Below are 60,948 nucleotides of genomic sequence, written 5' to 3'. Positions count from 1 at the left end.
AAGGATGTATCTTGTGGTTGATGGGAGCGAAGATGTGTGATGGTAAGCTCTTACCTTTGAGAACCACGGCAAAATATATGGCGGCGCTAAGGCTAGCCAGCAGCGCCACCACTATGACGAACACTATGATCGGCGTCATCATCTTCCTCACCCTCGACTGCGGCGACTCGATAAGCTCCAACGGGATCTCGATCTGTGAGAACGCTGACGGTCCGGCATCAGCTAGCGACAGCGTGGACAAGCGCCGGTCCGGCACCGTTTTAGGAGAATCGACGCCGTTGGCTATACTAGACCTCCGGTCACTTCCGGCAACGCTCTCCGTCCCGGCGCTGCTCTTCCGGCGCTGGTCGTTGTGGACGAGCGATGTCGTGGACAGAGTTTTTCTCATCCCGTCTGGCTCGCTCCTGCGTCTTCCGGAAAGTTTGGAAGCACTCGTCAAAGACTCTTCGCTTGCAATGCTTAATCTACTCCTCCCGCTGACGTCACTATAGGCGTCGAAATCTCTTGGAGACTCCGTACCCCCGTAGCTTTTCTTCCGCGGTGTTCGAACCTGCTCGGCGCTAGTCTGGCGAAACAGCTGCCTGTTTGCGGTCTGTTTCACAGGTGTGTTTTTGCTGTATCGGGCACCAGGCGAGGTCAGTTCCAGCAGGTCGCCGTCTGAGTGCCGTCTGCTATATCCGTTCTGCGACTGTGCCACGCTGCTGTGGAGGGATGTGAAGTTGGTGCTGTAGCTGTCGTCTGAATTGGTGGACAGCCGGGGGTAAGCCTGTCGGTCGGAGACCGCCATGTCTTCAACGATCGTTTCAAGACCGCGGTAGTTGGGTGTCGGTGGTACCCGCGGGTTCCTGTTGTCTGGGGACATGTAGTCTGGGTTCCATCTTAGGGGCTGGGGGAGAAGAGTGGGTAGTTTAGTAGGGGTGGGTGAGAAGAGTGAATAGTTTATTAGGGGGTGGGGGAGAAGAGGGAGTAGTTTAGTACGGGGTGGGGGAGAAGAGTGGGTAGTTTAGTAGGGGGTGGAGGAGAAGAGTGGGTAGTTTATTAGGGGGTGGGTGAGAAGAGTGAGTAGTTTAGTAGGGGGTGGGGGAGAAGAGTGGGTAGTTTAGTAGGGGGTGGGGGAGAAGAGTGGGTAGTTTAGTAGGGGGTGGGGGAGAAAAGTGAGTAGTTTAGTAGGGGGTGGGGGAGAAGAGTGGGTAGTTAAGTAGGGGGTGGGGGAGAAGAGTGAGTAGTTTAGTAGGGGGGTGGGGGAGAAGAGTGAGTAGTTTAGTAGGGGGTGAGGGAGAAGAGTGGGTAGTTTAGTAGGGGGGGTGGGGGAGAAGAGTGAATAGTTTATTAGGGGGTGGGGGAGAAGAGGGAGTAGTTTAGTACGGGGTGGGGGAGAAGAGTGGGTAGTTTAGTAGGGGGTGGGGGAGAAGAGTGAGTAGTTTAGTAGGGGGTGGGGGAGAAGAGTGGGTAGTTTAGTAGGGGGTGGGGGAGAAGAGTGGGTAGTTTAGTAGGGGGTGGGGGAGAAAAGTGAGTAGTTTAGTAGGGGGTGGGGGAGAAGAGTGGGTAGTTAAGTAGGGGGTGGGGGAGAAGAGTGAGTAGTTTAGTAGGGGGTGGGGGAGAAAAGTGAGTAGTTTAGTAGGGGGTGGGGGAGAAGAGTGGGTAGTTAAGTAGGGGGTGGGGGAGAAGAGTGAGTAGTTTAGTAGGGGGGTGGGGGAGAAGAGTGAGTAGTTTAGTAGGGGGTGAGGGAGAAGAGTGGGTAGTTTAGTAGGGGGGGGGGTGGGGGAGAAGAGTGAATAGTTTATTAGGGGGTGGGGGAGAAGAGGGAGTAGTTTAGTACGGGGTGGGGGAGAAGAGTGGGTAGTTTAGTAGGGGGTGGGGGAGAAGAGTGAGTAGTTTAGTAGGGGGTGGGGGAGAAGAGTGGGTAGTTTAGTAGGGGGTGGGGGAGAAGAGTGGGTAGTTTAGTAGGGGGTGGGGGAGAAAAGTGAGTAGTTTAGTAGGGGGTGGGGAGAAGAGTGGGTAGTTTAGTAGGGGGTGGGGGAGAAGAGTGAGTAGTTTAGTAGGGGGGTGGGGGAGAAGAGTGAGTAGTTTAGTAGGGGGTGAGGGAGAAGAGTGGGTAGTTTAGTAGGGGGGGTGGGGGAGAAGAGTGAGTAGTTTATTAGGGGGTGGGTGAGAAGAGTGAGTAGTTTAGTAGGGGGTGGGGGAGAAGAGTGGGTAGTTTAGTAGGGGGTGGGGGAGAAGAGTGGGTAGTTTAGTAGGGGGTGGGGGAGAAAAGTGAGTAGTTTAGTAGGGGGTGGGGGAGAAGAGTGGGTAGTTTAGTAGGGGGTGGGGGAGAAGAGTGAGTAGTTTAGTAGGGGGGTGGGGGAGAAGAGTGAGTAGTTTAGTAGGGGGTGAGGGAGAAGAGTGGGTAGTTTAGTAGGGGGGGTGGGGGAGAAGAGTGAGTAGTTTAGTAGGGGGTGGGGGAGAAGAGTGAGTAGTTTAGTAGGGGGTGGGGGAGAAGAGTGGGTAGTTTAGTAGGGGGTGGGGGAGAAGAGTAAGTAGTTTAGTAGGGGGGTGGGGGAGAAGAGTGAGTAGTTTAGTAGGGGGTGAGGGAGAAGAGTGGGTAGTTTAGTAGGGGGGGGTGGGGGAGAAGAGGGAGTAGTTTAGTATAGATGTGTTGGTTACAGAACAGCAGTAAAACTAGGAATACAACAAAATGATGAATACATAACTAGGTAATAGTGAACTCAAGAATACAACCAATTTAATAAATAATTCAACGCAAAAATGTGTCTGTCTACACACAACTAAATGAATAATAGTTCACGAATTACATTAAATTTGCGCATAACACAATTTCACGAAAAACAATCGGACATGTTGTCTAAGGCATTCGCTCTTAAGGACCACTACAATCACATCCAAGCTATAAATAGAACAGTCATGTGATATTATTATTATACCTGTAAACAACAGCAAATTAAGATATATTGTCATTACTGTTCCATCTCACATGAAATATATAAATAAGGCCTACAAATATTCATATATGAAACAACAGCTGCATAATCTCTAGAAAAGAAAGCATAAAACCGCTACACAATCCTGTTCTCTAGTTGAATGCCCTCCAACCAGGCAACTTCACTTTGTCAAATATTTGTGTAACGTTTCCCACTGGACGAAAATAACAGACGGAAGTTTTCCGGTAGCCCGGATCATGACAGACTGCTATCAGTGACAGCAGGACGAATGACAGACGGAGAATTTTACCGTGGGTGAATTGATTGCAATCACTGACAGATGCACACAAAATGTCATCCCCTTACCTCAAGTTTACTCTACTTGACCGTGCACTGCTGTGCAACCATATACATTAATTTGTTTTAGACGAAATAGGCAATTAATGTTATATTGGACGGTGTGAGAAAGTAGGAATATTGCTACTTATTTTACTGACAATTCTTAAATAGTAGCATTTATGTAATTGAAAGAATTGATATAATGAAATATATTCAATTGTTTAAATTAATATAATGTCATTTATTTATTTCATTAATTAATTTGAAATAATATATTGGTATGTATCTAATTGATTTAATTAATCATTAAGACCAATTGAAATAAAATTATTTATTAAATCTTGCTGTTAAATCTTAAATTAGGTTTTAAAGATTCGAACAAAAATAGTTTTTAACAATACCTATCCACCCTATGTGTTATGATACTAATTAATGATTACGCTAATGATTAAAAACAATAAACTTCATAACGAAGATTATTTCGGTGTTCACCTCTGAACTCAGCCACTTAAAGCCAAGGCTGCTTCCCTTACCTGTTGTTCTGTGTACTCCATCATATCACGTGATCAATCAGAAGACAACCTTCATTTCTCAATACACTCGGTAGAACCTAACCTCAACATGTCTTCCTCAAGAGAAAAACTTCAAACAACTAACAGTCACAGAAAGTGATGATTTAAAACAACTCGAACCATTTTTGGTATCTGATGAAATTCGAACACAGATTGAATTTGTGTGTTCCTTAACAGATGACCGTCAGCCTTTAGACACAGTTCAGGCCGAGGGTCTACCTGCGCGGGCTGCTTTGGGTGGAGCCTGATCCCTAAGTTTCCATTAATCTCCGTAAAAAAGAGAATTAAATTAAACGCTGTAACGTTGAATAAGTGTTCGAAAATGTACGGTTTCAACGCGGTCTCCTCTGTCATTCGGGACTTAATGTTTTGAATTCGTGGCTTACGGCGATGTGAAATATTCCATTAATTAAGATGTTAGATTAGAGATTAGTCGTAATATTTCGTTTGTCTCTCACTATCTCATTACCATCTGAATGGAGTTTCAATAAAGACGTGAATTAGCTTTAACATAGATTAATTTCAATGCTGTCTTTATTTTTTTTCTAAGCTTTTATTAGGGAGAAATACATTTATTTTATAAGAAACTTTGAGAAAAAAACGACACTTAAGAGATTAATGATCATATTAATCTTCGTAGGAGGGCGATACCGGACTAAGGGCGACTGACGATTTCTTCACCAGAATGTGACAGTTGGGATTATGACAATGCCAAGGTCTTTTGTAGCGCGTGTTGCCACGAGACACCCATGACAATGACAGTGACAACAAGCATGTCAATGTCTGATTACGTCAATCAGGACCATAGCACGATGACAATGCCACTACTACTGACAGGATAACTCTCAGTGCTGACAGTTTTGACACGAGACAGACAGGATTGTGACATCATTACATGTTTACTCGTGACTCTCAAGAATCCCCTCGCCACCTCACATCTTGTTTCGTCAGATAAAGCTCCCCCCCCCCCCCACCCCAGCATAGAGGCCACTGGATCTAAGATTACCCGGTTGTTACGTCACTCAGGTAAGGTACGTGTCAGGTGGACGAGTGACACACATCTGTACCTTCTTTGATCCAGGTAAATGTCTATCAAGTCTTTTCATTTCTGCAGCGACATACAGATAGACTTTAACAGCTGATCGGAAACATTTCGTGGCAGATTTTACAGCACTATTGCCTGCGTCAAATCAATCATCACAAATCTGATGAGTCATTTTCTTATGTGACAAGCTCGATCATTATTATATCGCGTCAAATGTGTACCTTTTCCTTCAACGTGCTAGCTTTAAAGATGATATACGTAATACATAAAATGATTTTGAAAATGCATGTACAACAAAGAGTGTTGTTATACACACGTGAGAGCTAATATATTGCTCACCTTTAAAAATAAATTGGGCAAAGTTTTTTTCTTACCGTCCGTCCACCATTGGTCTGAAATCTAGGGACGCCTCTGTCGCCCCCCTCCATGGAAGATCTTCTAGAGGCACCACCGCCTCTGCCGTTGAAATACTGAGTCCAAGACATCGCTATATCGAATCTCGAACCTCAGTTGTGTCCCTTTGACGAAGGGTGCCTCAGTTGTGCCCCTTTTGGTATACCTTTCCTCAGTTAACTCTTGATGTACATCAGTTACCTCCCCTTACTAATAAGTACGTCTTACGTCTACCTCTATCTGAGGCATATCGTTCTTCTGCGGACATCCCTAAGCTAACATTTTAACTCCATTATACGACCGGTGAAAACCTTGTACAGAAAGATCTGGTCTAGTTCTGTCTAAAGCCTTATCAATAATGTTTTTTTTATCACTTGTAGTCGTATCAAACTAATGCCACATTGAACCACGCGAATTGTTGGCGGCTGAGGAGATTTTGTCAGGATTTCACCAGTCAGTGATTCAACAGGAAGGCGCTTTCATTAAAGTGAACCAGTTGACAGTTGTGACAGTTGTCAAACAGACGTCATGTTGTCATGCCGAAATACCTGTCACAGAAACAAGAATGACATCAGTTAGTTAGATACTTAAAACAGTTGCCGCAACTAATAAAACAATTATAATTTAAACTTTAAACCATCGGCATGTAGGGCACTTTCAGGACATTAAACACGGGGTGAAATTTATTCTTCTAGCCGGGCGTGTAACGATGATTTATCAAAATAATTTTTATGAGTTTTATCTCAAGCGTTAATTAAGTTTAACCTAATTTTTCACGAACTTAATCAACACGCTTTGAAAAGGAAGTTAAGAAATTACAGGTAGAAAAGCGACCTTGAACTTGATAGCCATGCTGCACTTTGATTAACATTTACCATTAATTGATGTTGGATTATGTATAATTGATGGCACGGAACAGGAAATATTTTTATTTCAAGATTGTAAAAGAAAATGTGTATTAATAGACTTTTTACTGAAAGTAACAATCTTGTTAAATGCCCCTCTTGTCTAGTTTTGAACAACTTTAATCGGAAACAATTATAACATTAAAATTAATTAAAGAGAACTGTTACGCGAGAGATGGTATTAAAACAAAGTTTTTTTTTTAAAAGCTGCTAATTGATAGTGTAAATTATACAGCAAACATTTTAATCAGTTTGAGAACTGAGACGTACACTATATTTTTGTTTTTCCTTTTTACTTTATCGTATATACGAAGTAGGCCCTATAGAGAAAGTCTTGTAATCGTGCAAAAAAAAAAATCGAGATTTTTACAAATCTCGACGTTTTACACCACACTGATACGGAAAAACATAATTTTGCAATCTTGTCCGTATGTCTGTGTGTCTGTCTGTGTGTGTGTGTGTGTGTGTCCGTGTGTAAACACGATAACTTGAGTACCGTTACAGCTAGGTTGATGAAATTTCATATATAAGTGTTTTATCAAAATCGTAGATCCGTATCAACTTTTGAGCGATTTCCGATAACCGAAAGTGGTACTTTTTCTACTTTGAATTTTTCAAAAGCCTATAACTTGAGTACTATTTCAGATAGATAAATGAAATTTCACATGTAAGTAAAAGATCTAATTCTCTACCTTCTGTTAAATTTTGAGTAATTTCCGTTGACCGGAAGTAGTAATTTACGCTACTTCCGATTTCTCAAAAAACTAATGTTAATTTTTAAAGTACTAATAATATTGCGCACTATTATGCACTTTTTTATTTGGCGTTCACTTGGTGTGCAATTCTTTTGTCTACGAGATTTTATTCTATTTTTAAAACTTTAAGCATTTAAAATGGATTAAAAATCACGTCTATAGCCCGAGTTCCCATCCCCTGTTATTTTATATAAGAATATTCGAGAAAGTTTAGGGGAGATCACTCCCGGTTTATTTTTTTCAGGATCAAGTTTTATTTTACAGTGTTTCTTGTTTATACACATTTTAATTTGTCAAATGTTGTAACTACCATGGGACGGTGTGGTCGAATCGTAGAGCGTTCGGCTGTTAGCCTGGAGGTGTCGAGTTCAGATGGGTAACCTGACTAACGCTGGGGAAAGTGAGACAGCTGACCTCATCGTTCCTTTATAGGCCAGGTAAAGAAAAAACAACAACTACACGTATTCTACTACACGGATCGTTCGGTTTGAAAGGGGGCCTTTTACTATCATTAAGAACACAGCCAAGAAGACAGATAACTAACAAAATCAAATAATTGAAATGTTTGTAATTTTATTCAAGTGAAAAATCAATGATTGCTGGACAAAGTCAAGGCTACACGCAACTTACCTGCACCACGTGATTCACATAAAAGCTACACGATTTTCCGGAAGAGTTGGGTTAATTTCCATCTCTTTCTCTGTAATTAATTAAAACTAATTAGTTTACAATTTGACGAGGAACAGGAAATGTATTACAATTAACTTTATTAGACTAATTAGACGTGTAATTATCTACACAGGACGCTGTCTCGTAAATTGTAATCCATGTTAGGTAGTGTCGTTTGTTGATCGCAACTTGGTGGTTCCGGGTGGGGGGGGGGGGGGGGGGGCAGGCATGTGGGTGGGGTAACGTTTGGGGGTGGATGTTGGGATGGTTTTTGTGTGTGTGCCGTATAGGAGTGGGGGTGGGTGTTTCAGTGGGTGTGATGGTGTGGGTGTTGAGATGGGTGTGATGGGGTGGGTGTAATGGGGTGGGTGTTGAGATGGGTGTGATGGGGTGGGTGTTGAGATGGGTGTGATGGGGTGGGTGTTGAGATGGGTGTGATGGGGTGGGTGTTGAGATGGGTGTGATGGGATGGATGATGAAATGGGTGTGATGGGGTGGGTGTGATGGGGGTGGGTGTTGAGATGGGTGTAATGGGGTGGGTGTTGATATGGGTGTGATGGGGTGGGTGTAATGGGGTGGGTGTTGATATGGGTGTGATGGGGTGGGTGTAATGGGGTGGGTGTTGAGATGGGATGATGGGGTGGGTGTTGAGATGGGTGTTGATATGGGTGTGATTGGGTGGGTGTTGATATGGGTGTGATTGGGTGGGTGTTGAGATGGGTGTTGATATGGGTGTGATTGGGTGGGTGTTGATATGGGTGTGATTGGGTGGGTGTTGAGATGGGTGTTGATATGGGTGTGATGGGGTGGATGTTGAGATGGGGGTTTGACTGGGATGGGTGTTGAGATGGGTGTAATGGGGTGGATGTTGAGATGGGTGTTATGGGGTGGGTGTGATGGGGTGGGTGTTGATATGGGGCTGATGGGGTGGGTGTTGAGATGGGTGTGATGGGGTGGGTGTTGTAATGGGTGTGATGGGGTGGGTGTTGAGATGGGGCTGATGGGGTGGGTGTGATGGGGTGGGTGTTGAGATGGGGCTGATGGGGTGGGTGTTGAGATGGGTGTGATGGGGTGGGTGTTGAGATGGGTGTGATGGGGTGGGTGTTGAGATGGGGCTGATGGGGTGGGTGTGATGGGGTGGGTGTTGAGATGGGGCTGATGGGGTGGGTGTTGAGATGGGTGTGATGGGGTGGGTGTTGAGATGGGTGTGATGGGGTGGGTGTTGAGATGGGTGTTGATATGGGTGTGATTGGGTGGGTGTTGATATGGGTGTGATGGGGTGGGTGTTGAGATGGGTGTGATGGGGTGGGTGTTGTGATGGGTGTGATGGGGTGGATGTTGAGATGGGGGTTTGACTGGGGTGGGTGTTGAGATGGGTGTGATGGGGTGGATGTTGAGATGGGGGTTTGACTGGGGTAGGTGTTGAGATGGGGGTTTGACTGGGGTGGGTGTTGAGATGGGTGTGATGGGGTGGGTGTTGAGATGGGTGTGATGGGGTGGGTGTTGATATGGGTGTGTTGGCGATGTGGGTCGAGATGGGTGTGATGAGGTGGGTGTTCAAGTGGATGTGATGGGGAACAATTATTCGGTGGATGTGTGAGAAGAGTTGAAGTTTCCAAGCGAGGGTGTACGGGTGTGTGAGGGCAGAGGGACCCCACACAATTGTACACATCATCCAGTGACTGACTGGTGACTTTCAAATTTAGAATAATAAATATAATACTTTGCCATTTATCTTAATATAGGAGCCCTTTTTGTCGGGTTTGTCTAATACATTGATCGCAACAATCAATGATCAATTTTATTGATAAATGCCATCAGTATTTTATTTTTGCTTAAAAATCTCCCCAGCTCTTGTTAAAAAAAATAATGCCCAACGAATTAGATTAAGATATTACAGGACACTTCTTAACAATTCTTATATTATTAAAATAGCCATGGTTTGTTATAATTCATACATTAAAATAATATGTTGTAGTGACTACGTTCTAATTATTGTATAAGCGTAGTAATATAATAAAAACATTTACCTTTCTTAACTAGAGCCTATAAGCCTATATATATATATATATATTATATATATATATATATATATATATATATATATATATATATATATATATATATATATATATATATATATATATATGTGTGTGTGTGTGTGTGTGCGTGTGTGTGTGTAGAGAGAGAGAGAGGGAGAATATACATTTAAGCCTACAGTTGTACGAATGACTTATATATTCTTTATCATATTGTATCTGTTAATAAACGTACCAAAATATAGATCAATACATTGAACAAACAACACACCTATTTCCGTAGGGTGATCACAACATTGATAAAAAAAAACTATCTTATTTCCGAATATTGACCAACACATTGAACATGCAGCACACCTATTTCCAAATATACAAAACTGTTAAACCACCTCATTCAGTAACCCGCCTAATGTTTCTTTAAACAATGCAGTATTTGTGATGCCCTTGAGGCCCGTGTTCATAAAATGTCTCGATATTAGACCCCCTCTCACTCCCCCCCCCCTTGAAATCCACCTGTTTTGTTTTATACGCGTTTTAGATGTGAATGTAGGGTTTGCGAGCAGGCGGATTATCTGTCGAGAAATCTGCCAAAATCGTTAAACCGGTATTTTGCCAGGTAAACCACAGGTACGCCACAGTCAAACCAGGACAGCGGCCAACAGTCGAGTCATCAAATCTGCTATAGGCCAACAGTCGAGTCATCAAATCTACTATAGGCCAACAGTCGAGTCATCAAATCTACTATAGGCCAACAGTCGAGTCATCAAATCTACTATAGGCCAACAGTCGAGTCATCAAATCTACTATAGGCCAACAGTCGAGTCATCAAACCAGGACAGCGGCCAACAGTCGAGTCATCAAATCTACTAGAGGCCAACAGTCGAGTCATCAAATCTACTAGAGGCCAACAGTCGAGTCATCAAATCTACTATAGGCCAACAGTCGAGTCATCAAAAACTGCTATAGGCCAACAGCCGAGGTTAACTTTGGGCCCGGCTTTTTATTTTAATTAGAAGTTAATTATGAATTCTGTTAAACGCCCATACAGTTGTTGATCTTGTATATAGAGTACTTAGATAAATAGGTCAAATTGTATATTTGTAGGTCAGATTAATCAGCAAGTTTGTATGGAAAATATGGAGTTTGATACTTTCATTGTTGTGATTATATGGGCTTGTCACAGTAATAAGGTTGTCTCGTTAGTGGCGTTATCTCACTCAAGGGTGACACCATTTAGAGGTGGGGGGTGTGCAAATCGAAAGTTTGAGGAAGGGGGGCGCAAGTTTGTCCAAGGGAAGGGTCGCTACGCCTCTGGGGGGTAACGCCTTTAAGTGCCGCACCGGGTGACACCCGACCTCGCTACGCAACTGGTCTTAGTGACAGGGTTGTTGCCGTGACGGGGTTGTCACATCAGTGAGGTAGTCCCAAGAATGGGGTTGTCACAGTGATGGGGTTGTCACAGTGATGGGGTTGTCAAGTTATTCTGGGTTTCTATGCATAAGTTGTATTGAAACAGGTTAATGGAGAACAAGAGATAAAAGATGGATGCAGCCGATGTCAAACCTGACATTGTAAAATAAAGATTTGACCACCCGCTCCCATACATTCTAGAGGTGGTGATAGGACCACTAGGTTAGGTCTTGGGATGACTACCCGCGGGAGTCTAGGGGCGACTACTCGCGGTAGTCAAGGGGTGACTACCGGCGGGGGTCTAGTGGTGACTAGATGTAAAGTCACCCCCCCTCTCCCAAACTGGATTATCCCCCCCTCCCAGTTGATTATCTCGACACTCTTAACAATTGGGCGACTCGGACACAAAATTATCAGCGACCAGACTAAAGCATACACTTACAAATACAAGCATAAGATTTTATTATTCATCAAGCAAGGTAAATCCATTCGGCCCTGCAACAGATTTTCAGAATTTTAAACTTGTTAAATTAACAGATGCCAATATAAAAATACAAATATATGTTCAATATTTAAAATAATTATCTTCATCATTATTCAATATGTTTAAACACATTATTCACATAGTTGTTGTAAAATAAATAAACCAACAAAAACAAAATCAGTATTAAAAAAAAAGTAATTGACAAAAATTATCTTAGATATTAAGACTAAATATAAAATCATAACACATGATACTGATAAAAAATGCAGATGGCATAAAGCTGTTCTACTGTCATAATAATGACAGATGTCATGATAATTTTAGTTGACTATATAATTACAGATGTTGTTATAATTAAAAATGACATGACAATATAGTTCACATAATTATAGATGTCATTATAGTTACAGATAGCGAGACAATTCTAGATGACAACTAATTACATGTTACATGATAATTATAGAGGATCTATGCATAATGTAGTAGATTATATAGTAAGACTATATAGTAGACTATGTAGTAGACTATGTAGTAGACTATGACAATCTAGTAGCCTATGTAGTAGACAATGCTACAACACTGGTTGTATATTCTACATATGGGGCAGTGTAAACATTGTAAAGACAACCACACTGCCCAACTCTACATTCGTAGAAATAACTTTTAGCCTGACAAAATACCAAAAATAAGGAACAGAGACTTACATGCTTTTGATTGTTACATTATTTTCAACCTCACAACTATCAGCCAAATACTTCCAGTTAAAAATCAACAATGAACAATTTATTTTCAGACATCCAATATATAAAAAATCAAACTTGATCTATTACATTTAAAACAAAAATAGTTTTGAAAAAAAAATTCACAAAAAATCCATTGAATTTTCAATATTCAAACAGAAAAAATTTTCAGCCACATGAATTTCAGCATTTCATATAAAATCAACTATCACATCCCCACACATAAAATCAACCAAGATTCATCTAAATCTCAGTCTCCCCTCATATAAAATCAACAAAAAGTCAGGTAAATCTTAACCTCCCTCCCCCCCATAAAATCAACAAAAAGTCAGTTAAATCTCCATAAACATAAAATCCACAAAAATTCAGCTAAATGTCAGCCTCCCCCACATAAAAATGAACAAAAAGTCAGCTAAATCTCAGCCTCCCCCCCCCATCACACACATAAAATCAACAAAAAGCCAGCTAAATCTCAGTCCCCCCCCCATAAAATGAACAAAAAGTCAGCTAAATCTCAGTCCCCCCCCCCCCATAAAATCCACAAAAAGTCAGCTAAATCTCAGCCTTCTCCCCCCCCCATAAAATGAACAAAAAGTCAGCTAAATCTCAGCCTCCCCCCCCCCCCACAAAAATTCCACAAAAAGTCAGCTAAATCTCAGCCTATCCCCACATAAAATCCACAAAAAGTCAGCTAAATCTCAGCCTCCCCCCCCCCCCCCCACAAAAAATCCACAAAAAGTCAGCTAAATCTCAGCCTATCCCCACATAAAATCCACAAAAAGTCAGCTAAATCTCAGCCTCCCCCCCCCCCCCCCACAAAGAATCCACAAAAAGTCAGCTAAATCTCAGCCTATCCCCACATAAAATCCACAAAAAAGTCAGCTAAATCTCAGCCTCCCCCCCCTCTCCCCCCCATAAAATCAACAAAAAATCAGCTAAATCTCAGCCTATCCCCACATAAAATCAACAAAAAGTCAGCTAAATCTCAGCCTTCCAGCCCAGCTGCTCCTCATGCAGCTTATAGCCTCGCTCAGCTATCAGACGATTGAGCTGTTCTCTGGTCTCAACAATCTTCACGACAAACGGGCTGCCAGGTACGTGCACACCTGACCACCTGACGTGGATGGCGTACTCACCTGCCTCGCTGGGGTCATACCTGGGACAAAATATAGCGGTCAGTTGTGTAGAGTCTAGTCAGTCATACTTGACTTTTTACAGGGTCATTTGCTGATGACTCAGTCATTCATAAAATTCATGTATCACAAAATATCAAATAATCATTCACACACTCATCACACAATTATTGACACAATTATTGACACAATTATTGACACAATTATCACACAATTATTATGCTAAAGCATACAATTGACAAAAGTAGTCTTCTGTTTTAATAAATAGACCTACCAATATTTACTTATGAAGAATTTTATTAGGAAAAAGACATTGCATTAAAGTTGAATGGATTGGTGTACTTTATTATCTTACAAATTGGAACTAAAATAGCAATTAAACAGAGAAAACATTTATCCAGTAATCTAAGAAGAGATAATCCAACCTGCAGTTGATAATCCTCTCGTTGATTGTTTCTCTTCGCATGTCAACTCTGAAACCACCTGAAACATCCAATCAAATTAATTAAAACAGGATTTTTAGGAATGGCCTGATTTTAGAAATGACCTGATTTTTGGAATATATGATTTTAGAAATAGCATGATTTTACAAAATGTATCATTTTAAGAAAATGCATAAATTTAACAATGCTATGATTAGCTAATGCAGTAAGACCATAATGGAGTAACATTGGACTTCAAATTACGCAGGTTTATTAAACCTCCAGAATTAACAGAATCAAGGACCTGCTCACAGTTTAGTCAAGATATTCAAAGACCTTCTTACATGTCCTCAAGCAGTAAAGACCTTCATGACCTGCTAAAATTTGTCGTTGGACACAGTGGCATAGCGAGGTCGGGTGTCACCCGGTGCGGTCCGCACCCCCCCCCCCCCCCCCCGCAACACCTCGCTACGCCTCTGGTTGGACACCTACCTCGTGGTCCTCTAATCTTGACAGCCAGTTGTCCAGCACCTGCCCCGTGTGTATCCACAAGAAATCTGGACTGAAAATTGTCAATGTGTCCATCTTCAATCCCAGGCCCAAACACACGCACCCTGCTGGGGTCAGGTGGGTCTCCCACCCTCAGGATAAATGGACTGCCTGGGGGTAGATGCTAGCAGATATTAGTCCAGGTAATACATCTTAGAGATCAGGCATATTTGACAAATGCTCTTTTACATCAAATTGTGTGTATGTATATATACATGTATTTCTATACATCTATATTTATATATATATATTATGTATATATATATATATATATATATATATATATATATATATATATATATATATACATATATATGTATATATAAATATTCATTTGTATTAATTAATAACTTAATTTATATATAAGCATGGGAGACAACCTATACCTGTGATCCCATAAGGTGCTTAAATATCCGTGACATTGTAAAAAATAACCCAAAGGGAAATGTTGTTCAATGTTTGTTACTTCAATAAACCTTGAAATTAAGATCTATATATGAATATTGGTACATCTGTATCAATTCTTAGAAGTTAAGAATTATAATTTGATTCTATTTTAAAATTAAAAACCCAAGCTTTATTAATTACATTATTAGTTTATAATTGAAGTGGTTCAGCTAACTGGTGTTTTTTACGGCAGTAGGTACGTGTAGTTTTTTTTTGCAAGGTAAATAGTTACCACACATTTTTGTGTTTTAAGTGACAGAAGTTATCCTAAATGTGAGAACATTCTAGATTTGAATGTATTTTGTGTTTCAGTCAATATTACAGCTGTTGGCTAGAAAATATATTCTTCCTCTCATGGATTCTGGTATATGTGTGTATTTGTTTTTCATTACTAGCTTGTAACTGGTTTAAGTGATTGTTAACAAGATTTGCATAGGGTGCATGAATGATGGCCAAAAAGTCTGATTCTATAGCATGTGACCCAGCAGTGGTTCTAACAAAATCTTGTCTCCAATATATCTAGCAAATATTTGACAAGTGATAAAATAGTTAGAAATTAAGAAGTTTAACTAATTAGAAATTAAGAAGTTTAATTAAAACTGGCCTCACCAGGCACTTGAATGCCATCATATCTGATCTGCAGAACATGTTTTTCTGCTTCTGTTGGAGTTATCCTCAAGATGTACTGGCCATCAGAGTTTTCTATCAGATCACATAGAGCGTTTTGTCTGTGACTGTGGCATTCTGCAGTTATCTCCCCTGATTAAAAAACCAAAAGAAAATTTTAAAATTAAAAAAAAAATTGCTTAGTGGTTGTTTCTTTTACAAAGATTTTATACAAATAATAGAGTTAATGTTTAATTATTTGCTTATGAAAGTGTCATTCATGATGGCTTTGTTTGTATTCCCTGGCCACCTAGTATATATGTGTTACCTGGCCACCTAGTATATGTGTATTACCCAGCCACCTGGCATGTTTGTTTTACCTGCCACCTGGCATGTTTGTTTTACCTGCCACCTGGCATGTTTGTTTTACCTGGCCACCTAGCATGTTTGGTTTACCTGACCACCTGGCATGTTTGGATTACCTGGCCACCTGGCATGTTTGTTTTACCTGGCATGTTTGTTTTACCTGGCCACCTGGTATGTTTGGATTACCTGGCCACCTGGCATGTTTGGATTACCTGGCAACCTAGCATGTTTGGATTACCTGGCCACCTGGCATGTTGGTTTTACCTGGCCACCTGGCATGTTTGTTTTACCTGGCCACCTAGCATGTTTGTTTTACCTGGCCACCTAGCATGTTTGGTTTACCTGGCCACCTGGCATGTTTGGCTTACCTGGTGACCTGGCATGTTTGGTTTACCTGGCCACCTAGCATGTTTGGATTACCTGGCCCAGCCTCCACTGTGTCCACATAGACAATCAGCTCACTGCCAAATATTCCTCCACTGAGACCCTCCCCGGTAACCTTGACCTTCCTGACATCCCCTTTGGTGGTGATGTTGATTTTGAAAGGACAGCCAGGCACCAATACATCTGACCAGTAGACATACAGGAGGAAGCTGCCTGTTTGAAAACAAGCATATAAATAATTTGCAATGTTTGTTTTTGGTAGTTTATATTTTTTAGGTGAAGTTTAATTACATGAAATTAAAATACATACACAGAGATAAGGCTATATCATTAGTTTATGCTGACTGTTTAAAAACTGGACATTAGTTTTGTATCTAGCTGCTATACAAAAGTCTAAAAACATATTTATACGACTGAAAAGTTTTTTTTCAGACCAGATGGCCCAAGAGCAGGTGAAGTAGAGTGATGTCCTTACCTGGCAGATTGGATGTGTAGCTGCACAGATACCTGTTGTACTTCAGGGGTTTAACATCGACAGGAAGCTCATTCATCACACCTTGCAGTTTCACTTTAGCAACACCTGATTTAAATTTTAAAATTTTAAATACTTTTAAATTTAAATATTTCTTTTTTTTTTAAATAAATGCTTTGTTGATTTGTTTTATTATAATGTTAAATGAATTAAGAAAAATTCTTGTTCATCATTTTAGTTAAGTGGTTTTGATAAAAAAAACTATTTTAATTTAATCAACAAACATACCAGCTCCAGCCTTTTTGCCATCAATGATAAATTTAGACGTGACCGTAGCCCTGCCACTTTCAGCCCCTTTTCCTGTGATGACAACTTTACTGGCGTCCACTACAGTAGGAGGTCCAGGGCAGTAGGCCTGTATGGGGCTGTAGTCCAGTGGCACCTCCGACCAGTACAGGTGGATGTAGTGGTCACCTGAAAATGTAGGATACACTACATATTACTGCCACATGAAGTGTCATTCTTAGACATACATAGTTACACTGCTTCTTTATTTATCAGTTAACCCTTTAAGGCTGAAACATCCTCATTCATTTTGATTAGCCTGTTCAAATTTTGACACCAATGGTGTCATTTTTATATTTTTCCTGCAAATCACTAAACTATGTTTTAAAATAGCACCAATCATTTCTGTTTCCTTTTAACTGATCTAAATATTCAGCTTTTCTTTATATTTTGTTGAAGGCCTATACGGCACTATACGTGTATGCTGGTTGTAATAAAAGTTCATTAGTTAGCCTCTAGTAGATCTCCTTACCCTCATGAATAAATTTGTATGCTGGGTATAATAAAAGCTCATTAGTTAGCCTCTAATACACTCCCTTACCTTCATGACTATACATGTATGCTGAGTATAATAAAAGCTCATTAGTTAGCCTCTAGTACATCTCCTTACCCTCATGAATATATGTGTATGCTGGTTATATAAAATCTCATTAGTTAGGCCCTAGTACACCTCCTTACCCTCATGACTATACATGTATGCTGGTTATAATAAAATCTCATTAGTTAGCCTCTCGTACATCTCCTTACCCCCATGAATATATTTGTATGCTGGTTATAATAAAAGCTCATTAATTAACCTCTAGTACACCCCCTTACCCTCATGAATATATTTGCATGCTGGTTATAATAAAAGCTCATTAATAAACCTCTAGTACACCCCCTTACCTTCATGACTAGCTGTAAAAGTGACTGTGGCTCTGTCTGTACTCTGTGTAACATGGACTGGCAGTTTGCCTTCAGGACTTAAAACCTCAGCGGTCAAATGACCTGATTGGATTGATTGATTATCAAAATAAAGGTGCTTTAAAATTGGATTGATTAATAAAGACAATAATTGTTTTTTAATAATGGATGATTGATAATGAAAATAATTGTTATTTTTTACTGCTACTAACACACAAATTTAAAAAAAAAATATAAATTTAGTTTATTAGATAATTAATTAATTTATTTTATTTTTTATTTTAATATTTAAAAGAAATATGTGCTACATTTAAAAAAATTTTACCTTCAAATATGGTTTTGGAAAAAGTATGGCTTTATGTATTGGCATAAATAGGTTACATATATATTGGAGTGATAAGGGTACATCTAGTCAAAATTAAAATAAAATAAACATGGAGGCAAATAATAATTAGACTGAATACCAGGTCCAGCCCGACTAATGTCAAAATTAAAAGTTGTTGTTTGGTTGTAGGTGAGCGCTACGTGGTCACTTTCATCCTTCAGCTCAGCCAAGTTGTCCAGCAAAATCACACGTGATTTGTCAGTGATGTTGACCATGAAGGGCGAACCTTTTGAAGACATTTGAAAAATTGTTGATTGGTCTCAGTCATTGTGTGAAGGGAATAACTATGTCACCTTCTGAATCAAGACTAAAGGATAAAATGTTTGAATTGTTTGATTAATTGATGTACTTAGGCTCATTAACATAATTTTGATTGTAGTGGAAGATAAATATCAGAGCTATGTTCAACTAAGTGGATGTGATAGGCATACAGGTGCTTGGTGTGTTGGTTTATTCTTTACAAAAGTAAAATTTAATTTGAACTAATATTCATGATCTTTTTCAAATGCATAGAATGGATTCTTATTTTTGTAGCCATTATTTAAAAAAAAAACAACTAATATTCAGTTTAAAAAAAAAAAAATTAAGAATAGACAAAGAACCATAACTCTAAAAAACCCTGATTAAGAAAGATAACTCCTACCCTACCTGCTACAGGTTTGCCATCCCATCTGACATCAATCTTGTAAAAGCCAACCTTGGGAGGGATGTACATGTAGCCAAACTCATCTGCTGCCTGCTTCTCTCTGGCCGCTGGAACATTCTGACCTTCAACTACAGCAAGACAGGAATAACATAAGATCATTACAACAGTTTGATAAGGGTGTCATTATGTCAAGGAATAACATAAGGTCATTACAACCGTTTGATAAGGGGTCATTATGTCAAGGAATAACAGAATGTCACTACAACAGTTTGACATGTGTGACTTTATTAACTATTAAAATGGAAGATCTTAAAAAATATAACACTCAGCACCAGTTTTTTTACCTTCTATGCTTCTAGGCACTTGTTTCCTACCTTCTATAACTACTGAGATCTCTCCATCCAGTCCCTGCTTGTTGACATAAAAGTAGGCCTCCACACCCTTTGTTCCCTTGGTCAAACCTTCCCCTGTGACCAGTATCTGACCTGGGTCAACCACCTCAACAGTTTTTGGAGAACCTGAAAAATATATTCTGAAAATTAAATTTTAATTGTTAAACAAAGACAATATAGCATAATTATAAATAAAGTTCTAATTTAAAAAATAAAAAAGTGAAAGAATACCATTGATTACTTCCCCTCGTATAGAAGCCTTGACCCTGTAAACCCCAGCAGACCTGGGGTTAAAGGTTATGTTGTGGATATCTTTGGATTTGACAAGGTGCACATCATCCAGTATCCTGCCTCCTGTCGTTGTTACTTCTGCTTCCAGGTCATCATTGCCACAATCACGATTGTTGACTAAAGATTAAACCAAATATTGTCATCATTGCCACAATCATGATTGTTGACTAAAGATTAAACCAAATATTATCATTGCCACAATCAAGATTGTAGATTAAATAATATAAACCAAATAGGAGTTTACTAAAGAAAGTATATCGATTCCATATCATTAATTTAAAATTGATGGATAAAGCGGGTACACCTTTATTAAATTATATAGGCCTACTTTTTCAGTTGCTCAGAGAAATTACACTAGATTTAACTACTCACACTTATCATTTTCTATCAGTGTTCTGTGGTATTAACATTTTCACCAACCACCCCTTTAACACATATTTGTAAGGTAACATTTTCTCTAAACACCCCTTTAACACACTACCTGTGAAGGTAACACTTTCTCCAACCACTCCCTTTTCAGGCCCAGACAGCCAAGCCTTGAGAGGGTCAAAAGCTGAAAACTTGACGGTGCTGACCTCTAGACTTCCAACTAAGGTCTGATAACTCCAAGTACCTAAAGATAACAAAACATAGATAAATACACACATAATATTTTTTGACTACTGGTTTTAAGAAAATGAGCCAAATCTTATATTTCATACAGTAAACATTTCAAAAATTACAAATTCTTTTTTTTTAGTGAAGCTGCATAAGAACTTTGTTTCTTGCAGCCAGTAGTTAAAGCCTACATCTGCTAAACCATTTTAATTTCTTTTGTTAGTTAAAGAAGTGTTAATCTGAATTACAGTAGTATTGATGAGAGGGGAGATAAAACTGACCAGGCATTGAGGGTCTTATAACTGCTTTTAACCCTTCAGGAATGGGGTCTGTGTTGAGATGGCTCAGCTCCCCATTGGGACTTGTCACTCGTATTTCTAGGGAGTTTTGTAATTCCTTTTGGCAAAATATCTGAAAAATGTAATTTAAAATATCAACAGTTATAAGCTAATATTTATATATATATATATATACACAATTTTGATAACAATTATGTCTCATTATTTTATTATAATTTTGTTTTAGTTGTGACAAATAGAACATTTAATATTAATGGTTGGACAATTAGATTTAAAAATATGACCATACAAGTTCATATTATTGTTTGAATAAAATTATATTTGAAATAATTAGATATAAAATTATGATCATACAAGTTCATATTAATGTTTGAATAAAATTATATTTGAAATAATTTGATTTAAAATTATGACCATACAAGTTCATATTAATGTTTGAATAAAATTATATTTGAAATAATTTGATTTAAAATTATGACCTCAATAGTGTGTGGCTTGCCCACACGACATGGGTTCGGAGATCCAGTGATCTTGACCTTGCTTAGGTCATGTTGAACTGTGAATGTGATCGGACAGCCTCGGATGTCTGTATTGTCATACTGGACAAATATCTAGGGAGAAATGTTATCAAAGTTGTGTTAGTGTATTTATTTGTGGTTATACATACTGGACAAATATCTAGGGAGAAATGTTATCAAAGTTGTGTTAGTGTATTTATTTGTGGTTATACATACTGGACGAATATCTAGGGAGAAATGTTATCAAAGTTGTGTTAGTGTATTTATTTGTGGTTATACATACTGGACGAATATCTAGGGAGAAATGTTATCAAAGATGTGTGTTAGTGTATTTATTTGTGGTTATACAAGAATATTTAGAAATACATGGATAAAACAATACCTTTATATAACAGAACTATATTTTATAATTATTTAAAAAAATTACTTAAGAACACAAAATTACATGTTTGACAAAATCATATTGATAAATTATTACATTATATGATGGCAAAATCAGACCTTTTAATAATAAAACAACACAAAATAATGAATTCACACTTTATGTATTAAAAAATTGTACAAAATGGAAAAGAAAACCACACCTTAAGTATTTAAAAATCAAGCACATGAAAAGAAAAACATGTCTTATGTAAAATAAAAATTCACAGAAGGCCTACATGAAAAAAAATCATACCTCATGTAAATTAAAATTCTTGAAAAAGAAAATCTCACCTTATGTAAACCAATTTCAGTAGGCTGGAAGGTACAGGTGGCCGTCCTGTTGGCCCAGGCTATCTGGCAGGGGGGTGAGGTTGTGGGACCTGACACCCAGGTCTTTACTTTAGACTCCTGTGTGTCTACGTCTGCTGCGTTGATGTGGAAATGTACCTGAGAATATAACCCAACAATTACACAAGTGTAGCTTACAACGTACCTGAGAAATTACATCCAACAATTACATAAGTTTTACAATGTATCTGAGAAATTACATCCAACCATTACATAAGTGTAACCTACAATGTATCTGAGAAATTTCATCCAACAATTACATAAGTAGACAACACTACAGTATCAGTTTTACTTTTACAACTTGTGTTGGTTATTTTCTGATGGCATCTTTGATTAACATTTTTTGTTTACAATGCTGGAATTGTTATCTTTTATTATCTTAAATTAGCCAAACTGTTTTTAAATTTTAAATCTAGTTTGCAATGTTCAAATTTTCTCAACAAAGCGAGCGACTAGTGTTTGGATATAATTTTGATAAACCATTTTATGTTCTCCATCCATTTTATATTCTCCATCCATTTTATGTTCTACATCCTTTGAACTTCTGATAAAGAAGTTACTGTTAAAACTATTAGACCAGTCAATGGTAAATTTTATCTGCCCAAAAACTTACAACATTTCCCACAGCCACACCCAAAAAACTTACAACATTTCCCACAGCCACACCCAAAAAACTTACAACATTTCCCACAGCCACACCCAAAAAACTTACAACATTTCCCACAGCCACACTCAAAAAACTTACAACATTTCCCACAGCCACACCCAAAAAACTTACAACATTTCCCACAGCCACACCCAAAAGTTTACAGTCAACGTCAACTTTCTCAGACTTGTCCTTCCTTGGGGTGATCTTCTGGAACTTGCACAGGTAGGCCATGACGGCCAGGTGGTCTACATTTGGGTCAGAGAGATCTGTGGCTGTCAGGATGGGGTCAATGCCCAGCTTCTGGGCGCTTTCAATACCTGGACAAAAAGGTCAGCTTGGTTGATCAACCTCAATACTGTAATCACTCTAACAGTTATAAAGCAGTTTAAGTAAAATTATTAAAAGGTGTTGAAAAAAAGAATATTATACTTTTTGTTGTAAAAAATCTGTATAATTTTCTCTCTTAAAATATGTACACATGCTTGTTCAAAATTAAAACAAAACAAATTGTTTGCAAGTCAAACAATATGAAATTATCATTTATATATTAATTGAGTATGTATTATCTATATAAAACAAGGTAGAATTCTTTTAAGTGTAAAGTTTAGAAACCAAAATTTGAAGAAAACTGACCTAACTGGCAAGTGGCAACATGGTCCTTCCTGTTGATGTTTGGCCAGCCTGGCACCTCACCCCCCAGGGAGTGAACGAGTGAACACAGGTAGTAGCCATCATTCCAGTCAGTCTGTGAACAAGTCAACGGGGAAAATATTTTCAGTGCATTAGGTTAATTATGTCAGTCAAGTTGTCAGTAGTGAAAATAATTATAGACATATTGAATTAAAGTATTTTAGAAGTACATAAAAAAATATATCCTTTAGTTTATCTACACACATGTAGATCTACATCTAGTTAAGTTTTTGATGATTATCTTGGTTTTGTGGAACTACCTTGTTTGTCTTCACAACTTTATAGTTGCCTTGCTAATGTATGAATGTAAGTTATAAATTTACCAGCTGACCTACTTACAGTTGGTTTTCTGATCTTGGTTGTTAAGTTACCAATTGACCTACTTACTGTTAATTCAATAAGTTAATTATTGCAAAGCTGTAGTTGACCTACTAATAGTTAGGGCATAAGGTGCTTTTTCTCATGAAGTTACCAGTTGACCTATTACAGTGAATTTGCTGAGATATTGGTTGTTAAAATACGAATTGACCTACTCAAGTACTCACTGTTAAGTTACTGACTAATGTTAGCTGTAAAGTTCTAGTGGACCTACTTACAGTTAGGTTGCTGATGTTGGTTTAGTTACCAACTGACCTACTTACAGTTAGGTTGCTGATGTTGGTTGTTTTGAGTTGTTTACAAGCCCAGTTGAGTGTGTTGTAGTACCCAGGGGAAATTTTACGGATGAAATAGGAGAGGTACGTCATGGCGGATAACTCGTCCAAATCTGGACTGGAAAAGTCTTCAGGGGAAATGACTCTCGGAACATTCAAATGCTCCTTGGCTAACTGCATCGCTGTCCGGCAATTTTGGAGGCTACCGAAGGTACACAAATTATTTAAACATAATTAAATTTGCTGGTGAATTGTTAACGTACAACAATGAAATTTAAAAAAAAAAATTATCAATCTACTAAACTTAGTCATATAAAAAAGGTATTTAAATGTTTATAAAATATTTTTGATGTAGCTTACAAAGCTGTTTTAAAAAATCATACAGTTCAATTCAGTATGTGTACAGAAGTATTTTTATATTAAATGTGAATATTTTAAAATAACTGATACTATAAAATAATTTTAAAAAATACTTTAATTACTTCAACGATAATGTCATGTTTTGGAAGGTTATTTAAGTGTTCAAATTTCTAGCTCCGCCCATTGTCTTACCTGTCTTTACGAGAAAGCTCCGCCCATTGTCTTACCTGTCTTTACGAGAAAGCTCCGCCCATTGTCTTACCTGTCTTTACGAGAAAGCTCCGCCCATTGTCTTACCTGTCTTTACGAGAAAGCTCCGCCCATTGTCTTACCTGTCTTTACGAGAAAGCTCCGCCCATTGTCTTACCTGTCTTTAGGAGAAAGCTCCGCCCATTTGGGTGACAGCCCAGGCTTTAGGTACTCCAACAAGGCGCTGATAAAAAGAGACGGAAATCAGTTCAGTTGATACAGGGGTATGGGGTTAACATACTGATGAAAAGAGACGGAAATCAGTTCAGTTGATACAGGGGTATGGGGTTAACATACTGATAAAAAAGAGAAGGACATCAGTTCAGTTGACACAGGGGTATGGGGTTAACATGGACATCGAAACAATAACATCGGAGATATGTGGGAGGTGGGTTGGAAGAGGGGAGGAAGGGGTCTTGGCTGGTGATGGAAGTAGGGAGTTGTAGGTGGGATGGATAGAAGAGAGGAAGGAAGGTAAAGATCGAAACATGAGTGGGCTAATTTGATATTAAACAAAACTATTTCTCACGCCAAACTTTAAATTCACAATGAATAATGAGTGTTAACGAATGCATCATAAAATAGAACTTAATGTTATTTACATAAGGAAGTATTAAATCTTATAGAAAATCCACTGAATCATCTTTTAACTAACATCAGTAACTTACCGTCCCCACAATTACTGACTTACTGTAGGGCTTTACTGGCGGAGATTTGTTGCTGCCCTATACTCCACAGGGAGTGATGAGGATTAAGGAAGGATGGAAGGATACCGTCCCCACAATTACTGACTTACTGTAGAGCTATACCATCCTGTCCCCACAATTACTGACTTACTGTAAAGCTATGCCGTCCCTACAATTACTGACTTATTGTAGTGCTATACCATCCTGTCCTCACAATTACTGACTTACGGTAGGGCTATACCATCCTGTCCTCACAATTATTGACTTACTGAAGGGCTATACCGTCCCCTCTCCACATTACTGACTTACTGTAGGGCTATACCGTCCCACACAATTACTGACTTACTGTAGGGCTATACCGTCCGTCACCACAATTACTGACTTACTGTAGGGCTATACCGTCCCACACAATTACTGACTTACTGTAGGGCTATACCGTCCCCACAATTACTGACTTACTGTAGGGCTATACCGTCCCACACAATTACTGACTTACTGTAGGGCTATACCGTCCTCACAATTATTGACTTACTGTAGGGCTATACCGTCCCCACAATTACTGACTTACTGTAGGGCTATACCGTCCCCACAATTACTGACTTACTGTAGGGCTATACCGTCCCCACAATTACTGACTTACTGTAGGGCTATACCGTCCCCACAATTACTGACTTACTGTAGTGCTATACCTTCCCCACAATTACTGACTTACTGTAGGGCTATACCGTCCCCACAATTACTGACTTACTGTAGGGCTATACCATCCTATCCCCACAATTATTGATTTACTGTAAGGCTATACCGTCCCGTCCCCACAAAAACTGACTTACTGTAGGGCTATACCATCCCCACAATTATTGACTTACTGTAGGGCTATACCGTCCCCATAATTACTGACTTACTGTAGGGCTATACCATCCCCACAATTACTGACTTACTGTAGGGCTATACCATCCCCACAATTACTGACTTACTGTAGTGCTATACCATCCCTCCAGTTGGATGTAAAGTTTGTGATGGTCAGGCCAGGCAAGGCGTTCTTGAACCAGGTGAGCATCAGCTGTTTGGGTGGGGCCTTGGACTTACTGGAACTGATCTGGTACCGGATGATCAGGTGCCACAGCAGACCGAGGATCAGCTTCAGGTTCCCGCCAACTATGTCGTCTGTTCCTGATCAGATGAAAAAATTACGTTATGTTAAAAAATCTGTCAAAATGAGTTTTTGACCTACGAATAGTTTCCACATGGAATCATGTTAGGAAATAAATTGGTTTAACAATAGGGCATGTAAGTCTCTTTGCTTCTCTTACTTAAAATTTGAAATCTCGTTAGCCAGGGTCGGGTGAATTCTCAAAGTATCATTATCAGTTTTTACGGTTTTAAATATTTTGACAATAGCGTAAATAAATTTCATTTCTTTTTTTACCGATTTAATAAACATTTATAATTGGTTTGAAAAATACTAGCTGGCTAGTATGATAAGAAGTTGGTGACCTACTTACAAGCCCTATTGGCTATATCCAGATCCACTAATTTCAAGCTATGTAACTCTTGATTCTCTACACTCGCAAATATTGGTCTGAGGAGCCTTTGAACCGACTCATTAGTGCTAGCTAATTTAACATTTGAAACCCGACTCACCAATATTGACGAGTTTAACCTTTGAACCCCGACTCACCAATATTGACCAGGTTAACCTTTGAACCCCGACTCACCAATATTGACTAGTTTCACGTTGTCCGCGGCAATAGCGTTGAGCGCGAGAGAGACGTTGTTCAACATCTGTATGCGGCTGGTCGGCTTGGAGTAGACTTTGCCGATTTTCTTGAACTGGAGAGCTTCGACCAGAGCCACAAGCTTGACGCCATCACACAGATCCACAGACAGGTTCTCTATAGACCTGTTGCCTGCAATACAAGGAAACCAAGGGCCATTTCAGGTACAGAGTGTCGTAGGTGAAGTAGAGCTAGACTATTAGTATGATAGATACTGTAGAAACGTAGGATGATTTGTTTAAGTCAGTCGAGTCGAATAACGGTTGAACAATAAGCTGGTCAGTACGAGGTCTACTCACCTATGCTGAGCTGTTCGTTGGTCCAGTTGAGGTCTACTCACCTATGCTGAGCTGTTCGTTGGTCCAGTTGAGGAAAGTCTTGGCCTGAATGGCTATCCACTGGTCTTCGGTGCCAGACATGGTTACGTGTACAGGTGCGGCGCTTGTGATGGTTGCTAGGTTACTTCAGGTAAACAATGGCAGTTCCATACCTGCCCCGCCTCTCATGAGGGGCACATGCTCCGGTGTGACAACTGTCAAGTAGATAGAAACATATCAAGTAGATACAAAAATATCAAGTAGATACAAAAATGTCAAGTGGATACAAAAATATCAAGTAGATACAAAAATGTCAAGTGGATACAAAAATGTCAAGTGGATACAAAAATATCAAGTAAATACAAAAATGTCAAGTGGATACAAAAATGTCAAGTGGATACAAAAATGTCAAGTAGATACAAAAATGTCAAGTGGATACAAAAATATCAAGTGGATACAAAAATGTCAAGTGGATACAAAAATGTCAAGTAGATACAAAAATATCAAGTAGATACAAAAATGTCAAGTGGATACAAAAATGTCAAGTAGATACAAAAATATCAAGTAGATACAAAAATGTCAAGTAGATACAAAAATGTCAAGTGGATACAAAAATATCAAGTAGATACAAAAATGTCAAGTAGATACAAAATGTCAAGTTCCCTTTCAAACCAAACAGTGCAAGCAGTTTCTGTGTACTCGGTGTATGATAGGGTAGTGAGGTTAGCACTGAGGTCAGCTGTCTTAACTTGCTTGTCGCCACTGAGGTCAGCTGTCTTTACTTGCTGGTCACCACTAAGGTCAGCTGTCTTAACTTGCTTGTCACCACTGAGGTCAGCTGTCTTTACTTGCTGGTCACCACTGAGGTCAGCTGTCTTAACTTGCTTGTCGCCACTGAGGTCAGCTGTCTTAACTTGCTTGTCGCCACTGAGGTCAGCTGTCTTTACTTGCTTGTCGCCACTAAGGTCAGCTGTCTTTACTTGCTTGTCGCCACTAAGGTCAGCTGTCTTTACTTGCTCGAAAGCAGTCACGTGCACATCAGCATTGGGTGAACTCAAAGACCAAGACAATGCCAAAGTTCGAACTCGAAACTTTCGAGTCGGTTATCGAGTGATCAACGACTCTACCATGCCGTTCCATTGTCAAGCCAATCTAATATATAAAGCTCAGTTCTGTATGTAACGCATATGTTTGTCGTTGGTCTTGGATGGATTTAAGTGTTAGACAATTATCGTGCGCATTTGTCTAAATTTATGACTTAAAAAATTACTATTGAAAGTGTTGGGAAATAATTTTCATTTTTCAAATTATAGTAATAATTGTCGGCATGTTCATTAAACACAAGTTTTAAAAAAATATCATCTTTTACAACAATTCTAATTATGTCTTTATTTAGTCCTATAGCACTTACTTCCCTTTGATAAATTAGGAAAACACAATTACTTCCCTTTATAAAACCATTGCATTTTGTGGAAAAGAATTTACTTTTTAATTACTTTGTTTTGGTGTTGGGAAAAAAAAATAATTACATAATTAGCGGGGATTGATCAAGTGCAAATGTTGTAGGTATTTTACGGATAAGCTTGGAGTATTAAAATTGTTCATTAAATTGAAACAGGCGCGTTCGTTTAAGTGAGTGCAAAAGACTATGAATAAGTTGGGGTACTATAGTCGTTCATTAAGCTAAAACAGATGATTCCGCCGCGGGCGTTTATGTTCGCGTTAGTGTTTTCTTTGTGTTTAGGTGGGTTTGCGTTAGTGGTTTCGTTTTGATTTGGTTCGTTTTTGTTCTTTCTTTTTTCGTTTTTGTTTGTGTTTTTTTTTGTTTGGGTTTGTATTTGTGTTTTTGGTTGGTTTTGCGTTTGGATTTGGTTTGTTTTCGTTTGCTTTTTCGTTGTTTTTTTTTTTGTTGGTATTGGTGTTTGTGGTTGGGTTTGTTGTTAGGTTTTTGTTTTCGTTTGCTTTTTTGTTTGTTTTTTCTTTGTGTTTGTATTGGTGTTTGTGGTTGTGGTTGGGTTTGTTGTTAGGTTTTTGTTTTCGTTTGTATTTGTAATTGTGTTAGCGTTATGTTTGCGTTTTGTTGTTTTGGTTGGTTGTGGTTTGGGTGGGCAATGCCGGGTTTATGATGATTACTAAACACACAGGTAATGGTCTTTAACAGAAAGGTTTTTCACAGAAGCCAGAGCAGGGCCTGGCCGGGACGGCTAGTACAAGTATAAAACAATACAAGGCTAAACTAGAGCAGTATAAACCTACACAGAACACATTTTTTAACTGGTTGATGGCACTTGGACAACATGTAGCATTAGACTGTATGCCTAGCCCTCACAACACTAACAGCACACAACGAAGCTCTCAACATTAACAGCACACAACGAAGCTCTCAACATTAACAGCACACAACGAAGCTCTCAACATTAACAGCACACAACGAAGCTCTCAACATTAACAGCACACAACGAAGCTCTCAACATTAACAGCACCCAACAAAGCTCTCAACATTAACAGCACCCAACAAAGCTCTCAACATTAACAGCACCCAACAAAGCTCTCAACATTAACAGCACACAACAAAGCATAGGTTGATGTCTATGGAGAACACATGTATTGGGCATATCATCTTATAGCAGGTTAGGGTCCTAGGTTCGAATACCAGTAGATCAGCGAGTCTACTGACAGCTGGTTGTGTTGGGTAAATCATCTTACAGCAGGCTATGAGGTTAGGGTCCTAGGTTCGAATACCACTAGACCAACAAGTCTAATGACGCCTGATTGTGTTGTGTAGATTATCTTACAGCAGGCTATGAGGCTAGGGTCCTAGGTTCGAATACCACTAGACCAACAAGTCGAATGACACATGATTGTGTTGTGTAGATCATCTTACAGCAGGCTATGAGGGTCCTAGGTTCTAGGTTCGATTAATCAGTGAGACATACAGCCTAGATTCAAGATTTCCCTAAAACACTTGAGTGGATCTACATTGCTGGGTGGTGTCAAACTGACATGCTGACACCCACTGACATTTTCAAGTTAAGTACTAGTGGTGGGGGGGGGGAGGGGAGCACTTGTCTGTTGGTTAAAACGTAAGGTAATCAAACTGAACTAATCGTTGTGAACACGAACTACAATCATACTAAATCATGCGGCTTATTTTTGTAAGTCTCTGGTTACACGATCAACTTACCCACAGTTTATAATGACGATAAATTTTAATCTTTTATGAAAAAAATATCAGCATCAAGACAAATGAAATAAAAGACCTGCAAATAACACGATTTTGCCTAATAGATATTTACTTGAGACAATCACAAGAAAACATTAACACATCCAAGATGATTATGATTTTACTTTCATTAAAATAAAAACAGCCTTTCACAGAAGTCTTGCTATAAGAATGTACTCCTCCCAAACAGAACTACAGTCCTCCCACATTCGTTAAATTATATTCCTCGTTCGGCAGTAAACAGCCTAAATGATGACAATCTTAATGAATGCTAGGTCACGCAGCATTCCTGAGTTCTCGCCCTTGACAGATAGTGTGAAGCACGATTGACAAGCGAGCTACTATTTTAAACTGCACACAACTAGACGCTAGACGATGACACGGTTTGAGATAAGTGACCCCTGTGGAGATCTGTGCACACTGATAACACACGGTCTTTTTGTCTTTTGTCTACAACAGTTTTTAATTAGATTATTTTAAAAAAAAAAACATTGATATTCTACGTGACATTGTTTAGTTAATTTACATGCGAGCTTCATTATCCGTTTTAAAAGTTCATGAACAATAAACAAAGACCACACGTGACTTTATGACGTCATATCCCCCACCCCTAATTCCCCCACCCCTGAAGCTAACAAAATAACAGTTTCCATCACTTACTACCTTCACATAATTTAGCCCCCCCCCCCACAGTGTTTCACGAATCGTCACACTGGTCCCCCCTACCCCATACACACTACCCCCTACACAGTGGCGTAGCGAGGTCGGGTTTCACCCGGTGCGGCACTTAATGGAGTCACCCCCTCCCCCCAGAGGCGTAGCGACCCTTCCCGGGGACAAACTTTCAAATTTTCGATTTGCAACCCCTCCTCCCCCCCCTCAAACTTTTGATTTGCATCCCCCCCTCAAGTTTTTCTCTATATATTTTGCTATTTTTTGCCTTGGTGTCACCCCCCTAAATGGTGTCACCCGGTGCGGTCCGCCCCCCCCCCCCCCGCCCGCCCCTACATACTACTACACGCTAACAAGCGGACACTACTATGGTTTCTGAGAAAACTGTTATCACATTCGATTTTAAACACACTGTGAAGCGAACCTGTGACTGTCAGCTTGATGTGTGATTGGGATGGTATCACATGGTATACGTTTGATGACATCTTAAGACATTTTCCCCAACACGACGTGATCGTGATAGTATTACGTGAAAGTTTAACCAATGCATATCACTGTGATCTGTTTAGGCCAAGTGAGAAGTATTATAAAACAACACAGAAGAAGTTAGTATAGGACCGCTGGGCACCTAGTGGACCATCCACGGACACAAAACCTCTACCCCAGCCCACCGTAATGTACTTTTATTCCTGTAAGCAGTTGAATGAGTTTTATCTCAGACTGCTGTACACACTGTCACGTGGTAGGTTTGTTGACTCACGTGACCAAACACGGCCATCGATCTCAACAACTGGACCACGCTCCGCTCACAGCTGTGTATTATTTAGGGCTGAGCTATCGATTTTCCTCACATCGATTGGGTGGATGATCTCGCCGTGGTAAAGCCGCACACAATCTAGTTAAACTCATGAACATATTCATACATACATACGGACACATGCACATACATACAAACTATTTATTTTTAATTTTAGACCCAAGTTTTAGAAATAGAGAAATAAGCATGTCGGCAAAAAAACCTATAAATCTTAGATACTTGTCACAAAGATGGTCTTACCGTCACCAGACACCTAGTCTTGACTAGACTAACAGGTGTGTACAGTACACACTTGAGTTGTGTACACAGCTGTGTAATCGTCTGCTGGGTGGATTAACTAAAGATTATCCACTGGACACCCACACACCTGAGGATGCACCTGACGGATGTACCTGACTGTACACAGGTGAATCAAACAACAACAGATTAACACAGATTAACACAGATTAGCCACGGACGCTTATATAGTATAGGCCTACGTAATTAGTCAAACACATACTAAACTAATGAAGATAAATAGAAATTAAAAAAAACTCCATTCCCAAACCTTAAGAAAAGTTCAACTGTTGTTTGATTTTTAGCGTTCCCCTGCGTTTGTGGTGCTATGTGTATCATCGATCTCTGCTAAAAAAATCAAATGCCAGGTATTAGCTGCAATCGATCTAGGTCAATCACGTTTGATTTTCTACAACCAACCAATCACAAGTCTTCTCGCATTATAAACAGTCGTAGGTAATTGTAATAAACAATCGCAGGTAATTGTAATAAACAATCGAAGGTAATTGTAATAAACAGTCGTAGGTAATTGTAATAAACAATCGCAGGTAATTGTAAACAATCGCAGGTAATTGTAAACAATCGCAGGTAATTGTAATAAACAATCGCAGGTAATTGTAAACAATCGCAGGTAATTGTAATAAACAATCGCAGGTAATTGTAAACAATCGCAGGTAATTGTAATAAGCAATCGCAGGTAATTGTAATAAACAATCGCAGGTAATTGTAATAAACAATCGCAGGTAATTGTAAACAATCGCAGGTAATTGTAAACAATCGCAGGTAATTGTAATAAACAATCGCAGGTAATTGTAATAAACAATCGCAGGTAATTGTAAACAATCGCAGGTAATTGTAAACAATCGCAGGTAATTGTAAACAATCGCAGGTAATTGTAAATAATCGCAGGTAATTGTAAACAATCGCAGGTAATTTTAAACAATCGCAGGTAATTGTAATAAACAATCGCAGGTAATTGTAAACAATCGCAGGTAATTTTAAACAATCGCAGGTAATTGTAATAAACAATCGCAGGTAATTGTAAACAATCGCAGGTAATTTTAAACAATCGCAGGTAATTGTAATAAACAATCGCAGGTAATTGTAAACAATCGCAGGTAATTGTAATAAACAATCGCAGGTAATTGTAATAAACAATCGCAGGTAATTGTAATAAACCATTGCAGGTAATTGTAAACAATCGCAGGTAATTGTAATAAACAATCGCAGGTAATTGTAATAAACTATCGCAGGTAATTGTAAACAATCGCAGGTAATTGTAATAAACAATCGCAGGTAATTGTAATAAACAATCGCAGGTAATTGTAATAAACAATCGCAGGTAATTGTAATAAACAATCGCAAGTAATTGTAAACAATCGCAGGTAATTGTAATAAACAATCGCAGATAATTGTAAACAATCGCAGGTAATTGTAAACAATCGCAGGTAATTGTAATAAACAATCGCAGGTAATTGTAAACAATCGCAGGTAATTGTAAACAATCGCAGGTAATTGTAATAAACAATCGCAAGTAATTGTAAACAATCGCAGGTAATTGTAAACAATCGCAGGTAATTGTAATAAACAATCGCAGGTAATTGTAATACACAATCGCAGGTAATTGTAAACAATCGCAGGTAATTGTAATAAACAATCGCAGGTAATTGTAATAAACAATCGCAGGTAATTGTAAACAATCGCAGGTAATTGTAAACAATCGCAGGTAATTGTAAACAATCGCAGGTAATTGTAAACAATCGCAGGTAATTGTAATAAACAATCGCAGGTAATTGTAAACAATCGCAGGTAATTGTAAACAATCGCAGGTAATTGTAATAAACAATCGCAGGTAATTGTAATAAACAATCGCAGGTAATTGTAATAAACAATCGCAGGTAATTGTAATAAACAATCGTAGGAAATTGTAATAAACAATCGCAGGTAATTGTAATAAACAATTGCAGGTAATTGTAATAAACAATCGCAGGTAATTGTAATAAACAATCGCAGGTAATTGTAATAAACAATCGCAGGTAATTGTAATAAACAATCGCAGATAATTGTAAACAATCGCAGGTAATTGTAATAAACAATCGCAGGTAATTGTAAACAATCGCAGGTAATTGTAAACAATCGCAGGTAATTGTAAACAATCGCAGGTAATTGTAATAAACAATCGCAGGTAATTGTAATAAACAATCGCAGGTAATTGTAATAAACAATCGCAGATAATTGTAAACAATCGCAGGTAATTGTAATAAACAATCGCAGGTAATTGTAAACAATCGCAGGTAATTGTAATAAACAATCGCAGGTAATTGTAAACAATCGCAGGTAATTGTAAACAATCGCAGGTAATTGTAATAAACAATCGCAGGTAATTGTAATAAACAATCGCAGGTAATTGTAATAAACAATCGCAGGTAATTGTAATAAACAATCGCAGGTAATTGTAAACAATCGCAGGTAATTGTAAACAATCGCAGGTAATTGTAAACAATCGCAGGTAATTGTAAACAATCGCAGGTAATTGTAAACAATCGCAGGTAATTGTAAACAATCGCAGGTAATTGTAATAAACAATCGCAGGTAATTGTAATAAACAATCGCAGGTAATTGTAATAAACAATCGCAGGTAATTGTAATAAACAATCGCAGGTAATTGTAAATAATCGCATGTAATTGTAAACAATCGCAGGTAATTGTAATAAACAATCGCAGGTAATTGTAATAAACAATCGCAGGTAATTGTAATAAACAATCGCAGGTAATTGTAAACTCATTCGTCAAAATATTCCTATTAGCCTATAGAGTCTAGCATAAGTACTCTCCTTCACTATTGTTGGGTGTAGGATTCACGCATTAACCTGATTACAGAACTACACACACTGTCACACACCGTTAGCTTCACATAGGTTAGCAGATCAAAAGGTGTGTTGAACACATGTGTCAGTACACACGTGTTCACAGAAGAGAGACCCAGCAGAGCACAGTCATCGATTGACACCGAAAACGAGGCACCATACAAAGTCACACAGCCCGCCGTAAACGTTGAGCCGGATTAAAAGTGATTTTTAGATCCATAGCGTAATCTCAAACAGGATTTGTGTGTGTAAAATATCCAATTTCCTCTCCGATAAACACGTTTCATGCAACCAGTCAATTTGTGAGGCGTTATTGAAATGAATTTGTAAACGTACATCTATTAAAATACTATATATTATATATATATATATATATATATATATATATATATATATATATATATATATATATATATATATATATATATAAAGTGGCTATATGTATAGAGAAACTAGAGTTTATTACATGGTATAATTAATTTATTATTTGCTCAGAATAAAAATGTTTTATGTTTAAAAATCGCAAGGTTGCTGTGTAAAATTTACCTTGTTTAAGGTCAGATGACAGTGTCACGCTGTTTACGTGTGTTACGACACAACACGCGTCATTGTGTGTGTGTGTGTGTGTGTACTTCCGCTTCTAGCGGTGATAGCCTCCACACCAAATGTTCGCTGCTTCATTCATTCTCCCTACACCCAGCCACACACAGAACCAGTTTCACACAAAGCCTGTCACATTTAAAAAACCTGTTTGTCATTCAGGCTTACGGTCTCAGTCTTGGAATGGACGGGGTGGGGGCGGGACGTTATAGGTCAAAGGTCATTGAACATCAATGAGACTTCTGTTTTGAAGTTAAATGTTTTGTCCGGGGTGTCAATACAATTCAGCACTTGGAGTTGACTAGATCATCCCAACGCAACTCGTTACACTTCGCTAAACACCACTCGAGACATTCGGGTTAGTAGCTTAGCGCTCTACCGCTTAGGTCTCTTGTTCATGAGTAGAGTCGTAATGTTGTACACTCACACTGAGGTTTTAAACTGGTTAATTGCATAAAGGTATTCAAAATAAAAGGTGTATAAATTACACAAATACACTTATAACAATTTTACCTGGCAAATCTTCCTTAGCGTTTATTTTTCTCTTTATACGTCAGTGCTGGTACCATTAACATATGCGTCAGTGTTGTACGAGTAACGTTGACTGGTCATGAATGTAATCCAGGGTGAGCTGAACGTAACACACACGTCACACACACGTCACACATACGTCACACAGCACAGAGCATGTGTATGTGTGATAACACACTTGTAACGGCTCGTTAGATTAAAACAAAACGCTACACATCTTATCTCTCATATCGTGTAGCTACACTCTACTATCTTTGTGTCGTCTCATTCTGAAACACACTCATGAAGAAAAGAAGGCTGAAATCGGGGTCAATGGTCTATATTGTTAATTGAATGTTGGCACGTTATACCTAATTGTTTTTAAAGAGATCCGGTCCAACATACAATTAAAATCGAAGGAGAAGAAGAAGCTGCTTCTATTGGTCGTGAATACGTGACTACCTTGTTTTGTTATTCTCAGATATTAATAACTGACTAGGTCGGAATGCTTATCATACGTTTGTCAAGTTTAATTTTACTGTCCATATAATAATTAAACTAATTAATTTTTAGCGCGGTATAATGCTTGCCTCTCACAACTTAGTTTATCTATCGGTACCGAATCCCAAACCCGTATGCAAACACGTTATAATAATCATTAAACAAGTTTTAAAAAACCCACGTTTTCTGATTGAACTAAAAAGTAGAAAATAAATACTATACATCACAATAATGCAAGCGATCACTCTACTATAAGCGATCAAAAACGTGGGGCGCCGAAGTAAAAGTTATATTACTATTGATTAGATAATACTATTGACTTTTATTAGGGAGCTTGTAGAGAGTCAACAGTATTAGAAACTGTAAGAAAATCACGGCGCCCCACGTTTTTGATCGCTTATAGTAGAGTGATGGCTTGCATTATTGTGATGTATAGCATTATTTTCTACTTTTTAGTTCAATCAGAAAACGTGGGTTTTTTTTAACTTTTTTAATGATTATTATTTTCTACTTTTTAGTCTTTGTCTGTTTGTTTGCATTAAAATCTTGCTATCGATTTTATCTTTTCACTTTTTTTTTGGGTAAACGAAGACAACTCGTAAAAAAGACAACTCGTAAAAAACGAGAGACCCTTTCTTCTTCGGTCTCAATCGCAAGTGAATGATTGTCAGAGGTTAGTTGATAGCGGTTAGGACGAGGGCTGGTTACTGACTAGAACACATAGATTTGAACCCGTGTCGAGTGGGATAGCAATCGTGTGCCCAACCACTCGATCATATCGTCTCCCCCAAACTGGCCACCAGTGGTAATAGTAACCTCCTGTAAGTTTAAAGTCGGTTCAAACGTAATTATCTGCCCCTAAGCCTGTCGCGAAGTGGGATCGTTCGCTTCACTGCGCGCGGCAAGAGAGAGGCTAGCTACGCGTCGCTGGTTTTTTTCTAATGGCTCGCAGAGGAGAATTATATATATAGATTATATAGCGGTCTAAAATGCTCAATAAAATGTTTCCATTGATCAATTTAGTAATAATAACAATTGAATATTCTATGGTCATCCAAAAGAAAGCTTCCCTGAAAATTTCAGCGCGCTAGCTAACTGGGAAGTGCCAGAAATTTCGATCGCAAGATTGGATTGGAAAAACAGACAGAGAAAGCAAGTTAAAGAAAACGTGGGAAAAAATACATTAATACTACAGCAAATTAAAATAAATCTTCACTATACTCTTTTCGGTCAGGTTCCTTAACTGGGTTTTTTTCTGTTTTAATTAATAAAATTGTGGTTATTGCCCTTTAAATACGTTCTAATATAGATTTACAAAAATAGGTAAACTGGATTTTTGTTTGATTGTGTTTTGAAGTATCATTGTTTTATTGTCCTACATATACAATATTATGATACGATTATTATGGTTCTGCAAAATAAAAAAATATGGGAAATATGTGCTTCTATAAAAGTATTTATTATCACCACGCAAAAACATAAACACAGATCCTTTTTTAAAAACTCCACTACATACTGTGTGTATATACACAAGTGTTCTAAAAGACAACACCATAATACCAGATTTTGTATTAACAATTTCAATGTCTGTAATGACTTTTACAAATATTGTAATTACTAAAAATAGTACAAACTAATTATACCACAAGATAAATAATCTTTTGCTATACAGATATTTCAACATGGCAGCTGTTAGTCCAGCTTGAAATACCGGCTTTATATAACATTACAGATACGTAAACATGATATCAAATGAATACATCAAATGATTACATCAACTTTTTATATCAAATCTTTATATCAAATCGAAAGATCAAATCATTATATCAAAAATGTATTTTAAAATAAAATCTGTTTATAATGTAAAAATATTCATGAAATGAATTATAATATAACGTATTTTAGAAAATAAATGAAGAAATTGTGTTTAGATTGGGTTAAGGCTGTGTAGAAAATATGTTTAGCTCACGACAATTGTATTACACATTATGAAGCAAAGCGGATGATATAAGGAATCGATGAAAAATTTTCAAATCTTCTCTTGCTAGGAAGTTTGAGATTTGTATCTTAGTTGACCAACACTTCAAGCTGCTCCTTTACATCATCGTGTGTAACGACCGAGAAAAGGAGTCGAAGTTTCAGTGGGAAGATGTTGGCTCTTGGTGGGGCGGTGGTGGATGAAGCTGGGTCAGGTGATGTTGTGCTTGTTGGTGTTGTCGCTACAGGGGTGGTTGTTAAAGTTGTCTTGGAGGTAGTGTCAATTGATGTTGTCGTGCCTGCAAAATCTTTTGATGTTGTGTTGTCAGTTACGTCAGTGGATGTTGTCGTACCAGTCACGTCTGTTGATGTAGTTTTGGCACATTTGTCTGTTGTCAGGTTGTCAGAACTATCTGTCACGTGATCTGTTGGTTCATTACCTTGACGTGTCACGTTGACACACAGGACGTCATGCGCCCTGTCGTACTCGAGTTGTGTACACAGTCCTGGCACCAGGGTGGTCTGGAAGGATATCAACATGCAGCACGCTTCACTGAAGCTGGTCAGAACATTCGCTCGGTTGTTTAAAACAGCCTTACACATAGGCGACGTTATCTCATCCCCCAGTTCTCGAAAAGTTTTTTGTAAGTCTGTCTCGTTGACCGGTAGAGCAGGACCGACATCAGCAGTTGTATCAGTAGGTGACGTCACATCCGGTGTCTCCTTGACTACGGCACTGGCTGGGCTGGAGTGGTGAACTGGGACACCTGCTGACGTCACACCACCTGTGTTGGTGCCACTACCTGGCAGGCTACTGCCTGTACCACACAAGACTTCCTCGAGTTTGTTAATGTCCCCACTGGTACAAAATGGTTGTGACAGCTTTGATTGAATACTTCTAAAACCCTGACAGCCAGACACATTTGCCCGATACGCCTGTAGCAGATTCCCACAGTTGTTTGAAACAGACCTTATTAGTTGGTCGAACTCTGTTTGATGTGATGACGTCACCAACAGACAAACAATCACCAGATGAAAACCGTGTCCAATCATTTTTCATCAATCCGCTAGTGAGATTAAAAAGTAAAGTGAGTATAAATCCCGCCCTGACATATGTCAATACCTCTATTCCCTGACATGAAAGTGCCACTAGAGCCTAATGTGACAATAACTGCCAGATTCTGGCCAAATTTTGATTTTATCGGGTCAATAACTAACCCACATGAATAATGTTTAAATTTATAAGGAGAATGCACATTGTAGACAATGCATTTATGTGAATATTTGTGCAAAAGTTAGGACACAGTTTACTAGAGAAAAAAATAATTATTTCGGTAAAAATTCTTGCTATAAAAATAGTAATTTTTTCAAATTTCACTTTAATTTCCAAAAATCTAAGAAATTAGTTTATTATCAATAAACGACTTACTAACGTAAAAAGAAAAACACTTTGTTTTTGTTTACAAGAACTTACCTTAAGATGTAGTTTCCTGTATATAAAATATATCTAACCCTCTGACGTTTGAGCGAGGAAGCAGTTGATGTGTTTTCTCCACTGGTTCGTCCGGCTCTTCTAGACATTCTGGTGGTGATGGTCATGTATCTCGTCTAGTAGTTGGCACAGTGAGAGGTATTCTATGAGATTAGCGATCACGTGAGTGCCCTTATGTTGGTGAAGTGGGAAGACGGTTTGATAAACGTTTGACTTTCATGACTTCCTGGTTGTAAGTTTGATAAACTTTTGATAATAATTCTGAAGACTTCCTAGTTGTAAGTTTGATGCGAATGTTAGCTGATAGATAACGTGTCAAGCTGTTGCGGTTAGTTGTTGCTCACTTTTAGGACATCTTAGCTGACAACACAACCAGAGTGAACACTGCGACACAACCAAATGACACACAACACAGTGTTTGTATATTTGTTATGACACGTTCATAGCGGCTGGTTAAAAAAAACCAGTACTACATGTAACATCCAGGACAGGATGACCTATCTTGTTGCTCGCTGCTATCTCAAGTCTTCTACTTCTGCTAGTGGTTATCACGTGACCTTACAGCTTGTATGTTTATCTTTTGCTCTGCTATTGCTTGTCCAGACATCTATTATGTTTATTATATTAACATATTAAAACTCACCAGGAGTTATCTAACTTTAAGGCCCCATAGAAAGGTGTTAGAAAATATTTGCTAGTCTTTCTGTTGTTCAACCAATTCATTTTTACTTTCTCGTATATACGAAGTATAGAGAAAGTCTTGTAATCGTGCAAAAAAAATCGAGATTTTTACAAATCTCGACGTTTTACACTTCACTGATACGGAAAAACATAATTTTGCAATCTTGTCCGTATGTCTGTGTGTCTGTCTGTCTGTCTGTCTGTCCGTGTGTAAACACGATAACTTGAGTACCGTTACAGCTAGGTTGATGAAATTTCATATATAAGTATTTTATCAAAATCGTAGATACGTATCAACGTTTGAGCGATTTCCGATAACCGGAAGTGGTACTTTTCCTACTTTGAATTTTTCAAAAGCCTATAACTTGAGTACTATTTCAGATAGATAAATGAAATTTCACATGTAAGTAAAAGATCTAATTCTCTACCTTCTGTTAAATTTTGAGTAATTTCCGTTGACCGGAAGTAGTAATTTACGCTACTTCCGATTTCTCAAAAAACTAATGTAAATTTTAAAAGTACTAATAATATTGCGCACTATTATACGCTTTTTTATTTGGCGTTCACTTGGTGTGCAATTAATTTGTCTACGAGATTTTATTCTATTTTTAAAACTTTAAGTATTTAAAATGGATTAAAAATCATGTCTATAGCCCGAGTTCCCATCCCCTGTTATTTTATATAAGAATATTCGAGAAAGTTTAGGGGAGATCACTCCCGGTTTATTTCCTAGTAAGATGCCTTCTTCCCGTATACAAGCTTGGCTATTACAGAGCTTTTCAGTAGTGAGTCACGAGTTAACAATGAACACCACATCTTACAGCTTTAAGTTTACATAGTCTTCAATGCTAAAATATCGAAAAAGGAATTTGTAAAGTTCAGTAACTGGGTTCTTGATGTTGTTAACTTGATAAAACCTTGATTATTCCCCTTTGATTTTTGTAGTAAACTAATCTGTCTTCGCGTTCGTCTGTTTCCTGGGGTTATTGTTTTTAGAGGCCTCGACATATGCAATTATTGTATGGTAGAATTGTTGGTATGGTAAACTTATGGGATCTGCAAGATATGGGCACCTGTTAAATGTTCGCCTCTGTTAAAAATTGGCATTTGTTAAATACGGGCGTATATATATGGCTCTGTAGTCTAATAGACTAGTGGATGTTTCCGCCTTGTAAATCCAAGCACAAAGCCTGGCCCGAAGTTGAGAAGAGCCAGATGTTGCCAGATGTTGCCAGATGTTGCCAGATGTTACCAGATGTTACCAGATGTTGCCAGATGTTACCAGATGTTGCCAGATGTTGCCAGATGTTGCCAGATGTTGCCTTTGTATCAGGCCTCACGCTCTCCACACAGCTGATGGACCCAAGCTAGGGGGGGGGCGGTACCTAAAATGTTGGCCGCTGTTACAAACGGGCATCAGTTAAAAGGGGCATCTGTTAAAAAGGGGCATCTGTTAAAAAGGGGCATCTGTTAAAAAGGGGCATCAGTTAAAAGGGGCATCTGTTAAAAAGGGGCATCAGTCAAAAGGGGCATCTGTTAAAAAGGGGCATCTGTTGTATATGTACATCAATAAACAAAGAACCCGGGGAAGCAAAGGAGACGAATATCAAGGACACAGATAATATGAAATGGTATCTTCTGATATAAAATAATTATTTACTGTTTCATGACTTGTATTTCAATCTTTTAATTTAAAATCTATTTATAAAAAGGCATCTGATTATTAAGTTATGCATTTTAGTCATGAATCATAATGCACAATTTTGTTTTGAAGAAAAGCATAATGAAATGTTATATATATATTTAGCAAATAAAGAATTGCAAACTATTTTAAGCTCGTGAGTCGGCGTCACGGAGCTGACGCCAGGCGTCAACACAACCAAACACAGACCAAACCACAGGTGTAAACTCCTCAGGTGGGACGACATGGTGGCTGGAGACTTACCTTGAAATATAATATACGTGCTGAATTTAAAAAGTTTTGAAAATATATAGTCCTAAATAATAGATTTTGTCAGATAAAATTATACTTTCTAAGTACTTTTGTTAAAATAGCCAGCTAAAATAGTCAAGCACATTGATTTATGATATATTGTACAAATAATGGGCGTTGCTAACAATGTATGATATTCTAGAATAAACACAGATACTTTACAGTTTACCTTTTTAACTTAAGTATACGCATCGTTACTGTAAATATAAGACTTAAAACTTCTATTTAAACGTTAAGTCATTTAAAAAATTTAGATTTATTCTACAAAACCAATTAAAATATTGTTAATGAAAAAAAAAACTTTATAAACATCTATCCTACAAAACCTAATAAGATATTGTTAATGAAATAATTTAGTTATAAACATAATATACCCTACAAAACCTAATAAAATATTATTGATGAAACAATCTAGTTTATAAACATATATCCTACAAAACCTTAAAAATATTGTTAATAAAACAATCTAGTTTAGAAACAATGTGACCTACAAACCGTAATTTGAAGTTTCCTGCGGCTATTCTGATAAAACCAAAAGATTAGCCCTGTGTGTGAGGAAGTTGACCGGGTTGTCTCCAGGGAATAAAATGGCGTCTATATGTAGGTGCTGTATTGTAAACAAATGGACAGGTTTAAAACTACACAACAGTTGTCATAGCGGCCTTCAAACACTAGATCTGCTTAGTGTTCTTACACTGGTGAAGCAGGGACATATTTAGATAAACGTTCTAGAGACTTCCTGGTTATAAGTGGAGTTCAAGTGTTTGTAAATACCAGGTCTGGCGGCGAGTGTTATTAATTAAGTTTAATTAGGATGTGGATAATAAAAGTAATTGTGTGACATATTAGCTCAGCTAGAACATGTATGAAATCTGACTTCAGCTAGTAAGTTTAACACCATTGCTGGAGGCAGTACAGCAGTGTCAATATTACAACACGAAAGGATGAAGAAAAGGGCAGTAACTAGGTTAAGCATGTTGAAAAGGATGATAACGCGGTTAAACGGAGGCAATAGACTAGAGGAAAAAAGATTTATCGACCAGTTGATTAGCAAGAAGCTGATTAATATTTATCGAGCTAAAAGTGCATACAGAATGGGAATTCATACCGTGCGTATGTTTGAGTTTATATCTTGTGTGAAGAAAACCGAGTTGAAAAGCTCTAGCGTATCTAGTTTTTGTTCCTTCTAAAAACATCTTTGTAATAACAACAAGAAAACAGCATCACATAGGTTGTTGTTACGATGTTTATTTATTTTTCTAGCTGTATCGAACACAGCAAGCAACAAAAAATGTCCTTAAAATAGACGAACAAAGTTGTACTAGCGTATTATGTTTCAATAGTTTATATTGTAGGTCTACTTACACTGCGTAACCAAAATGTATCTTATTTTAACATATTTTGTTTAGATTACTAACCTATGTAGTGAGGTATTTTATAAACATTTTTATCTTATAAAGTATTTGTCGGGAGTATTTTGTCATGCAATATTTTATCTCAATATGTTGTCGTGCAATATTTTATCTCAATATGTTGTCGTGCAATATTTTATCTCAATATGTTGTCGTACAATATTTTATCTCAATATGTTGTCATACAATATTTTATCTCAATATGTTGTCATACAATATGTTATCTCAATTTGTTGTCATACAATATTTTATCTCAATATGTTGTCATACAATATGTTATCTCAATATGTTGTCATGCAATATTTTATCTCAATATGTTGCCCGATGTTGCCAGATGTTGCCAGATGTTGCCAGATGTTACCAGATGTTGCCAGATGTTACCAGATGTTGCCCGATGTTACCAGATGTTGCCAGATATTGCCAGATGTTGCCAGATGTTACCAGATATTGCTAGATGTTGCCAGATGTTGCCCTTGTATCAGGCCTCACGCTCTCCACACAGCTGATGGACCCAAGCTAGGGGGGGGGGCGGTACCTAAAATGTTGGCCGCTGTTACAAACGGGCATCAGTTAAAAGGGGCATCTGTTAAAAAGGGGCATCTGTTAAAAAGGGGCATCTGTTAAAAAGGGGCATCTGTTAAAAAGGGGCATCAGTTAAAATGGGGCATCAGTTAAAATGGGCATCTGTTAAAAAGGGGCATCTGTTGTATATGTACATCAATAAACAAAGAACCCGGGGAAGCAAAGGAGACGAATATCAAGGACACAGATAATATGAAATGGTATCTTCTGATATAAAGTAATTATTTACTGTTACATGACTTGTATTTCAATCTTTTAATTTAAAATCTATTTATAAAAAGGCATCTGATTATTAAGTTATGCATTTTAGTCATGAATCATAATGCACAATTTTGTTTTGAAGAAAAGCATAATGAAATGTTATATATATTTAGCAAATAAAGAATTGCAAACTATTTTAAGCTCACAAGCATTTGAATTACAGATCGTTTGGTAGTGGGATTGACACAAGCCAATCATCATGTCTTCTGTCTGTAAATGTAAACATTTTGATAGTGATGCAAGTCAATCATATGTCTTTTGATTTTAAATTTAAACAGTGATTTTATAAGCATGCTGGTAAACAAAAGTCTAGATAAAAATATGTTTGATGCATCTTGTCTGTGGCCAAAGTTTAGCTGACCAACACCCAAGTTGTTGGTCTGGTGCCAGAGTTTAGATGACCAACACCTCCAGCTGTTGGTCTGGTGCCAGAGTTTAGTTGACCAACACCCCAGCTGTTGGTCTGGTGCCAGAGTTTAGTTGACCAACACCTCCAGCTGTTCCGTCACGTTATCATTTGTAATAACGGAGAAAAGTAGTCGAAGTTTCAGTGGGAAGATGTTGGCCTTTGGTGGGGTGGTGTTGGTTGTTGTCGTCACGGTGGAGTGTGTTGGCGTTGTACTGTCAGATGTTCCAGTCGTCATGTAGCCAGAACTATCCGTCACGTGTTCTGGTGGTGCCGTTGTTGTACATGTCACGTTGACACACAGGACATTGTGCACCCTGTCGTACTCGAGTTGTGTACACACAGACGGGACCAAGGACATGCCAATGGGAGACTCCAGCATACAACATCCTTCAGGGAAGCTGCTCAGGGTTTGCCTTTCAGCTTCCAGCAGCTGTTTGCATGTCGGTGTTGTCAAATCATAGCCGACTTCTCGTAAAGCTTTCTGTAGCCTCGTCTCGTTCATATGGACTGACGCGGTGTGTGCTGGTGTCTCGTTGGTGTGTACTGACGCGGTGTGTACCGGTGTCTCGTTGGTGTGTACTGACACGGTGTTTACTGGTGTCCTGTCTGTAGTTCTTTGACTGGTTGGTTCCACAGTCGAGGTTGTCGACCTTGTCGTGCTGTGAGTTGGTACTGCTTCAGTTGTGCTAGACAGCAGTGCGGTCATTAAAGGTGATGTGCTCTTGGCCGAGGTAGATGGTGGCTTGATAAACGGCATACACATGGCGATGCGAATAATGTCAATATCAGCTTTAGAACAACTGTTAACTAACGCATCACCGTAAGAGGAAAAGTAGAAGCACCATTGACTTTCTGAAAATTCAAAAATAGTGTTTATGTCTGAGGTGACTACAGCCTTGCAATTGTCTGAAGAAATGTTGTAGATGATCAACCTCACAAGGTCTTTGTGGGACTCAGATAGTGGGAGATATAAAGAGATAATTGGTGGTACTGTGGTGGTGGACGTGGATGTGGTAGATGTTGGTGTTGGTGTGGAGGTCGTTTTTAGTGTGGTGCTTGTTGGTGCTTTAACAAATGTCATACACATCGCTTCTTTAAAATTGTTATAATCATTTTGTTCACATTTGGGTATCAAAAAATCTTGATACATCAAAAGTTTCCCACACCAGCTAGTATCGTCTCCTGACAGCATATTCGCGATGGTTCCTTGTATCATGGCACGACAATCCTCTGAAGAAATGTTGGCTATGACGTAATCCACTAACTCCTTGTGTGTCTGGGCCAATGGCAAGAACATCGAGATGTTGATAGCATGTTGAACATATGTTGTACGATCTGTGGTTGCTGGTTTTGCTGTTGTTGTTGTTGCCGTCGAAAGACTGAAGTTGCAAACCGCCGTGTGTATCTTGTCTAACTGCGTCTTGTTACAGTTGCCAGTAAAAGAAATTTGAAAGGCCTCGAACGTGCTACACCCTGACATCAACACACCCATGTTATACTCTACCAAACTTTTACAAGCACCAGTTAACTCAGCCACTGCGTCTCTGACTCGCTGCTCGTGAGTCAGCGTCACCGTGCTGACGCCAGACGTCAATACAACCAAACACAGACCAAACCACAGGTGGAAACTTCTCAGGTGGGACGACATGGTGGCTGGAGACTTACCTTGAAATATAATATACGTGCTGAATTAAAAAATACGTGCTGAATTAAAAAATATATAGTCCTAAATAATAGATTTTGTCAGATAAAATTATACTTTCTAAGTACTTTTGTTAAAATAGCCAACTAAAATAGTCAAGCACATTGATTTATGATATATTGTTCAAATAATGGGCGTTGCTAACAATGTATGATATTCTAGAATAAACACAGATACTTTACAGTTTACTTTTTTAACTTAAGTATACGCATCGTTACTGTAAATATAAGACTTAAAACTTCTATTTAAACGTTAAGTCATTTAACAAATTTAGATTTATTCTACAAAACCAATTAAAATATTGTTAATGAAAAAAAAAAACTTTATAAACATCTATCCTACAAAACCTAATAAGATATTGTTAATGAAATAATTTAGTTTATAAACATAATATACCCTACAAAACCTAATAAAATATTGTTAATGAAACAATCTAGTTTATAAACATATATCCTACAAAACCTTATAAAAAATTGTTAATAAAACAATCTAGTTTAGAAACAATGTGACCAACAAACCGTAATTTGAAGTTTCCTGTGGCTACTCTAATAAAAACCAAAAGATTAGTCCTATGTATGAGGGTGTGGACTGGGATGTCTCTAGGGAATAAAATGTCGTTTATATGTAGGTGCTGTATTGTAAACAAATGGGCAGGTTGAATACTACACAACAGTTCCTATAGAGGCCAGCAAACACTATATCTGATGAGAGTCCTTACACTGGTGAAGCAGGGACATATTTAGATAAACGTTCTAGAAACTTCCTGGTTATAAGTTTAGTTCAAGTGTTTGTAAATAACAGGTCTGGCGACAAGTGTTATTAATTAATTTTAATTAGGACGTGGATAATAAACGTAATTGTGTGACATATTAGCTCAGCTAGAATATGTAGGAAATCTGACATGAGCTAGTTAGTTAAACGCCATAGTTTAGCTGGAGGCAGTACAGCAGTGTCAATATTACAACACGAAAGGATGAAGAAAAGGGCAGTAACTAGATCTAGGTTAAGCATGTTGAAAAGGATGATAACGCGGTTAAACGGAGGCAATAGACTAGAGGAAAAAAGATTTATCGACCAGTTGATTAGCAAGAAGCTAATTAATATTTATCGAACTAAAATTGCATACAGAATGGGAATTCATACCGTGCGTATGTTTGCGTTTATATCTTGTGTGAAGGAAAAGCTCTAGCGTATCTAGTTTTTATTCCTTCTAAAAACATCTTTGTAATAACAACAAGAAAACAGCATCACATAGGTTATTGTTACGATGTTTATTTATTTTTCTAGCTGTATCGAACACAGCAAGCAACAAAACATGTCCTTAAGGGGGCAGTATCACCCAGACTAAGGGAGTGAAACAAAAACTATCACCAAAAAAAAACTATTCGACATACACATGTCAAAATTTTACAGCAGTAGTAACGTTTCTTCTGCTATAATACAGTATATAAATTGTAGGGTATAGGTATGGCAATAAATTTTCAAAAAATTATTTTGTTAATATTTTATTACATTTTGAATTGTTTTGTAAACAATTTTTTGAAACCATAAGTAAAGTACTTAAAATTTGGTATAAACATTCCTTGCGTTATTGGCTATCGTCGGAACTAAAACTATAGTATTCTAATGACAGATAAATTTTTTAGAAGACTTTTCACGTGCATTTCTCGGAATCAACCACCGCCAACTTCGTGGCGACGGTGTGCGGGTCGCGAATTTCACCTACCTGATTACGTTTCTAATAAATAACTGACCGTTTGCTTTCTTATCATTGAATTATCTGCTAAACTATTTAATATGAACAAACTACGTTTGGAATCTTGAGGACTGTATAGATGTATGATATCAACAGTAACGAATGCCATGCTGTTCTAATCAATATGAACGTTGACTCAATGTCTTGTGATAAATTACCTATTTTCTAAAGATTATATAATCAGTGACTTTGGATTAATTTCAACTCTACTTATTTAAACTCGTGTGTATTTCCATTTGGAACATTGTGTGTGTGTTATTTTTTTTCTTCACATTTTATACATTGTAAGTACTTTTTTTCTGTTTTATTTCTTGTGTGTGTTGCCTGGCCCCGGGTGGGCCTCACGCACAACTATGTCCGAGAAATACATCAAACGGCTATTCCTGCCTAAGTTCGGCATGGCAGGACATGCGCCAAAAACTCTAGAGATTTTCATAGAAGAGGGTTTTTCTTTAGCTACTCTCACAGCTGACGAACTAAAAAGAGAGCTATGTATGTTATGTAGCCTATCACCAGCTGAATTTGAAGGTCTGTATAACTATGGGACACTGCGTAAATGGTATGTCACCATTAGATCAAAGGAACTATATGAGAAAATGCACCTAAAAGAATTTCACAGAGATTTGCCACCTGGAGTAACATCCAGATACAGAGTGCAGAGAATATCAATAACCCACGCCGATAAATCTGGGCAAAGGGGCATGCTGAAATGGCTCCCTTCCAAGACAAGTGACGATGATATAATGGCGATTCTGAAATCTATAAGCAGTCAGGACTCAACACCAACATTTAAGAGAATAGACCAATCAAATGTGGTCCAATTCACCATCTCTCTGGAGAAAGAAGATGTGGAGAGTGTCCCACACTATATTATACTTACAAATGAGGCCAACAAGGAGAGCAGAGTCCTTATAATCCTCAATGGGAGGAGGGTGCAATGTTGCCACTGCAACACAGACAGGCACCTGCCTAAAATGTGTGAGCATTTGAGGACTCGCGCTCTTGACGGCGTCCAGCTAGTAGATGGACAGTACAGGGCAATTGAGCCTTGGGATGCAAATGATAAAGAAGAAGTTAGGGAGCATCTAAGTAACAATAGAAATTTCTTAAAGCATTGGGACAGTTATGATGTTGAAGGAGAAAGACAAAATAAAATGCTTAGAGAAGCAAGGCACAGAGAGGTACAAGATGCCTTTGAAGTAGATGGCCAAACTGAAGCACATCATACTACTGTAGCACCGCAGCAAGTTAACGAAAGCGTAACAGAAACCACCATAGAGGCCGAAGCCATGGAGACAATAGCAACCAGGAATTCCATAGTAACCGGGTCTCAAAAAGATGGGAATCACGAAAATTTGGAGGCTGTCGACGAAACAATAACTAATATTCTTCAAGATAACTCTAGTTCAGAAAACATAACGAAACCGCTAAAGGAAATTAAAAGCTCACAAAGTATATCAGCAACAAAGGTATCAGGTCAACTGTCATATAGTCAAGCAATCAGTTCAAGTAAAAATCAATTACCTACAGTAAAGCCACCTCAAAGGTTCGTGACCAGGGCCCAACGGGATAGCAAACCAACGGCTGGAAGGTTTGGAATTAAAAGACCACCACCATCCAGCCCTCCAGAAACAGATGTTCGAAAGAAAACCCCAAATAATTCATGCTAAATCTGGCAACATTGAACATCAGGGGGGCTAGGGACAAAACACATTATATAAACAACATAATAAATAAACACAATATTGACATCCTACTTTTACAGGAAACTAAAATTGGAACTACAGAAGAAGCAAATAAACTAGATGCATAATTAATATCGACAGTCTCAAGCAAAACATCACTCGATCAGCCCCCAAGTAATTTAACATTAGAACAGTCTTCTGTTTCCCGAGTTTTTAAAAGTGCACAGCCTGAATGGTAGAAAGAGATACACACCTCACCCCCCCCCCACACACACACACACTTCCCTCCACTCAACCGGACTGGCGGATTTTTCAAGGTAGCGTGCCCTCTTTGCCAAGGGTCAATTTTATGTCATGGAAAGTTTTGGAATGATAGATCAGTAATGTGTATTACAGAGACACTTCTCCCACGGTGGTTTCTGTTTCTGTCTACAATGTGAACTTTTGACTCCTCAGCTAAGGACAGAGCACAGTAAACTAAGCAGTCAAGAGAAACCTAGTTTGCACACCTTATTTTAGTCTAGTTCTTATGCCATTTTATTTTCTCCATTTGATTATTATATATGCAATTGATGTTCATGTCTTTGATGCTGTGTAAAATCTATCAAATAAATTATTATTACTGATTTAAAGGTTTAAAACAATTGAATTAATAATAATTAAAAAAAAAAGGAAAAAAAACTAATTGAGGACTGTATAGATATAGATGTTTGAAAGGGAAGAGTGTTTGCTTTTACGTGTCTCATTGTAATAACATAACTTTTCCGATTGCTTAAAATTTGTATCATTTTAATTCTCTGTAATCCCAAATTCATTTCAGCTCTACTTTAAAAAAAAAAAAAAAAATTCAACCCTCTCCCCCCTTCTCGTCCCCTCAGCCCACCACGCTGATGGAAAAAAAATCCCTTGAATCATCATTTAATAACACATTTGCATTTTCAGTTTCAGGTTGGTTTTTAATTTTTATTTTTTTCTTTATATTTAGACGTTTTGTATTAGATCTATGTATAAGTAAACCATCTTAAATGAATGAAAGTAGGCTACAAGTAAGAAAGAAATATTACTATTGTAAATCTGTGTCAGTCCTCACAAGCCGGTGATGAAAACTGTAATACTAAAGCGAACACACACAACTGACGCTGTAAATTACATGTCTGAGGCAAAAAAAAAAAAAAAAAAAAAAAAAAAAATTTTTAGAAAATTTCTAAGTTCAATTATTTTGGTCTGACTTTGAAAAATTCTAAAAATTTCAAAATTTGTCACAATGGATATCTTCTAGTTCCGGCCATAGGCTACCCTGTTATGCATCTCCTAGAGTATTTTCAGCAGGATGGGCCTAAATGTTGGAAAACCGCAGCCTAAAATTACTTAGTGAACATTTTTTGGTAAAATTATTTATAAAAAGTGTTTGCATCATACGTTAACTTTTTTTTTATGTGCTGTTTTATAGCTCCTTGATATTTACTGTTATGGTAAAAAAATTATGTGTGTATGTATAATAGTTTTTTTTTTGGCAAATTTTTTTGTCAATTTTCAAATGTCTGGGTGATACTGCCCCCTTAAAATAGACGAACAAAGTTGTACTAGCATATTATGTTTCAATAGTTTATATTGTAGGTCTACTTACACTGTGTAACCAAAATGTATCTTATTTTAACATATTTTGTTTAGATTACTAACCTATGTAGTGAGGTGTTTTATAAACATTTTTATCTTATAAAGTATTTATCGGGAGTATTTTGTCATGCAATAGTTTATATCAATATGTTGTCGTGCAATATTTTATCTCAATATGTTGTCGTGCAATATTTTATCTCAATATGTTGTCGTGCAATATTTTATCTCAATATGTTGTCGTGCAATATTTTATCTCAATATGTTGTCATACAATATTTTATCTCAATATGTTGTCATACAATATTTTATCTCAATATGTTGTCATACAATATTTTATCTCAATATGTTGTCATACAATATTTTATCTCAATATGTTGTCATACAATATTTTATCTCAATATATTGTCATGCAATATTTTATCTCATTTCGTTGTTATTCTTAGATATTAATAACTGACTAGGTCGGAGTGCTTATCATACGTTTGTCAACTTTAATTTTAATGATTTTATAATAATTAAACTGATACATTTTTAGCAGGGGATAATGCTATTCTCACATATTAGTTTAGCAACTATTATGTACCAGTCAATACCATTCTTATATTCATATAAACACACGTTTAATAAACATTACTACAGCAAATTTAATTTTATACAATTCTCACAATACTCTAAAAAGTCAGGTTCCGTAACTGGCATTTTCCTGTCTTTAAATTAATAAAAACGCGATTGTTTTCTTTAAATAATTGTTTATATTATTTTTAATAGACGTTAGGTGCATTTTTGTTTGATTGTGTGTTTTTGAGTGTCTTTTTTTTATTGGCCACTATATGACAAATTATATGATTATGATGTTTGTACAAAATGGAAGAAACAAAAAACTAGCATTTGATACACACAGGAATTTGTTAAATATGGGAATATGTTATATTTGGTCTTCTGTGAAAGTATTCGTTATTAATACACGATAACATAAACACACAACCTCGATGGTTTATTCTCCACTTCATAATTAGTAAAGAGACGAGTGTCGAGGTTTCGAGGACAGGGGTCGGCAACCTTTTGAGCCGGAAGAGCCAAATGTTACAATTTACATAAGTTCCCATTTTTTAAAGAGCCACACTCATTTTTATTTCAATATTTTGGCATCTGATTATGATTAGATATCTGCTTTTGATTTTTATTTGAAATAAATAGCTTTAAATATGAAAGAATATTTATGCTTAACAAACATAATATTTCGCACAAAACATATTAAAGTATTTTAGCTAGCTCTGCTATGATGAAAGTAATCAAAAAAAATATCGCCAGACTGGTCAAATCCACGTTACGTGTTTCCCTCTACTGATGTGTACAATAGCTGATATATGCCACAGATGGTTAAATCCACGTTACGTGTTTCCCTCTACTGGTGTGTACAATAGTTGATATATGCCACAGATGGTAAAATCCACGTTACGTGTTTCCCTCTACTGATGTGTACAATAGCTGATATATGCCACAGATGGTAAAATCCACGTTACGTGTTTCCCTCTACTAATGTGTACAATAGCTGATATATGCCACAGATGGTAAAATCCACGTTACGTGTTTCCCTCTACTGATGTGTACAATAGCTGATATATGCCACAGATGGTAAAATCCACGTTACGTGTTTCCCTCTACTGATGTGTACAATAGCTGATATATGCCACAGATGGTAAAAACCACGTTACGTGTTTCCCTCTACTGATGTGTACAATAGCTGATATATGCCACAGATGGTAAAATCCACGTTACGTGTTTCCCTCTACTGATGTGTACAATAGCTGATATATGCCACAGATGGTAAAATCCACGTTACGTGTTTCCCTCTACTGATGTGTACAATAGCTGATATATGCCACAGATGGTAAAATCCACGTTACGTGTTTCCCTCTACTGATGTGTACAATAGCTGATATATGCCACAGATGGTAAAATCCACGTTACGTGTTTCCCTCTACTAATGTGTACAATAGCTGATATATGCCACAGATGGTAAAATCCACGTTACGTGTTTCCCTCTACTGATGTGTACAATAGCTGATATATGCCACAGATGGTAAAATCCACGTCACGTGTTTCCCTCTACTGATGTGTACAATAGCTGATATATGCCACAGATGGTAAAAACCACGTTACGTGTTTCCCTCTACTGATGTGTACAATAGCTGATATATGCCACAGATGGTAAAATCCACGTTACGTGTTTCCCTCTACTGATGTGTACAATAGCTGATATATGCCACAGATGGTAAAATCCACGTTACGTGTTTCCCTCTACTGATGTGTACAATAGCTGATATATGCCACAGATGGTAAAAACCACGTTACGTGTTTCCCTCTACTGATGTGTACAATAGTTTATATATGCCACAGATGGTAAAAACCAAGTTACGTGTTTCTCTACTGATGTGTACAATAGCTGATATATGCCACAGATGGTAAAATCCACGTTACGTGTTTCCCTCTACTGATGTGTACAATAGCTGATATATGCCACAGATGGTAAAAACCACTTTACGTGTTTCTCTACTGATGTGTACAATAGCTGATATATGCCACAGATGGTAAAATCCACGTTACGTGTTTCCCTCTACTGATGTGTACAATAGTTGATATATGCCACAGATGGTAAAAACCACGTTACGTGTTTCCCTCTACTGATGTGTACAATAGTTGATATATGCCACAGATGGTAAAATCCACTTTCTGTGTGTCACCCATCTTATTGAACGAGTCGCAGTTGGTGTCTACACACCATGGTTGTACAACAGATGTGTGCCACAGCTTGTTCATAAACCTGGTATTTCAAGCTGATACTAACGGCTGCATTGTTGAAGTGCCTGTGTAGCAAAAGTTGTGTTATCTTTTGATATAATTAGATTATATTTTTAGTAATTACAATACATTACAGACAAATATTTTTCAAACTTTATTTTAAAGTGAAATCTGTTTATAATGTTTATAATGTTAAAATATTTATGAAATGATTTAAACTATACAAATTGTGTTTAGATTAGACAAAGCCAGTGTGGAATATACTTTAAGCTCACGACAATTGTATTACTCATTTTGAAGCAGTTGGGACGATATAAGGGATCTACGAAGATTTTCCAAATGTTCTCCTGCTAAGAAGTTTTAGATTTGTATCTAGGATTTTATGTTTTGATTCCACAAAAAGTGATGTGAAACCTACACACCGATGATGGTATTTTCAAGTTCCGTATCGACTGAATACGACATTCACTCTTATAATGAAAGCGACAAAATCTTTGTATTGCAAATTAATTTATGGACTTACATTACAATGAATTTACTTGTCGATGGACTATTAACTACACCACTCCCTATACAATAAAACATGTAAAAAAATACATCAAAGAAAATAACTTCTTTTGGTGTTTCAAAAGCTTATACCTTGAGTACTGTTTCAGATAGGTAAAAGAAATGTCACGTAAATATAAAAGGTCTAATTCTCTGCCTTCTGTCACATTTTGAGTAATTTCCGACGAACGGAAGTAGTATTTTACGCTATTTCCGATTTCTCAAAAGAACGCATATGAATTTATAAAGTACTAGCGTACCCGTCCCGTCGTTGCCGCGGGGATAGAAGAAAGTCTGACGAAATATATAAGAAGGGATTCATGAATGCGCTATCAATCTTAGATTGTTCTTAGATTGGTGACCTTGTTTTCTAGAACGGAGTGATTTAAATGTAAACAATGCCTGCGCTTGGATCATAAATATCGGGACACGGGTTTACCAACACTACCGCGTGAAAACTTTAAGTTTACGTTAATCACTCACCGAAATAATGAGGTAGAACACACCTCAATGACCGCCCGTGTGTCAGAGACGTGGAGGGGCGCTCTCCGAAGCCTCCGGGTACACTACCGCAGAGGCGCTATAGTAATCGCAGGGGAACCCGGGGCGCTTCGAGTAGTGCAATGTACGGGGCGCCGACGGTTTCTCCTGTTGAAGTTTTAATCCTGAATATAGTAGGACCTTTTACCCTCTATGCAGGACGCGCGATTAACCGATGCCAAGTGCTAACATAGCCGCTCTAGAACTCTGGGCGCCAAAGTTTGTATTGACAAAAATCCCACCCTCGCGGGCGCCGCTCACATCACATTTTAATTACTTTGTTAACAGAAACCTTTCCGGGAGTATTTTCATCAACTCCATAAAGTTTTATAGCACTCGGGTAAAAGGTGTCGAACCGCATCCGACTTTTATTTTTTTAAATATATAGTATATAGACAGGAATCGCAGCCTCTCGGGGCGCCACCCTTGCGAAATTAAAGAAGATTGTTTTACAGAAACGTCCCCTGGATAGTTCCAATCAACTTCCAAAAGTTTACTGGCGATGGGAAACAGCAATGGACTTTTATTTTTTATATACCGTATATACATTAAAAAAATCGCTCCCTGCCAGGGCGCCACCCCTGCGAATTTAGAAATTGTTTTTGCGCAGGAACCTCCACTGGAGTGTTCTCATCAGCCCCCGAAAGTTTCATGGCACTCGGATAAACGGTGTCGAGCCACATTCGACTTTTATTTTTTCTATCTATAGTATATAGAGAAAAATCGCACCCTTCCGGGGCGCCGCCCTTGCGAAATTCAAAGAGACATTTTTTGCAGAAACCTCCCCTGGAGTGTTCTAATCAACACATCAAAGTTTCATGGCGATCGGATGAACGGTGTCAAACAACAATCGACCTTTCTTTTAATATACCGTACATTGAGAACAATGAGTCTCCCGGGGCGAACTATTGATATTGAATCCCATCCGCCACTTTTCATATATAGTTGGAGGCGATTTTTACCCGTCCACTTTTATCTACGCCACAACCATGAATTAAACTATGGTATGATTCATAGGCTAGTTGTACTAGTTATATAACTTGCTTCCTATGTCTGTCTGTCTGTCTGTCTGTCTGTCTGTCTGTCTGTCTGTCTGTCTGTCTGTCTGTCTGTCTGTCTGTCTGTCTGTCTGTCTGTCTGTCTGTCTGTCTGTCTGTCTGTCTGTCTGTCTGTCTGTCTGTCTATCTGTCTGTCTGTCTGTCTGTCTGTCTGTCTGTCTGTCTGTCTGTCTGTCTGTCTGTCTGTCTCTCTCTCTGTCTGTCTGTCTGTCTGTCTGTCTGTCTGTCTGTCTGTCTGTCTGTCTGTCTGTCTGTCTGTCTGTCTGTCTGTCTGTCTGTCTGTCTGTCTGTCTGTCTGTCTGTCTGTCTGTCTGTCTGTCTGTCTGTCTGTCTGTCTGTCTGTCTGTCTGTCTGTCTGTCTGTCTGTCTGTCTGTCTGTCTGTCTGTCTGTTTGTCTGTCTGTCTGTCTGTCTGTCTGTCTGTCTGTCTGTCTGTCTGTCTGCCTGTCTGTCAGTCTGTCAATCAGTCAGTCAGTCCGTCAGTTCGTGAGCCCGTCTGTTCGTCTGTCTGTCTTTCAATCTATTTAGATGGCTGCCAATATTTCTTTTTGTAAGTCTGTTTGGATAACTGTCTTGATATATGTCTAGCTGCTTGGATGTCTGCATGTCTAGATGGCTATTTAGGTATAGTTTCGCTTCAACCTTTTATATATTTTTTGAAAATAGACTTCGCCTTTTTAAGCTTAACTAAATGACTCGAGAAAGTTTTCAAAAAAATTTTTTCAATGTAATTTCCTTGATAACAGTTTTAAACACCTGTCTGAATTTTTCTCCAAAGATAAAGTAAACAAAAAAGTTGATGACGTAATGAAGGTAGAGCAAAGTCTCAAAGAGTCTCTGAAGGACGACCTCCAGCCATCCAAAGGAGAAGAGCGTCGTCAGTCGTATCACGTGACTTGGGGTCTGGAAAATGAGGATCGTCATGGAAACCATAAACAAAAATTTACAGGCTTTGGTTTCAATGTCCGCTACTGTTGAATGTGGTGTAACCAATGAAGCATTCGTCGATCGTTGGTTGTTGGTGGACAGTCTGGTACGTGCTCTCGTTCTTCTAGAGGTGCGGCAGGCGATGATGGCGATGGCGGCGTTAGTTACAGCAAGAATAACAATCGGGACAACAATGGTAATTAACGTGTCAATGTATGTCATAACTTTTATGAAATCGCCATATTCTTCAAAATGAGTACATATTCCTTCGTACAAATTCTCAGTCATGTTGACAGCTCTCGTGAAATTGAATACATCTTCATGTTGCTCATTGATTACAATGACTGTTCTGTTCATTGACTGAAAACTATACCCAAGATTTCGTTGATTTGTACCAGGATCATCAGACTTACTTTCTTCTACATTATGAATTTCTTTCGGTTTCTCGTAAAAGTTCCCTATTCCGTTATTCCATATTGAAAACTGATATACCCCGATTCCTAAAATAAGTATGGAAGCGGTCTGAACAATAGCTGAATTGGCGTTGCATGTTTTTTTAACGAACCACGGTTTTATCACGCTCAGCAGGTTTTCAAGAGTGAGTAAAACGGAGAGCCAGATAGACACGAAGGAGGATAAGTAGGAGCAGAAGATGACGGTCTGACATACACCGGAAGTGAAAAATATCTTGATGTCCACTCGGGTCAACCAAACGATCAACACAGTCAGCAGAAAAACTAGGTCAGACACGGATTTAGACGCCAGGTAGACGCCACATGAGGATCGTCTGAGGTTAGGTTGTACGAATACAATCAACGATACCAGGTTTGTCACGAATCCGATTCCACAGATGTATGGGACTGCTGTCGTCTGTCCATCACGAACTTTAATGTAGAAGGAAAAAGTCTCTAGTGAAGTAAACGGTGGGGGGAAATATTCAGATGAGTGGTTATCAGCCATCATAAAGTAAACGGAAAAGACTTTAATCCTTAGTTAAAATGTATTTTTAAAATATAATTTAAAAATTAAGGTATAATTTCTTTGAATATTGCTTTCAGTTGTCAGAATGTGCCAGATTTAAGTAAACAAGCGTTTGGAACTTATTTTCTGTCTTGCAAGTACTATCAGTTAACGTGGGTTAAATGAAATCTTTCATCAGTGAGATTCATTTGTGAGCGATTATTGACAACGCATCAGATGTGTTATTTGGACTGTAAAAACTGAAATAGACGAAAAGAGCTACATGAGTGCCTTATACATCATATGTTTATGATAACTAACCTATACTTTTCTTATCTTTAAACATAATTTAACTTGTACAAATAATTACAGGCGCAAACACACTATATTGGGAGGGTGATAAGACTACATAGCTGATTAATGTTGGTTTTCGCCAGATAGTGTTGCACAATCTTTTGTTTCAGACCATGGTTCAAAGCTCAGCGCTGTCTTAAATGTTGTTAGCATTTTTATAATAATATTTCGCTGAAACAGTCTACTACTAGTACCGTATTAAGGACAAAAGATACATTTGTTTTCAATACAAATTCAACGTCCGTTCCTATCAATTCCAAACGTTTCAGACTAGTAAACCCAACACTTATCCTTATATTGCAATGTGAAACAATATACCCCTCTCAATTTGCAAAATATGAATGCGGAGACCGTTAATATTCCAGTATGCATTCGTATTTTATTATCCGCAAAGGCACACACACACAAATACATTCATGTACATACTGATGTACTGCTAAATCTTCTAAAACAAAAACCCGATAAACTTTATTGTCTAGAATTTACGTCTAGCTCTAAATGTATTGGCATAAAGGTAAAAATCTCAATGACTGGGGAGAGATTTACTGATACAATTGACCAGTCCAAAAACATTAGGATAGGTTATCGACTAACCACGAGGTCTAGCAGGCAATCATGTTATTAGATTTACTAGATAAACAAAATAATTGCCTGTGTTTGTTTAATATTGGAATCTACGCTTTCTGGAGAAAAAAAATTAAAGAGAAACTATTGTAACCGTTGTAGCCAATACAGAAAGATATCAAGGCCCGTAAATGGGGATGGATAGGACACACGTTAAGAAGAGAAAAAGAAATTATTGCAAAACATGCTATGGACTGGAATCCCCAGGGAAAAAGGAAAGTGGGCCGGCCAAAGAAAACATGGAAAAGAACGGCTGAGGAAGATGCGAAAACAGCTGGGCTCTCATGGGCACAGATTAAGGGGGCAGCCCAAAACCGAGTCGGCTGAAAATGTGTAGTTGCAGCCCTTTGCTACCCAGGGGCCACAAAGGAATGATGATGATGATTGTAACCGTTCAACAGAGGCATAGCGACCCGTCCCAGGGACAAACTTTCAATTTGGCGCCCCCCTCGGGAGCGACCTTTCAATTTTAGATTTGCACCCCCCCTCTCAAACTTTCGATTTGCACCCCAACTTCCTCAAACTTTCGATTTGCACACCCCCCCTCCATTATATTTTTTATATTTATAATGCAAAAATGTAGTTAAAATGATATTTTAATTTGTTTTTTCCAATCCATTTTTGCGCAATTTTTTGGGACATATGTACACCCCGCCGCCCCCCCCCCCCCCTAATCTTCTGCCGTTCAAAAAAGTTTAATGACGTTTTTACATTAATGAGTCGAAATAAACAACTTACGTATTTTGGTGTACGATAACTTCAGTACCGTTTTAGTTATATTAACGGAATTTCCTATATGAGTTTTATATTTAATTTGCAATTTTCTGTCATTTTTAAAATTTATTTTCCTGAAGAGGAAGTGGTACTTATTCTACTTCCGGTTTCCTTACAGGCCAACAGTATCAGTATAGTTTAAATGTTAAGTCAAACA

General features: G+C 38.0%; 3 protein-coding genes across 10 annotated transcripts; all 3 read right to left on the bottom strand.

Annotated features, from left to right (window-relative positions):
• Window positions 1-13,163: 13,163 nt before the first annotated feature.
• Window positions 13,164-36,342, bottom strand: LOC131944948 (filamin-B). Of its 8 annotated transcripts, none has more exons than XM_059305862.1 (26): window positions 35,576-35,630; window positions 32,434-32,510; window positions 27,198-27,389; window positions 26,817-26,989; window positions 26,724-26,742; window positions 26,057-26,252; window positions 24,515-24,580; window positions 23,776-23,989; window positions 23,078-23,189; window positions 22,574-22,761; window positions 21,739-21,894; window positions 20,986-21,117; window positions 20,489-20,618; window positions 20,092-20,223; window positions 19,551-19,727; window positions 19,302-19,445; window positions 18,930-19,055; window positions 18,361-18,507; window positions 17,879-17,980; window positions 16,937-17,122; window positions 16,652-16,756; window positions 16,213-16,389; window positions 15,430-15,579; window positions 14,317-14,484; window positions 13,828-13,885; window positions 13,164-13,425 (listed from the first exon to the last, which is right to left on the bottom strand). In XM_059305862.1, exons 3-26 carry the CDS (start codon window positions 27,274-27,276, stop codon window positions 13,248-13,250), a joined length of 3,315 nt encoding a protein of 1,104 aa, XP_059161845.1. In that variant the 5' UTR covers window positions 27,277-27,389; window positions 32,434-32,510; window positions 35,576-35,630; the 3' UTR covers window positions 13,164-13,247. The 8 variants fall into 8 exon arrangements, with proteins under 8 accessions (XP_059161845.1, XP_059161843.1, XP_059161839.1 ...); XM_059305860.1 differs by lacking the exon at window positions 26,724-26,742 and adding an exon at window positions 32,127-32,282 and having other exon boundaries at window positions 26,798-26,989; window positions 35,576-35,627; XM_059305856.1 differs by lacking the exon at window positions 26,724-26,742 and having other exon boundaries at window positions 26,798-26,989; window positions 35,576-35,629.
• Window positions 36,343-37,974: 1,632 nt separating this feature from the next.
• Window positions 37,975-40,223, bottom strand: LOC131944937 (uncharacterized). Its single transcript, XM_059305841.1, has 2 exons — window positions 40,092-40,223; window positions 37,975-39,684 (listed from the first exon to the last, which is right to left on the bottom strand). The coding sequence occupies exon 2, from the start codon at window positions 39,668-39,670 to the stop codon at window positions 38,708-38,710; it is 963 nt and encodes a 320-aa protein (XP_059161824.1). The 5' UTR covers window positions 39,671-39,684; window positions 40,092-40,223; the 3' UTR covers window positions 37,975-38,707.
• A 4,960-nt stretch (window positions 40,224-45,183) lies between these two features.
• Window positions 45,184-47,729, bottom strand: LOC131944951 (uncharacterized). Its single transcript, XM_059305869.1, has 2 exons — window positions 47,668-47,729; window positions 45,184-47,112 (listed from the first exon to the last, which is right to left on the bottom strand). The coding sequence occupies exon 2, from the start codon at window positions 47,093-47,095 to the stop codon at window positions 45,515-45,517; it is 1,581 nt and encodes a 526-aa protein (XP_059161852.1). The 5' UTR covers window positions 47,096-47,112; window positions 47,668-47,729; the 3' UTR covers window positions 45,184-45,514.
• Window positions 47,730-60,948: the final 13,219 nt, after the last annotated feature.

The sequence above is a fragment of the Physella acuta genome, unplaced genomic scaffold (genome assembly GCF_028476545.2).
Source record: "Physella acuta isolate Inbredline_101_S28 unplaced genomic scaffold, ASM2847654v3 ptg000516l, whole genome shotgun sequence".
NCBI classification, from domain to species: domain Eukaryota; kingdom Metazoa; phylum Mollusca; class Gastropoda; family Physidae; genus Physella; species Physella acuta.
The sequence above is the reverse complement of the archived record's forward strand: the minus strand, read 5'-3'. Positions and strand labels throughout refer to the sequence as shown.

Coding starts and splice junctions, on each gene's coding strand:
- LOC131944948 (XM_059305861.1), bottom strand. CDS start 27,276: ATGTCTGGCACCGAAGACCAGTGGATAGCCATTCAGGCCAAGACTTTC. Junction 23,990..24,514: donor GAGCTTTCTCCTAAAGACAG/GTAAGACAATGG, acceptor TACCTTCGGTAG/CCTCCAAAATTGCCGGACAG. Junction 21,118..21,738: donor CTGAAATTGGTTTACATAAG/GTGAGATTTTCT, acceptor ATTTCTCCCTAG/ATATTTGTCCAGTATGACAA.
- LOC131944937 (XM_059305841.1), bottom strand. CDS start 39,670: ATGATTGGACACGGTTTTCATCTGGTGATTGTTTGTCTGTTGGTGACG.
- LOC131944951 (XM_059305869.1), bottom strand. CDS start 47,095: ATGTCGTCCCACCTGAGAAGTTTCCACCTGTGGTTTGGTCTGTGTTTG.